Source organism: Lissotriton vulgaris, chromosome 3_2 (genome assembly GCF_964263255.1).
Source record: "Lissotriton vulgaris chromosome 3_2, aLisVul1.2, whole genome shotgun sequence".
In the NCBI taxonomy this organism is placed as follows: Eukaryota; Metazoa; Chordata; class Amphibia; order Caudata; family Salamandridae; genus Lissotriton; species Lissotriton vulgaris.
The window spans coordinates 316,525,105-316,597,193 of NC_141690.1; the positions used below are offsets into that span (position 1 = coordinate 316,525,105).

A 72,089-nucleotide genomic window follows, 5' to 3' on the forward strand; every position below is an offset into this window, starting at 1 on the left:
TGGTCATGACCACCAATATAATCTGGAGCTGGTCCTGTTGGTGGTGGTGGTGGTGGTGGTGGGGCAGATGCACCAGCTGCTGATGCTACTGAAGCCATTATTAAGATCAAAAAGGTACAGAGATGTACAAACAGGTCTTCCTCAGTCAAAGGACAAAGCCAGATTAAGGAAAAAAGGTGGGATCTTTCATCATTTTGAAAAAAAACTGTCCTGAACCAATGAGAAGTGTTATTTTCAGGTCACAAGACCAGGGGCTTCATCATTATGAAACTAAAACTGTTATGAACCAATGAAAAGTGTTATTTTCAGGTCACATGACCCGACGCGCTTACGCTACGCGCCCCCGGGCGCGCCCGGGGGCGCTTCGGGTCGCGTAGGGTAAGCGCGTCGGATGTTTACGTTGCGCGATCGTATTCGCTCGAGTACTTCCGGGTGCGCTTACGCCGTGCGTATCACGCAGACGCGGCTACGCGATACGTCATGATCATGTTTTCGTTCGCGATATTGGCGCTTACGGGACACTCCCCGGAGCGCGCCCGGGGGCGCTTTATAAAAGTACGCTTTTCAGGGCGCTCCCCGGGAAGCGCACCGGGAGCGCTCCAAAGCAAAAAATAAAAAAATAAAAATTGGGAAAAATTGTAGGGACTGGTAGCCCTATTCTTAAGTGTTTTTTACGAAAATTAACTTTGATAAAATATATATTGTGCTACATTGGGCTATATATATGCCAAAATGTAGACCAAATGTGGCCCAATGTAGCCCAATGTAGCCCAAAGATGGCCACCAGAGACCAAAAAATGCAAATGTAGCCCAAATATCAGCTAGATGTAGCCCAACTGTAGCCCAATGAAAGAATGTACCAGAGTGTTCTAAAGAACAACTAGAGTGCTAACAGTCTTATTTATAAAGTGAGACTTATAGTTAGAATTAGAATTTAAAAAACGTTTGAAATTCACTGAAAAAACCATAGGTTTCACACCAGTTATAGTTAGGAATTAGCATTTAAAAAACCTATGAAATTCACTGAAAAAACCATAGGTTTCACACCAGTTATAGTTAGGAATTAGCATTTAAAAAACCTATTAAATTCACTAAAAAAACCATAGGTTTCACATCAGTTATAGTTAGCTGGAAATTTTACTGACATAAAACCAATGAAATTCCACGTTATAGTTAGTTGGACTCACTATAACTTGCGCGCCTGCAATGCACTGCTGATGACGTCACATATTACATCACTCATGACATGGTCAGTGACATCACTCATGACATCACTGATGACACCATCCTTGTGACAGAGTGACAGACCTCCTTTCAGTGTAATGTAACCATTGAAACACATATTCAAACAATAGAAACTAACATTTTCAAAAAAAATGGAGATACCCATACCAGTTACAAAAACCAATTCAGTAATTCCAACATCTATATACACATCCACTCATACACCAACAGTTTTATATAGTCACTCATACATATTCTCACTCATCATATATAGTGAAACACATATACATCCTGTTACACACCGACAGTCTTACAAAAGTTACTCACACACATACTCACACATGCAAATAAACTATTGAACATCCATTTATTTGCATATACAGCTATACATACATTAGCACATTACTTCTAAGGAAACTTACTCTCTTAAACAATCACTTATAGAAACACATACTTATTTAAAAAGGAACTCTTTCAATCTCTCACTCTCACATATACTGACTTATATACATCAATGCTCATATATACAAGATTAAAACATATGTAGTTACTCATAAAGACACTAGTGAGACAGGCATTCACTCACTAACACACACATATACACACTCATCCACCCATACAGTCCTGCACATATGCTGTCTTCAAAAAACATACAAACAGTGAGTCAGTCACCAACCCATGCAGCCACTTATACACAAAGTGAAACACTGATACATATATTTTAAAATATAAAAATTACTCGTTAATATATGTATTCATTAAGATACACTTAATAAGGCAGTTAACCAATCAATTCTTTTAAAAAAAACATCCATTTACACACTTATTTAACCATTTACTCTTCCATCGTCCTTTACAAATACAAATATAAAACATATTTATTTTTCATAAAGACACACATTCACTGGATGGTGTCATCAGTGATGTCATGAGTGATGTCACTGACCATGTCATGAGTAATATGTGACGTCATCAGCAGTGCATTGCAGGCGCGCAAGTTATAGTGAGTCCAACTAACTATAACGTGGAATTTCATTGGTTTTATGTCAGTAAAATTTCCAGCTAACTATAACTGATGTGAAACCTATGTTTTTTTTAGTGAATATATATATATATATATATTCACTGAAAAATACAAAGGCTAAAGTGACCTTATAGTTAGGTGAATTTTTCAGTGACAGCATTAACGTTTTGAATTTATGTAACCTGCCTGGAGTTATTAGATGTCATAGAACGTCTTGAGTGATGTCATATGTGATGTCATAAGAAATGCATGGCAAGGGCACTGGTAATAGTTATTGCTGCTAACTGTAACTGCTTAAATTCTGTGGGTTTTTTGGTTGAAAAATTAACATTGTGCCTGAAAAATTCACCTAACCAATATGTTACCTTATCCTTTGGCTTTTTTAGTTAATTTCTAGTTGCTTCAAAGCAAATAATTTTTATTTAAGTATATGTATGCTAAAATATCTGACTCATGTATCCTGTGTGCTGGCATTATACTGAAAGGTTGTTGCTTTCCTATTGTGAATTATGAGGAAAGGGTGCACACTTTGCAATATATTTCTAATTAATTATGTTTGAGTATAAACCAGAGTAATACAACAATACTTTGACTCTCTTACTGAGGCATTTTCCCTGCAAGTTCATTAATATTGTAACATCATACTTTCCATAGCCTTTGCATGTGTTTTTACATTAAAGTCATCATTAAAACTTAGAAAGAGAGTATTCGGTTTTTGGAATATGGTATAGGTCTACGTTTTATGAAAGGAATCAACATTTTAAACATGATTACTCACTAGAGTTCTATATTTTGTTTTAATCTACTGTTTACAGTTCTTTTTCATGTGCTCAATTAATAATTATTATTGATCTGTCAAAAGAGAGTCATTAAATATGGCTGTAATGTTCATGGTATGTGGTATGGTATGGTGTTTGTTTAAGAAAGGTGGGGATTTTCGCTGGATGCTTGCAGGAGTTGAACACACCATCTCCTGTCTGGACTCCAGGGATGTACTTCCAGTTTGGCTCTCGTGATTCACCCACAAGATTCTGCATTTGGAATTAGGTTAAAAACTTTTTTTTTGTAATTATGAACAAATTAAGACTTTAGAAAAGTTGATCAGCTTGGATAAATTGTGTATGAATTCAATGAAATAATTAAAGCAAAAATTATTTTGCAATCTCGCAAGATGCTTGTGAGAGTCTTGCGAGGAGTGCAGCAGAGTAATCACACCCTAAGGAAGCATTGTGATTTATTCATATGTATGTCTTTTGTTTAGAAGAAGAATATTTCATCCTTTTTGCTTTATTTCACTTTTTGGTGAGAGTAGACATAGTTGGCTTGCTTTCCTTTCCTGTTTGCTTCTCTTCACAAGAATGTGTTCCTCAGATGAACAGCCAGGGGCAGCATCACAAGGTCAGCCACCTCAGCCTCCCAAGGAATTGTTTTTGTGGCAGTTCTTTGAGATGTGGCCAGGTGACAAGAAAGTTTGTGGTAAGCACCTTACCAGAAAACTTTGCAGCAAGGAGTTCAGCTGGGGGAGCAGAAAGTAGAGACACCTGAGGTCAATGCATCTGCAACGGCAAGCAGTTCTGCCCAGAGATGCTTTTCCAAGAACACAAATGCCCCACTAGGCAGTTGTTTTTAGTTTGTAATAGTTTTTTTGTAAGTTTTTCTCCTTTTTGTTTTTGAAGAGATGCAATTAGTGTTTATTTAACACTTTAAGTTCCCTGTTTTTTTCGTACCCTTTAAAAAAAATATAGAATGCCAATCGTTGTTTTTAAATATTCGAAAACACATTTTTTGTAACATTTTTAAAAAATCTTCAAAATTCTCTGTTTTGTGAGAACCAGGGAGGCAATTCTTCATGTGCAGCCCAAGGGGCAGTACTTCCTGGTTTGCTCTTGCATGCATCTTACAAGTTCGTACCTTTTATAATGGACTTTGCATTTACACAGAATATGTCCTGATATAGTATGTATAATTTATAAACACCAGAATAGTAACAGTGTTTTTAGTTTAATGAAATGCAATTCAATATATACCTGTAGGGGGAAACAAATCACTTAGATTTATGAAAGCATCCAACATGTTGTGTCTGCATAAGACCGACATTGGTACATAGCACATATTAATTATCATTTATTTACTTTGAGTCCATTTATTATTATTAGAAATATTTAATCACTAGTTTTATTGATGACCCTGCAAGAATTCACAATTTCCTTTATTACAGTACTTGTGCCTTATTATCCCCATTAGCAGGTGTGGGGGGAAATGTGAATCTTAAATTAATACTTTCCCAGTATAACAGCAGTGCAGAGTAAGGTGTAAGTAGACACTGGGATCTCACTAACACCTCTCCACAGCCTACCAACTGGGAACAGTAGACTATGAGGGGAGACTGGCCTGATAAGTGAGACTTTGCATGAAGGTAATCAATGCATAGAGTAGAGTGTACTCACACCTTTGCCCAGGCTTAGCAGGATGCATAGGTGGGTGGGGAGGTACGTGTCTCACAATAAAGACCTTACTGTTCTTTAATTAATATACCAAGTACTAACCATTTCACTAAGACCTTTCCCCAGAGACAAAAATATATATATGAGGGTGTGGGAATTATTTTGACTGTTCAGTCACAGCTCACCCCATGACAGACCTTTACAATAGTGCGTAGGGAAACATTCTCATCTCCTCTAGCACAACATGGATGATCTGCATCGTGTGGGCAAGCAGTGGCCTCTCTATTGACACGTCACCCTAGAGCAACAGCCTAGAGCAACAAGGATATGCAGTAGTGTCTGAGAAGGGAGTGTCCTGTCCGCTAACACATTTTACCAGGTGAGAGGTGCCTGTACTAGACTTTAAGAAAATGTTATCTCTCTGCTTGTGCCTTCCCATGCTGACAGGTATGCATAGTAGGCTGTAGGGAGGCACCGCCCTGTTTGTTGGCACATTTCTCTTGCATGATAAGTCAGAATAGTAGTGTGGAGAGAGCCTTGCCTATCCCCTGTGACCCGTGTCTTGGACGATGGATGCGCAAATTAGGGTATAAAAAGATGTATTTCTCTCTGGTTACAGCTCGCCCTAACATGGCAGATGTAAAAGTAAAGGGATAGGGATGAAATTACGTCTATGCTGGGAAGGCTATCTTGAATACTATTATACCGAATCTGATATGAAAACACACTTCTCGCTCAGCTGAGACATCTCTCTAGAGTAATACTTGCAAAATAGACTGTGGTAGAGAGTGCTCTGGCTATATAGTGTATTTCTTTCCCGTGATGAATATCCATATATCCAATATCCACCTGTGCGGGAGGGACCTGCACGTGCACCCGGGCTGAGTGCGTGGTGGCAGGCGGCCTATGCCACGTGTGCTCGGCAGACCACAAGGCGCTTGAATCTGGTACCAACATCTGAGGCAGCTTTGGAACGGCGCAGTGTATCTGGGAGTCATTCCAGCCGGTCTAGTGGTGGAAGGCCGGCTCCTCGGGTGACGCGGTGTCCCGCGTAGCGCTTGGCCGGAGCAGGTCCTCACATGCTGCTTGGATAGCGCGCTCCCTCCTAGAAGCCTGACGAGGGGGTGCATCTTGCTCCTGCCCAGCCCTGGCCAGTGACGGAGAACCATCTGGCGTGAAGAGAGCACGAGGACTAAGTACCCGAACGAAAAGGGGTCGTGATGGCCTCTACCCTGCGGAGAGGGAAGCCCGGTAAAGACGGTCCGTCCAAGGGTTCCCTGCAACCGGCGTCACCTGGAACTAGCGCTTCGCCTACATCGAAGGATGATGAGGCCCCCACCACCAAGGCCTTCATCATGGAGCTCTTCACCTCTATTAAGGAGGAAATTTCGGAACTTCGCTCTCAGCTGGCGTCAGAACTCCGCGAGGACAGGCGCGGCGTGGACGGCATCGGGGAGCGAGTAGCCACCCTGGAGGATCATGATCTGAGTGTGGCGAATGATGTGCATCAGCTATAACAAGATGTGATTCGGCTCACGGAACAGAATCTGGACCTTCAGGCCCACGTGGAGGACTTGGAGAATCGTTCCTGCCGGAAAACAACATCCGCATACACTGGGTCCCCTGGGATGGGGAGTCTGGAGACCTCCGGGGCTATGTTCTGGCACTCTTCTTGCAGATCTTGGATGATGAGGACCTTCATGAGATCCAGATGGACAGGGTTCACAGGGTCAGTCTGCCTACACGAGGAGGTGGCCCTCCACTTGATATCTTGGTGTGCGTCCATGATTTTCAGTTGCCTTCGGAAGGCAAGGGAGACTCCATCACTGCAGTTCCGGGATCACCATCCCCAATTGTATCAGGACTTGGCGGCATCGACCCTTCAAAAGAGGCGTGAGCTTCGCCCTGTGACCGCCTTTCTAAGGGAACGTAACATAGCCTACTCCTGGGGTCACCTCTTCCGCATCATTTTCCGATGGCAAAACAGGCTTGCACAGTTCCGATCACTACAGGTAGCAATGGACCTCTAGGGTATTGAGGATGCGCCCCCCCACCCCGAGAGCAGTGGCTCCCCATCGCGGAGAAGATAGCGGTCTTCCTCGTGGCAGAGAGTGGGTAGGGAGTCGGAGCGGAGAAGACCCGATCTTGAGACCAGTCTCCAGGAGAGGGGGGCAGCGGTGGCTTCTGTGGCGTCAGCTACATTGGTCGAGCTCACAGCTTGGCTCCGGGGCGGCCTGAGCGCTGGGATGACAGTTGCTTGGCGCCGGAGGATTTGCAGGTACCGTCGGTAAATTTGTACTTTTTGGGAAGACACCCCGGTATGAGGCCTATGGGACACACCTTATGGTGTTCCGTCCTCGCCCCCTGGAGGACCTTACAGACTTATATCTACGGATGTGGTTTTGGACACTGTTCCTTCCTGTTCTTCAGTCACCTCATGCTGCCTCCCTGTGTTCTTTTGGTTTGGGGGCCACTATGGGGTTCCTCTTGGGGGGATTGTGGTGATAAGGGGGTTTGTTGGGGAGTTGTGGGGGGCAGGGGGTGGCCGGGGTAGTGGTGGTGACAGGGGTGCGTGGCTGAGTGTGATTCTGATACTCTGGAGAGTGATTACTGTGTGTGTTGCCGTGGTGCGGCTAGATTCGAGGATCCTATGCATGCCCTATTTGGCTGTGGGGTGTTGGGAGGGCCCTCCAGGATGCCACCCTGCATTGTCAATGGTTGCTGGATGTGGGGGCGTGGGCGGGGGGAGGTGTGGTATGACTATAGCCGGATCGATTTTGTTGCTTACTGATGCCTCTTAGTATAGGAACATGGAATGTTAAGGGCCTGAACTCCCCGCAGAAACGTCCGAAGGTGTGCAAATACGTGATAGACCACCAGATAGACATTGTGGGCCTCCAGGAGACTCACCTGGCGTGTAAGGATGAGCTGCACCTCCGGCATAAAACTTCCCCCCTCATATATAGATCATCTGCATCCATGAAGCATAGGGGGGTGGCCCTTCTCTTTCGTGCAGCCTTGCACTTTCAGCCTGTGGATGTACGCAGTGATAGGGAAGGACGCTGGTTGATGGTAAAGGGTCTTGTTCATGGAAGGCTGTGCTCCTTTCTGATGGTGTATGCCCTCAATGCTGGTCAGAACGGCTTTATCCAATGTCTGCTGCAGAAGGTGGGAGACTTTGCTGAAGGACAACTATTTTTGATGGGGGACTTTAATTTGGTGTGGAATAGGGAGATGGATAGCTCCGGTACCCACAGAGCTGATACAGGTCTGTTTTCTGCTGAAACGCAACAGTTGGTTGGGGAGCTGGGATTACTCGATGGTTGGCGTTCTATACATCCCCTGTCCTGAGATTACACCTTTTTCTCCCATGTGCATCACTCGCGCCTGGACCACATTTTTCTAAGTCAAGCTCTTAGGGGAGATGTCCTTGACTCTAGAATATTTCCGCTGTCAATTTCCGACCATAGTCTGCTCGTGCTCAATCTGCGCTGGTCGCAGGCTGGTGACGGACAAAGGAAGTGGTATTTCTCGGTGATCAGGGATGACTTTTCAAATAAGGAGTTGCGGAAGGCCATTAGGGACTTTTTTGCACTCAATCCAGTGTCCGATACTTCAGTCTCCATCACCTGGGACGCCTTTAAGGCGTCAATCAGGGGTACTTGCTTAGCCCTTAATGCTCGCCTCAATAAGATGCGACGCCGGGAACGGGAGGAATTAGAGATGGAACTGACGACACTTGAGCAGGCCCACAAACTTAACCCTTCGAGGCTGACCCTTTGCCCATTGACGGCGGTTTGGGGGAAATTGAGGGCCCACTATAACAACAAGGCGGAGTTTACGTTGCTGAGGCTGCGACGCCTATCTTATTTATTTATTTAGTTTCTTATATTGCGCCAGAATCGGCCCCAGTCGGGGTATCTCTGCGCTTTGCTTGCCAGGATGGTGAAGGGTATACTTTGCAGATAAGCTAAAGTCTTAGTAAATAAACTAAGGCCGATTATTCTCCTAGGAACAGATTAGTTTTGAGCATGTTCCTGAAGGATAGATGGTTGGCGATTTGTCTAAGACTAAAGGGCAGGTTGTTCCACAGGGTCAGCTCCACGAGGGAAAGGGCACGGCCGCCTTGTCTGGTCTTCTTAATAAGTGGGGGTTTTAATAGCAATTGATTGCCTGAACGCAGAGAGCGGTCTGGTTTATAAAGTTGTAACTTTTGGGCCAGGTATTTGGGGCCATTTCCAAAAAGACACTTATGAACGGTACAACAGATTTTAAACATAACACGTTGCCGTATAGGAAGCCAGTGGAGTTCTCTCAATAGGGGCCTGGAAGGGGTTCTTGTGGGGGCGTTCAGAATCAGTCTTGCTGCTGTATTCTGAACTACCTGTAGCCGATTTATGGCATCCTCATTGGCTAATATCAGGAGCCCGTTACAATAGGCTTATCACCAGGGCTTGTACAAGAGTCTTTCTATACATATCAGGCAAGAGAGGAAAGACTCGCCTCAGCAGGCCAATGGTACGGAAACATGCTCCAGCGATCACATTTGCGTGCTCCTTTAAAGTTAGATTTTGATCTAGCTTCACACCCAGATTTTTAACAGTCAATTTTGGGGAGGGGACTGGTCCTAAGTCCAGAGGCCACCAGTCGGGGGACCAGAGTATAGTAGCTTTCCCAAAGAGCATTACCTCCGTCTTCCCGACATTGCATTGGAGGCAGTTGGAAGCCATCCAATTGGAAACTGCCCTCATACCTTCAGCAAAATGTTCCCTAACATTAGAGTTAAGGGAGTGGAAAGGGTAGAGGAGTTGGGTGTCGTCGGCGTAGGACACCGGTGTGAATCCATACTTCCTCACAATTTCAGCAAGGGGGGCCACGTACACATTAAACAATGTGGGGCTTAGGCATGAGCCCTGTGGCACCCCCTTCGTGAGCGCCCTTGAGATGGAGCGATAGGGGCCCAAGCTGACAGATTGTGATCCCCCGGAGAGGAAGCTCTCTAACCAGGACAGGGCCTGTCCTCCAATGCCCACTCCCTTCAAACGGCCCAGGAGAATTTTGTGGGACACAGTATCAAAAGCGTCCGACAGGTCTAACAGCACCAGAATCATCGAACCTCCTCTATCCTGTGACATTTTGATGTTATCGGTCACGGAGAGGAGTGCTGATTTGGTGCTGTAATTGGGCCTGAACCCAGATTGCGAGTGGTCCAGGCCCCCTGTCGCCTCTATGAAACTGGAAACATGGGTGTTGACATGTTTCTCAGCCAGTTTGCTCAGGAGGGGCAAAAGAGAGATAGGGCGGAGATTTGAGAGTTCCGTCCATGGTGAGGCTGAGTTTTTACGTATAGGATTCACTACTGCCTCTTTCCATTGCTGAGGGAGTTTTCCTTCTTTGAAAGAAAGGTTCAGAATTTTACGGATGATTGGGCATATTATCATGCTCAGGTTGGTCGTTAGTCTGGCAGGGAGCAGATCAAGGGGGGAGCCGGATTTCATGTTATTTAATAGCGATATAATATCATTCTCAGTGGCTTCAGGGATATCAAGGAAGGTGTCTGTGTGAGTCTTTATGCAAGGAATACTAGAGTCCTCCGTGTTTGTGGGGTGTTTGGCCAAGATGATTTTATTATAAATAGTTTCAATTTTATCCTCAAAAAATTTGGAAATATTGTTACACAACACTTGGGCGAATGTATCGGGACTTTCACATACCAAAGGGTTAGTAAAGGTCTGCAGGATTTTATATAGTTCCCTGGTCGAATTGCCAGCTTTATCTAGCTGAGATAGTAGGCAGGTTTTTCTAGCTTTTTTTGATATTCTTATAATAGGTGGATATTGCCTGCAGATAGAGCTCCTTACTAGCGCTGGTATGAGTCTTCCTCCAGAGTTTTTCCAACTTTCTACATCTTTGTTTCTCTAGTTTTAATGTTTCAGTGTACCATATCTCTTTTTTGATGGTAGAGGATTGTTTAACTAGTTTTTGAGGGGCTAAAAGGTTTATGGCATCCAAGAGTGTATTATTAAGTTTGGATAGAGCCGACTCAATATTGTCAGAGTCAGATATAGTTGGCTCTCTCCAAACTTGCTTAAATGTGTCTGGAGTGATTTTGTGCCAAGATCTCCATTTAATGTTGAGAGTGGCAGGAGGATCAGAAGATTTGGCTAACTGTATGAAGGAGAATTCTAGCATACTATGATCGGACCAGTTTATGAATTTGGGGGGGTGACAGTGTATGGTAGGGTGATTAGTAAAGATTAGATCCAAAGTATGACCTCCCCTGTGAGTGGGGCCACAGTTCCGCAGAATAAGACCTAGAAGAGCGAGATCAGCTAAAAGGAGTTTTGTATCAGAATGTTCTGATACATCAGCATGAAAATTAAAATCTCCAAGTAAAATAAAATTTTCTTTGTCCTTCATGTGTGGAGCTAATATTTCGGTTAGGGCTAGTGAAAAGCCAGCATTGGGGCCAGGGGGCCGGTACACCAAAGCACCTTTCCAGTGGTCCTTAGATCCTGTATTTATTTTAAATATCATTATTTCCATAGAAGGTGATATAGTTTGTTCTATCACTGTAATGTGAAGGCTTTCTTTATATATAATGGCGGTTCCGCCACCAATTTTTTCCGGGCGGTCCTGTCTCAGGATTTTATATCCTAGGGGAATCCCCAAAGTAATGGATGGGACGGTATGTGGCTTTAGCCACGTTTCCGTAAGGAAACATACCTCCGGTTTGAGGCTCTGGATAGTGTCCCATATCTCGACGTGATGTCGCGGGAGGGATCGAATATTTAAGAGAAAGCTTTTCCAGCCTTTCGTTCCTGGTTTAGTGGCCTTAGGAGGCCCAGTAATGATAGTATTAGGAGTGGCTTGAAACCTGCAAACAGGCAGGAGAAGGGACCTTCAGGACATGGCCAGTTATCGCAGGCGCACCTCTGTAATCCCTGGGGTCGAAGAGCTAATAAGGATTGAGAAGTGTACCTGAGACGTATATCTTCTGCCGGGGCCATAGTAGTGAGAAGAAAAATAAGCAGAGTGAGTGGCCCCTGGACCCGTCCTGGCGCGGACGGACGCAGACGGCCACTCTTTGGCTACTCTTCGGCGTAGCTTCGGCTCCACTGCGCGCTCAATAAGGGGCGAGGGCTAAATAGCCCCGAGAGACCCAGGTGCTAGAGCGCTAACCGCCAAGCAGATACTAGACAGGAAGTGGTGTCCTCCCCCTTGCTAATCAAAGGGAAAACGAACAAACAACCCGAAATGCGGCTACTGCACACTAATCAGATGAGTGTGGCGATTTAATCAGTGAGTGCAAGAAATGCGAATTGCAAATTTTAAAAATACAAATTATTCAGTTTTCAGTCACAGATAAAATAATTATAGCAAATCACAAAGCACATTTAGGCTGGAGTACAGGCTCAATACAGTGGCCTCCGGCGAGCTAGCGGGTCAGGAGGAACTGCCACTACCCCTTACCGCAGCGCGCAGTTGTCAGGCTCAGCCTAAATAGCCCCAAGAGACCCAGGTGCTAGAGCGCTAACCGCCAAGCAGGTACTAGACAGGAAGTGGTGTCCTCCCCCTTGCTAATCAGAGGGAAAACGAACAAACAACCCGAAATGCGGCTACTGCACACTAATCAGATGAGTGTGTCGATTTAATCAGTGAGTGCAAGAAATGCGAAATGCAAATTTTAAAAATACAAATTATTCTGTTTTCAGTCACAGATAAAATAATTATAGCAAATCACAAAGCACATTTAGGCTGGAGCACAGGCTCAATACAGTGGCCTCTGGCGAGCTAGCGGGTCAGGAGGAACTTCCACTACCCCTTACCGCAGCGCGCAGTTGTCAGGCTCAGCCTAAATAGCCCCGAGAGACCCAGGTGCTAGAGCGCTAACCGCCAAGCAGATACTAGACAGGAAGTGGTGTCCTCCCCCACGGGAATAAGGTGGGGAGGCACCTGGCTCGTCAGCTGCGGGAGAAGAGGGAACGGGAATATATAGGAGGGGTTCGTGATTCGACGGGTGAACTGCAGTACAGGGACGAGACTAAGGCTGCCATCTTTGGCCGCTTCTATGTGGAACTCTATGCGGGGGAGACACTCAATGCCGATGACCAGCGGGAATACTTGCGGGACCTGCCTATTCCACAGGTGTCTAAGGAATGGAACGAGCTCCTGGAGGCCCCGATTACTGGTAGCGAGGTGCTTGAGGCTATTAAGGACCTGAAACTCCACAAGGCGCCGGGTCCGGATGGCTACACCGCTCTTTTTTACAAGACGTATGCCACTGAGGTGTGCGACTTTCTAGACTCCCTTTTTAATGACATGGCTGACTCTGGCATCTCCACCGGCTCCCTCGCGGAAGCCGTGATTTCGATCTTGCCCAAACCAGGGAAGGACCCCGCCCTCTGCTCCTCATTTCGCCCAATTGCCCTTCTCAACATCAACGTCAAGCTCTATTCATCGATCATTGCGCGCAGGCTACAGGATTTGATGCCAGCACTCATACACCCGGACCAGTCTGGGTTTATTAAGGGGCATCAGACTCATGAAAACACTAGGCGGGTGGTCCACCTCATAGAGAAAGCTGATAGGTTTCGTATACCGGCGGTCCTCGTGGGCCTCGATGCGGAAAAAACTTTCGACCGCGTGAACTGGGGCTTCTTGTTCAATACCCTGGCAGCCTTCGGCTTCTCGGACAAATTTATCTCCATGGTAAAAGCGATTTACTGCAGCCTTGCTCTAGGGTAGCGGTGAACGGCCACCTATTGGCGTTCTTCCCGCATTCCCGCGGCACCAGGCAGGGCTGCCCTCTCTCCCCCCTGCTCTTTGCTTTGAGCATTGAGCCACTGGCGATTGCGGTGCGGGAGCACGAGGGGATTTGGGGCCTTCCCTTTATCGGGGAGCAGCATAAAATTACACTCTTTGCAGATGACGTCCTGCTTTCTATTATGGATCCAGTACACTCTCTGCCAGATGTCCGGGAGGTCCTGTTGCGTTTTGAGGAGGTGGCCGGCTTCAAGCTCAATTGCGACAAATCCTATGTTTTGAACATTACGCTTTCGCCTGTCGAGGTGGAGCGAGTGCGGCCTTTAACTCTGTTGGCATGGGCTTCCGGCTCCATCGTTTCCTGGGAGTCCATCTGACGCCCACGATTGGGAAGTTGTTCTCGGCCAACTTCCCTCCGTTATTGGAAAAGACTCGAGCGGACTTGGAACGGTGGAAGCCCAAGTTCTTGTCGTGGCTGGGCAGAATCCATGCCATTAAGATGGTTCTCCTCCCTAAATACTTGTATCTTTTTCAGGCACTCCCTATCCCCCTTGACGGGGACTTCTTTCAATGCCTTAAGACTCCGGTTTTTCTGGCAGGGGGGCCGGCGCGATTTTCCTTCACGGTTTTGCGACGTCCCAGGGGGGAGGGGGGTGTGGGCCTTCCTGATCTACAGCTGTATTATAAAGCAGCCCAATTAAGAGTGCTGGTGGAATGGTCCCAACAAACATCAGAGAAACACTGGTTACACATGGATAGGAGTGTCGCTGGTAGATCAATCTGGGACCTGGCCTGGAAACCCAAGAAAGACAGGCCCCCGAACGCTTATATTAGTACCCCGAATGGCACCACTCTGAAGGTCTGGGACTCGCTGGCCGCTGATGACCACTGCACCACATTTCCTTCCCCGTTTACGCCAATACATTTTATTCCGGCCTTTTTACCGGCGCTACAGGATGGCCCCTTTGGGGTGTGGAGGGAGGGAGGCTGTAGAGCTTTGACCCACCTATTTCATGGCCATGTTCCCCTCTCCTTTGACAATTGCATGAGGGACTATGGTATCCCACCGACGGAACGGTATCACCATGTCCAGCTGCTCCATTGGGCTATGTCGCCTGAAGTCCTTGACACAGCCACGAGACCTCCTTCGCCCTTTGAGGCCTTCATACTCCGGACCTCTGCCATGAAAGGAGTCATCTCCTTTATTTACCAACTCCTACTTAACTCAGCAGTGTCGCCTCGTCCCCGCTACATGGGACATTGGGAGGAGCTCCTGGGGCGTGATATCTTAGACAAGGAATGGTCGGTGCTATGGCGCGATATCTCTACTTATAATCACTCGCTAGACCTGTGGGAGGCCCACCTTAAGACGCTTATTGACTGATATTTGTACCCGGCCGGACTCCATAGCATATTCCCGGCCACCTCTGACAGGTGCTGGAGGGGCTGCGGTCTGCTTGGGGACTTCCGCCACATTTGGTGGGATTGCCCAGTTATCAGACCGTACTGGGAGGAGATCCTCTCACATATCAAGGATATACTTGGTTATCCAGTGGCAGATTCTATGGCCTATGTGCTGTTGGGACTCCGGGACCCTGTCCTTGAGTATCAGACACGCGCGGACAAACAGATTCTGTGGCTCTGTCTTGGAGCCGCTAAGCTTACTCTGGCCGCCGCCTGGAAAAAATCGGAGGCACCGGCGATCTCCTTATGGCACGCGAGGCTATGGAAACTGCTTGGCATGGAAAGAGTGGCGGACATCTACCTGGGTAATTTTAAAAACGTCCAATTCCGCTGGGGACCTCTGGTTCGCTTTCTGTCCAAGGGCCTGCCCTCTGCGGTTTGCCCATCCTCCATACACTCACTCCACCTATTTCAGGTTTAATACAGGATCCACAAGTATGAATGGAATTGATGAGGTCACCACCACTGGGGAGGGTGGGAGGGGAGGGGGGCTGGGGGGGTTTTGTAGAGTTTTGTTCTTATTTGTTGCGGTGCCCACATGGAGGGCGGAAGCCTCTCAACCTGGACAGGATACCCTCCTGGGCTTCAACAGCTGCTTCCTAGGGCTACACACTGAGCAGATGCACCTTTAGCACTATGTTCTTGCCGCTTCCCGATGGCGCTGACCTGCCACCTATTCATGTGTGTCCCTGCTCTTACAAGTCACCATTCCTAACTACTTTTGATTATGCCCCCTGTGAGGGATGATGTGCGGGCTCACCGCTGTGTTTTTCCTTGTTGCCTTTACATAAAACAAAAAATAAAGGTTTTATAAAAAAAAAGATCACCTACTCCTTTCTACTTTTCATGCTCCTGCAAGTCTTACGAGATTGCAACATGTTTTGAAAATAAGAATTATCTATTTACTCATTTCAGTACTTATAACTTACACACTTTCTCTCAAAAACAGGGACCCTGAAATGCTTTCCTACTAATAGAGTGGATTGAGAACTCATCTATTCCTTTCTACCCTTCACGATCCAGCGAGATCATAAAAACAATGTACATTTCCTTCACTGTACTTAGCCCTTAGACACTTCCAGGCACATGCATTAAAAGTCAAAATAGTAATTTTTTTGTCGCAAAAAATAAGTGATGCAATTAAAAAATCGCTATCCCGAATGCAGGAAGCTAATCGCGAATTCGTACTGATTTGCGAATAATCACAAAAACGAAAAGCGAGTGCACAAATGCAAGGCGCAAAAACTGAAAAACCACAAATTGTGATATCGCTTTAGCAAAAATCACCAAAAATGTGTCGCATAGGAAGCAGGCTGATGATATCACAACCAGGATGTCATCCACTCCATGCTTCATTCTGTGCCCAAAGGAGTTCAGAGGAGACGGCAGAGTACTGGAGCTGTGCAAAAACACTTCTGTATCCAGCAAATTTGTGTGACAGAGGATGGACAAAACAGCCTCAGGGGAGAGTGCCACACCCAGAAAGAGGAAGATGAAGTTCAGTGAGAGAGAGCTAGAATATCTCATTGAGGAGGTCAGCAGAAGCAATGACAAGCTCTTTGATAAAATGTCTCTGAAAGTGCCAGAGGCAGAAAAAAGAAAGATATGGCTGCGCATCAAGACAAAAGTGAATGCTGTGGGTGTCACACACTGCAGCATCGATGACTTAAAAAAAAGGTGGTACTACCAGAGGATACGTGCCAAAGAACGCATTGCCGAAAGGCTGAAGGAGGCAGGTTCCACAGGAGGGAGACCATCAACTGCACCCACCAACACAGCCCTAGAGGACGGACTTAGTGGAGGCGACAATCCAGCCTGATGCAGTTGTCGGAGTCACACAGCTGGACACATCTGGCACAGCAAGTACCCCACAAGGTAGGATGCATGCAAGAATAATCCTTTGCGTAATGTATAATTGTGCACATACACCCAGGCAAATAACAGTGTACAGATCAAACTCCAGTCCTCGTTTTCCCTCATACACCCAATGCATCATGGTATTTGTAGGCAAGTCAGCCAAGTGGGCATTCCAAAGCAACAATGGCAAGCAAAACACACCAACACACCATGGCAGCCAATGTTTCCTGTCAGTGATTTAATGTAAGGAAAGTATGCCAAATGTAAAACAATTGTAGGATAAATAAAAAATAACATTGCACTGTTTCACATCACAGATGCAGCTGAGGCAGTCTCCAAAGATAGTGACCACATCCCCATCTCAGAGACACCTACTGAGACCGATGTTGAGACTCCAGTTTCCCCAGCATGCACACCACCTCCACCACCAAAACGCAGTGCTCATGTTCCATCACTGCAGCCAATGAAAACCAAGCTGCAACTCCGGACCAGCCTTCCAGAACAACCGACTCCACTCCTACACCCCCACCCGCCGGCTCCCCTCTGCCAGCCTCGCCCTCACAGACGTCCCACGAATCCAGCGTACTACACCCGGAGGCAGATCCTTCTCCTTCCTCGCTGCCAAGACCAGGAACACCCTCCCCACCCACCTGCGGCTGACCCAGGACCTGCTCACCTTCAGGAGGCTCCTCAAGACCTGGCTCTTTGAGCAGTAGCAGCAGCCATCCCCCCTCGCCCCCCCTCAGCGACTTGAGACCCTCACGGGTGAGTAGTGCACTCTACAAATTCAACGATTGATTGATTGATTGACTCCTGCACCCACTACAGGGACCAGCCAGCCTCGTGTTGCAACACCACCTACACCAAAAGCACTGGTCCAAACGGGACAATGGAGCATGTCCAGGGCCTGTATTTCTAAATGTGAAGAGCAGGCTCCGAATGTCTATGGAGGCGTAGAGTCCCAGGTGTAACACGTGCAGCGCCTGCAGGGGAGACACATGGGCTCAATTAATCTCAAGATATCAAAACTTGCAAATAATATCAGCACAATGACAGACAATGTGCATGAGCTGACCACAGTGATTGCTGAGGGTAATAGGCAGACAAACTCGAGCCTTCAGGAGCTTACCCGGCGCTACTTGCGGGACAAAGCACTAAGAAGAGAAGGCATCAACAGAGCATGATCTGCATGTCAGCCAATATAAGGGCCGTCAACAAGCTCTGCAACACCACTGCACTGCTAGCACGGCACTCTGTGGCATTGCAAAAAGATCTTGGACATTTCTGTGGTGATGTTGCCAGGGCCCTGGGACAAGTGGTCACTGCTGTGTAACATATCGAGGCTGGGACTGTGGGTGGCATCAACTTGACAGGAGAGGAGGGGAGTGAGGAGGCATCGAGACTTAGTCGCCTGTCGGTGCCGTTGACCACTGCCAGGAGGCGCAGTTCGTGCAGCACCACTTATTCAGTCACACATCAGGGTGATGGAGCAGAGGCAGGGGAAGGAGGCTAGGGGTGCATGGCAAGAGGCACTAGTCAGGCATGTTCTCCTTTTTTAGCCATGATGGTGTAACCATGGTCAATTACAACCTAGTGATTGCTATTCAGTGTGTGGAACTGTTTATTTTACTTTATACCTCAATGCAATCACAGTCATATTTTGCACTTATATCTTTTTGGCTAGACATGAGCTCATGTTAATAAATAGTTTTGCGTTCACCATTTAGTCGTTATGACTCATCATTACCTACCTCAGAAAGAATGTTGGGTGATATGTGCACCTCCCCTTTGCCTTTCTGTTGAATTTGCCACATGCGCTTGTTGGTGTAGTGCGGGTGGTTGGTCGTCCTCATCAGACTCACTGTCGGACATCTCCATGTGTATGCCTCTCCTGGTGGCAATGTTGTGCAACATGGCACATGCAGCCACGATCCTGCAGCAGGTCTGTGCGCTGTACTGCAATGCTCCACCAGTTTTGTGAAGAATGCGAAAATGACTTTTCAGTATTCCAAAGGTGCGTTCTATCACATTCCTTGTGCTGATGTGTGCAGCATTGTACCTCTGCGCATGTGGTGTGGCTGGGCTGAGGTTTTGTGTCAAGATGTAGCCCCGCATGGCGTATGTGCTGTCACCAACAGGGTGGAAAGCAAAGGGTTAGCCACAGTTATGCAATTACATTTGTTTGATTGAAGTAGCAAATAGGTATATGTGTGTACCAAGTAAATGTCCTTGACCAAATTCACCCCTGAGCAGACGCCTGTGGATGCCAGTGTGCCAGTATATGTAGGAGTCATGGGTGCTTCCTGGAAATTATGGCACGATGTCTGTTATAATATGCTTGCATTGCACACAACTTGCACATTCATTGAGTGATAGCTGCTGGGGGACCTGCGTACAGTCTATGCATCCGATCACATGGGGGAATTGTGCTACCTGGTAGAAGTCAAGTTTTGTCTTATTCAACTCCTGTGGGGTTGTGGGAAAGGGGATGTGGGTGTGGTCCCAGGATGCTTGTTTCGGGTCCAGGGAAGACTTGGCTTGGCAGTTCGGGCTGGACTATTCCCATGAGGCACAGGGCCAGACTGATTTGCATATGGCCATGTCTAAACTGGGGTGCCAGAGTGAGCTAAAGAATGATGATGGATTAAACCCAGAGAAGTTGACTGGGAGTGAGTGCTTGCAAGATTCAACACTTAGTCTATCATCCCCTTTGGTTTTGCTTTGTTCGCCCTGAGTTGGCAGGGTATGCCTAGACGTGGGTCCCTTGCTCACTTTGCCACTGTATTCAAGCTAGCCTGACTGATGATGAATGATTAGCCAGAAACTGGTCCAAGGATGCTTGTTTCCGGTCCAGGGAAGACATGGCTTGGCAGTTCCGGCTGGACTGTTCCCATGAGGCACAGGGTCACACTGATTTGCATATGGCCATTTCTGAACTGGGGTTGTGGGTGAGCTAAAGAATGATGATGAATTAGACGCAGATCAGTTGACTGGGTGTGAGTGCTTGCAATGTTCAACACTCTGTACATTAACCCTTTTGGTTTTGCTTTGTGGATCCTTGTCATCATGGCGTCAAAGAAGTTTTTGAAAAAGCATGAGAGAGAGCTTTGTGATACCCCTCCGGCTACAGCTACTACCCCATAGAAACTGCCTCATGCTAGTAGGTGCAGGCAACATAGGGCCTGTACATGTGCGGAAAAAGCATGGGTCCTACGGGTCTGGTGCTGCAATAGGGGTTCCAAATCTGAAATTAGGTGCATGATCATTGCACGGTTCAGCCTGTACTTATGGCCAAAATACACAATTATTTTTGATCCTTAATATCTCAAAAACTACTGAACAGATTTACACCAAAACACAATCTATCAACCAAGATCTAGCTTCCTGCCGAATGTGGTGCAATTCCGTTCAGTAGTTTTTGAGGGAGCCTAGTCAAAAGAAGTCACTCGACGGATCACCTCAAAACTTTCCAGGAAGGAGCTGAGGTGGATGAACTTTTGGTTTTCAAGGTTTTGTGAAGATTTACCAAATGGTCTCAAAGTTATTACCAACCCAAAACAACACTCCGTCTATTAAAGAGCAGACTTAACTATAACTACCTACTACCTATATATGTATATTTATATTTTTACTACTGACGGTCACCAATATATATAATATATATATATATATATTTTCCCTACTGGCAGTCCCAAGTAGGTAGTTATAATATTTACATCTGTTCTTCCTCCCGGTCTCCCTCGCTTGTTATAGTTTTAGCCCCTTGGGTGCAGGGTCCAGTGGCATGCAAAGTTTAGTTTTTGATAATAGAGGGGGCGCATGAGGCCCCCTTTCAATGGCTTACTAATGTCGGGGACCACCTTCTCCCTTATGGGCATTATAATGTGGGCAGCGTGGACCCCAGGGACCACCAACTGCCCCGCGCTGTATAAAAAAGCTAATATGGGAGGGGGCACGTGGATTCCCCCAGCCCCGGAGACCACCACCTCCCCGGGGGTTTTCTTTTTTTTGACAGAGGGTGGTTGCGAGGCCCCATTCCTGGGACGTTCTCTACCTCAGGGACCACCAACTACGAGGGTCAGTCCCTTGAATATCAAAGAAGGGCAGCACATTCCCCCTCCTGGAGCTATACATGGCCCTGGGGACCCACTACTAATTAATTCAGCCACTAATACACCAACACACACACACCCATACAGCCATTCGTACACCCACTCACACACTGATATAGACAGTCACACAGCCACTCAGATCTCATATGTTAGAAATATTATCACTTTTTAGAAGTACCCTTAATACACTAATCTAACTTTTGTAGTCGGTTAGTATATGCTTGCAATTTGATAAGCTTTATTCAACACATAGTCATAAAAGCACATTAAATAAAAACTAATAAATATTTAAGAAAAAAAGACATACATAAAAGATTGCATTCAGGAAGCAACACAGCCTGAAGTATGAGAGATAAAAGCATCATAGCATACAACAGATTTTGCATAAAAATGGATAAGTCAAAGCAAAATATATCAACAAGGCAAATAAGCCAGACACACAGACATTCATTAAAAGAACAACATATAATCAGTACAGTAAAGTTTTGATCCTTAACCTGAAGGGTGAATATGAAGGCAGGTAAAAGGTTCGGCTAGGATGCACCTTTCATCCTAGCTCTAATAACCCAGGCCCATCCCAATCATTTTTGTAATAAAACATGCATAAGTAGGGTTTAGATCAGTTCTGTGCAGTTACAATTAAGACAAGCTGAAGTAAGTCCCCAGAGGATCCTACTAATCCATAAGAGCTACACTTTTTTGGACAACATAAACTTTGGATGAGGTGGACAGACTGATTCCAGACATCCCCACAGGATAGGTTGGCCCAAAGATCAGCCAGCTCACAGTGCCACCATAAGCCCACCTAAACTTATCAGGGGCAAATGGTTTCAGCAACCACTGAACATACCAACCCTGACACCTCAGGGATTGTGGAAACAGTACAGAACCTTTTTCTCAGTCACTTGTTAGAGGTATACAAAAATACACAGTGGGATGTTTTCATTATATTTATTTAACCAACAGTATACTTCTATAAAATACGTGTGCTGCAATGATTAATATACAGAACAGATAAAAGTGATAACAAACACCAAAAGCATAATAATGTATATAGTTCTACCATGGCGCTAAAACAGTGCATATAAAACAAGGCAGTAATCGAGCATACTCCTACTCTGCAAAACCTACTCTAAGTGTACCTAGAGTGTATGTAGTTGTGGAGCCAAGAATCCACCCAATGGACGATCCAACACCATTACCTGATGGGAGAAAATGAAGAACCCTTCTTGGCCACAAACTGCACATCCCTCACGAGATGTAAGACTGATGCTTGGTGAAGTCTCAGCCTGCAGGGACCCTCAGTTTCAGCTGCAGTGCCTCCTCTGCGAATTTATAATAGATGTGCTTAAAGATTAGTGGTGTAATGGATATGTAGATAGCCTTGACGCCTCATAGATGAAGATAGAGATGACATTTGTACATTGTGCGAAAAGAGACCTTGTACATGATGTTCAGTGCATTGTGATAATGTTGTGTGAAGCTAGATTTGTAAGCAAGTTTAGTTTCATGGAAACTAGTCTAACATTGTTGTGCACCAAATATTTGCAAAAGTTCACCACTGAAATGTTATTGTGATCCGCTTTGCCTAGAGCTAGAGTAGTACAGAATCAAAAGCGATTTAAATATGTTGGTCGCAAGCCGAAAGTTTAAACTGCTGTCTCCCAATTAAAAGAAAGTTTAGGTCTGGTTGACCTATGGGACTTAAAGCAGGGTCAAGACCCAGGGTGCACATTTTTCTCCCACCCACATAATAAATATGTTCGCATCGACTATATTTTTATGTCAAGTAATCAGGCTAGTCCTGTACAAATCAGTAAACTACCAAAAACTATTTCGGACCATAATCCTTTATCGCTAACTCTGAACATAAACAACATGTTCAGACCCCATTCAAGTTGGTCCTTTGACAAAAAACTACTTGTAAATAATAAATATGTAGAATATATGACAAAATTGGGCGCAGGGGTTTTTCGATTCTAATCAATATAGCACATCTAGAAATATGGTCTGGGACTGCTTTAAGGCTGCAATCCGTGGGGAGACAATTAGCTATGTGGCCAGACAGAGGAAAGAGGAGGCAATGCTTAATGAATTACAGCTGCAAAAACTAGCTGAACTAGAAGAGAAACACACTAGGCTAATTGCACAAGAAAGTGACGGTGGCTCAGTTTTAAGAGATATGGCGATACTAAAAGCAGATATAAATAGTAAAATTACCCTAAGGACGGCTGAGCTATATCAGTCTCACCGAAATAAGATCTATGAAATGGGAGATAGGGTGGGTAAGCAGTTGGCACTCCGAACTCGCCAAAGTCTATCTCTTAACTCCATTACGCGTATCGAGTCAGAAGGCCAAGAATATACAACACAAGAATCTATTCTAGAAGTTTTTCAAAATTACTACGGGAAATTGTATAAGAATGAGGATTCTGTAAATCCCAACGTTATCAAAGAAATATTATCCGAATGGGCAACCGAGCACGAAGATGGTTCAGGAATCAATAATGTTACTAGGCTGGATCTAGAAAGAGACATAACCCAAACAGAAGTGGAAATTGCTCTTGCAGAGCTAGCTTCGGGAAAAGCCGCAGGGCCCGATAAAATACAACTTGAGTTTTATAAAATTCTGGGTAATACCGTAACGCCCCTACTTCTTGATTTATTTATTGGGATTCAAGTTAGTGGTATTCCTCCTAGATCTTGGCTTGAAACCAATATTGTAATTTTTGCAAAGAAAGATAAGCCCCCTCAGTTGCCCTCTGCATTCTGACTCGAAGCTTTATTTTAAGATCTTGGCTAATCGGCTCAGGGGGTTCATCGAACATCTGGTCTCCCCTTGGCAACACGGCTTCATTCCTGGTAAGGGTACTACGGATCATACCCAACCTGCTATCGCACTGTTTGACGCCGCAAATGCTACGGGGGGCCAGATGTCGATGGTCCTCCTGGATGCCGAGAAGGCCTTTGATAGGGTTTCATGGGCATTCTTGTGGCCAATACTAGAACAAATAAACGTTGGACCATGTTTCATGAAATCTATCAAGGCAATGTATTTCTCACCGATGGCTAGGGTATTGGTAATGGGACAGGAATCTGGGTTTTTTGATATACTCCGAAGGACTAGGCAGGGATGCCCATGTTCTCCGATCCTTTTTGCCCTCTACATTAATCCTCTCATTTTAAAATTACTAAAGACTGAGGCAATTAAACCAGTTGCATTGGGCCCCTACCATACAAAAATATTAGCATACGCCGATGATGTGGCAGTAATAACATCACAACCCACTAAGGCTATAATAGAAATAGAACAGATTATCCAAGCCTTCGGCCAGATATCGGGATACTCCCTAAACAGGGATAAAACTATGGTCATCTGTTCATCAATTTATTGATTCTAGAAGGGTAGAATCCGCTGTATATCTGGGAGTTCGAATATCTGCCAAAATAGACGAGATTGTTAAAATTAACTATGAACCATTACTTCAAAAAGTGAAGAAAGATCTTAAAAGGATTGACGGATTACATCTCTCAATCATCGGGAGAGGTAACTTCCTTAAAATGAATATTCTACCCCGGGTCCTATACCTGTTTCGTGCGATACCTCTATTAGTGGAGGACAACATTTTAAAGGGCTTGGAATCCCATATGGGTAAAATTGTGTGGGGATACGGGAAGATAAGGAGATCTACCCGGAAGCTCTCTTTACCCATTATCAGAGGTGGGCAGGCAATTCCTGATTTGAGATTTTACTTATGGGCTGCCCTTCTTCAACAGACGATGTCATTATTTCACATTAAACCATTGGAAAATGAAGCAGGGGCTAATTACATACCTTCAATATTCGAATTGTCCATTGGAGACAGGGCTAATGGTTTGTTATTAAAACAGGTCGAACCTTCATACTTTAAGAAAGTAAAGTTTAAGGTTATATCAAGCACCTGGGTAACGTGGAGGAAAATTACGAGGTATATGAAAATTCCTAAACACAATAGATATATTTCACTATGGCATTCATCAATATTACCACCACAAATATATGATGCTATTTCTAGACGATGGGAAACATTAGGAGTATTAACAATAGGAGATTTTTTACTTCCCACTTATGGTGATAGATTTTTGCAACTTCAATCCAAATTTGCAATCCCAAATAATAGTGTATTTAAATTTATACAAATTAATACAATTTTAAATCTAAAAGTTGCTGATATCTCTCTGGATAATATCCCTTTAATCGATTGTATGTCTAGATCCGCGACTAGGATTGGTACTATTTATGACATTTTTATTGAAAATCAACAAGATGATTTAGAATCTACTGAAGTGGGTTGTCGAGGAAACTAAATAACCCTAATGTGGATATTGGCATGTCTTTGATCCTATCATCACAGCTGTTTATGTGTGCTAACCTGAAAACCCAACTCTATAAAACTATCTATGATTTATATTTTACTCCGGCCAAACTATACACTTGGGGGAAAAGGCCTACTTTGGAGTGTCCAAGGTGTGGCAAAACAACGGCAAATTTATGACATATGCTGTATGAATGTGATAAACTACTAGTACTCAGAACAATGATTGCTGGGTTCTGGCAGGAAGTGTTTGGGCATCCGGTAGCCGAATCTCCCACCCTTTATATTTTGGGTTATGATAATACTCTGAGGCACACTAAGGCGGAAGAAGTAGCTCTCTTCCTGGGTACAGCAGTGTATAGAATAACATTAACAGCCCGTTGGAAGGTTGCCGATCCCCCTAACTTTCAGATTTGGCTCTGTTAGGTATGTATAATCAAGAGAAGGCGATTTTTGCCTGTAAAGGAACTAAGTCAAGAGCACGGGGTATTGAGATCTGGAAACCAATTGAAAATTGGAAAAATGACAATAGAGATTGTAGATAAATGAGAGCAATCAGTATAAAATTGTTATAGTTTTCTTATTCTGATAAGTCCTTAGTATTCCTGCTTTATTTAAGCTAATTTATTTGCCTAATTTGACTGTTTGTTGTATTTACTAAAGTTCCTTTTTGTTTTTCTCATTGCTTTTTTTCTCTGTGTGTATCTGCAAATGTGAATAACCAAATAAATAAATATAAAAAAAAATGAAATGTTATTGTGAGGACAATGCAAGAAATAAGCTGCTTCGCTACATGGGCCTATACTGGTGTATCGAGTGATCCCTGGGGGGGGTTTGATATTCCCTGACCTTGCCCTTTTAAAAGAATGTGGCGCGACTAGAAGTTAATAATGCTTTTATATTTTATTGTGCCAAACAAAACAAAATAATCTTCAATAGGATGAGCAGTTTTGAGTTCCTTCCTTGGTGTTTTCTTCTCTTGGAGTTTGTCCAAATGACGTGCTTCGGGTTTCTTTTTTCCTCCGGTTGATAAGCGGTGCATGCAAGAAAAGAGAATCACGCATCACCGGGTGAAAGACAGCAAGAAAACAAACATGACCACCCTAAAGACTTTAGACACTTCCTCCCCATTGGAACACAAACCCCCATATACGGCGTCGTACCTGCTCCAGCCAAGTTCCTCCTGGAGAGTGGTGGGCGTTGCACGATGTATCTGGTGTCCTCTACTCTCGGCATTGGTCGGTACCTTCATGGGCTCTTCGGGTACTCCCACAGGCTGGCGGCTTTCTTTCAAGTCTTCCGGCGTCTTCCTCTAGTTCTCTGGTTTCCGAGCTTGAATCTCCAGAACCACGCATTCAAACGCGGCCTCTTTCGTCTTGAGGTCCGTTTTTTCCCGTGATAGGACGGCTCTCGATGATGTCGTCTCTGGACAATCCTCCTCTTGTCCTATGCTGTTCTGCTGAAAGGGGCGGCTCACACCCTGCACATGAAGCGGCAATATCTTATTATCCTCTGTATTGCATGAGTCCCGATCCCCGAAGATCTTCTGACACCTGGGAATATAAAAAAAGCTTGCCCACAGGTTTGGTCCATTTCTGTTGTGAAAGAGCATACCCAGGGCAGGCAAATGCAACATGCCCGATTGATTCAAAGGAATGTCTGCAGATGGGGCACAGGGAGTCAGAATCTGTGTCCCATTTGGAGGTAAATGCCTTTAGTGGTAAACTACCACCCAAAATTGGAAATATAATTTTCTATCCAGGGGGCAGTTATGACATCCCAAATAGGGCTCCAAAAAACATGAAGCCTTAAACTCCAGAAATGTCCCCATTAGTGAAGAACTAACAGCCATGGTAACTTTTGATTGCCTGACCCAGTGCCAATATTTTTTTAGCTCCTCTACAGATATGGAAGAGAGAGATGAAGACTTATCCCAAAGGATTTAAAGCCTATAGTTAGTAGCAACGCTTTACATTTCTGAAGCCAGGTGATTTTGTTAATTCTATCGGCCTTCATTACATCTTCCAGGGCTAGTCTGTAATGAAACAGCTATGACTGGGACCAGAGCCTACGCCAGAAAAACAAAAGTCAAAGTCTGGCTTTGTTGGCCAAGGAATTCCTGACCATATCCAAGATTAGTGGTACCAATTGAGTAATGGTGGTTAGACTGGTCAAAGATGACATAAATCTATTCTCAGAACTAGTGAGGTAGGATGCACTTGAAAAACACAACAAGATCTGAGCCATGCAGAACGGATCCCACGGCCTTAGCATCATAGATTTAGAGAAACAGACAATTAGCTTTGAGTAGGAAGAGTTGTGACCTCATATGAGGTGGCCGGCAATCTGCTTGGAATGATCCACTAGTGGTTTCCATACGGTTGTCGAAGATAGTGTTGCAACCCAATAAGTGAAAGATTGTGCCCCAGTTCCATTCTAACCCTAAACCACCTATGTTTGTTAAAAATCATTAACTTTTTTTGCAGAATTGTTCTCAAGTCCAAGGTCATCACAACATTCTTTAAAGTTAGATAAAGCACTCTTCAACCTACTAGAAGTCTTAGAGAGCAGAAGAGCATCAGATGCAAAAGGCAAGGTAGGTACCTTCCTGTCAGCAAGAGTGGGAGTGTCCGTAGGGGAGCTGCAGAGAATGTGAACAATGTAATTCAAAATAGGGAGAACAAGCTGGGGGCCAAGACACAACCTTGTTGGACCCCACTAAGGATGAGAAACTTCTCCCTCAGTCCTCCCTTTTCCCCCATGGACCTGCGCAGAATTGCCCTCATGTAGACGTATTAGGAATGAAATAATACCCAATGGCATACCCATATCAGAGAGGACCAGACATAATTTCCTACAGGGAGTCAGGTCAAAGGCTGACTTGACGAAGGCAACATACATGCTGACTGCCAAGCTCCACAGCTCTCCAATATAAGAGCATAAATCAAAAGACCTCATCCATAGTGCATATCTTCCTATGGAAGTCGGCCTGGTAGGAAAAAATTATATCCTTGGCATCGATCCACTCCTGTATCCTAAATATTAAAAGGCAAGCAAATATTTTCTGTATTCAATCAATCAGACTAACAGGTCTATAGTTTGATCAAAGTGATTTATTTCCTTTCCTATATATAGGAACAGATTTGGCTACCATCCATGATGCTGGTATGGGTTAGTATTTATGTTAAACACTCACAAACTCTTAGAAACACTTGCACTCACTTGATGTTGTCATCAGTCATATCGTTTGAGATATCATCAGTGATGTCACTGACGCTGACAAGGAGTGATAAGCAGTGCATTGCGTGGTTGTAAGTTATTGTTAGCTCAGGTAACTATAACTGCTGAAATTCAATGATTTGTATGAGTGAAATCTGAGCCTAACTATAATGTCTTTATAATCTTTGGGTTTTCAATGAATATATATATATATATATATATATATATATATATATATATATATATATATATATATATATATATATATATATATATATATATATATATATATATATACGTGTGTGTGTGTGTGTTTGTTTATGTGTGTATGTATTTATATCTATGTGTATGTGTACCTATGTTCACTGAAAAAAACAGATGTTACAGGGTCAATATAGTTAGGTTGATGTACACATCCAAAATCACAGACATTCAGCAGTTATAGTTACACTTATGCTAAGAAACTCATGGCCTAAAGTTATTCAACAGCATGAGTTAAAATTTCTTCAGATGAGTATAACTAAAAATCCTCAAAGTACATGGTTTTGTGTGTATACAATGTCAACCTAACTATAGCGTTCCTGTAACCTTTGTTTTTTTCAGTGAATTTCAATTTTTTGTTGTTGTAAAATAACATATAATTGTTGTACATTAATATAACGTAGCCGCACGCGGTGGGGGTTGGCTGCAGTGCTTGGCCTGCCACCAGACCCTGCCGCCAACCACCTGCATTCATCCAACCCCATGCTACTCAGGGCTGTGCATGGTGGGGCCTTGGTCTATGAGTGTGTGAGGTTTTTTTTCCAATGGGCTTCGGATCCCCTGGGATCCACTGGTAGCTGTGGATCCTTGAATTGTGCCCAAAAAAAATTGTGCAATTTGGTGCCCATAACAGGTCCCACAGGGGCCCCTCCATATATCCTATAGGGACAGGATACTTGTATCCTGTCCCTTTATGTGTTTTGACACTTTCTTTTTACCTCCGCCAGTCTTGGAGACAAACAAAATGTTGGCCACAACTTTCATTTCACGTTGCATCTCGCCAATCAGAGTGTGTTTTTCACTTCAAGTCCACGTCCCAAGATAGCCATAAATGTATTTCTTTAATAACTCCCAAACTACTGTATGGTTTTACACCAAATTACAAAAATGTCACTTTCTGGACCAACACCTACATTTCTGCTAAATTTGGTGCAATTTCATTCAGTAGTTTGAGCTGAACGGAATTACAGTAAATTTGGCAGAAAGCTAGATCTTGGTACAGAAAGAGTGCTTTTTGTACTTTGGTTTAAATCTGTTCAGTTATTTTGGAGTTTTTAAAGTAAAAAGATTTATGTATATCTAGAGACGCGATCCCTTCAGATGTCATGAGTTATGTCTTCAGTGATGTCACTGACCATGTCATGAGTGATGTAATTTGTGAAGTCATAAGCAGTTCACATGGGATGCATAAGTGATAGTTAGCTCAGGTAACTATAACTGCTGACTTTCCGTGCTTTTGAGTGTGTAAAATCTGAACCCAACTATAACGTCCCTGTAACCTTTGTTTTTTTCAGTGAATATATATATATTAATGGTATGTAGATGTGATGTCAATAATAGTAAATATATAATTTCCTTCGCAATATTATTGTCACCAATATTTTGGTAGTATAAGTTTTCTGTAGTAGACATTTCTACAAACATCCCACTTATGAACACAACCCTGCATGATTTTATGAACAGACTGTATTCCAAACTTCAATATAAGTTTCACTTTTAATTGTAAAATAAGAGAATATTTGCAACAAAAATTGATTTTGCAAGGAATGCAAATATGTGCCTGAAATATATGATTTGAAATATAAGAATCCCTATTAGATTATTACATTTTTGTGGAAATCAACATTTGTGCCTGAAATAATATATTTTACATTTTCGACGTGATGAATACATGTCTTCTTTAAGCCAGTTTGAACAAAATGTATTTTAGGTTTACACCATTAAATGCGAATGGGACTAGGGCCTCCATTGAAATAATGTGTTACATTTTATTCAGACGACGCATTCTCATTAAAATTCATTATTAAAACAGAGCATCACGCATCATTACATTTCATGCTTAAGTTGTTAACAATTATAAACTGCAATGGCAATATAATTTAGGTAGACAACAATATGCTGCTATTTATAGCATAGCATATAACTTGTGTTTGATCACTTGAGAGCTTAATATTTAGAGACTGCAATTTTGTGTTGTCACTGTGGATAAACAAAGAGCGCATAATTATTACATAAAGCGAGAGCACTGCTGTAGTATAGATTTGTTTTATTTTATCCTGATGCAGCCAAATACTCCTTTGTTATCAAGAAGATTTCTAATTTAGCAACAATTTGTTTCTCTTAAAACCCTGGGGAATATTTACAGAAAGGCCAGTTAAAATATCACTGAGGGTAAATAGGAAAACCCAGCAACTGTAAAATCGCCCATTACAGAAGGGAAAACCACTGCCCTTCTGTAATAATAATTATAATATTGATACATGTTTTATAGAGCGCATAGCTTCAGCTGTACAAGTGTCCCAGTGCTGAGCAGTTGGAAAGAAGCGGAGGAGACTAAAGGGAAGTGGGGGCCTAAAAAAGCCAGGGGCATATTACCAACAACTAGCGATAATTATCGCTATGTTGGTTTAGCGGCGATATTTTTAACGCCGAGCTGCGGCGATTTTTATCGCTTAGGAGCCTTGCTATTATCAAGGTTTATCTCCTAAGCGATAAAAATCGGCAGAAATGCATGAATATCGCTGAAAAGCCAGCGATATTCATGCATCACCGAGCTAATGCTCTTAGCCATGTTATCCACCTACCATTGGATAACATGGCTAAGAACTGCTCAGGGGCAGGTGTTAGCTTTTGGAGATATTCGCGCTTAGCGAGAATATCTCCAAAAGTTGGCAATAGGAGATAGCGATGTTAGCAACTGTTTCCAGTCGCTAACATCTTGGCACGCCCACTTTGCATGTCATTAGTGATAAATATCACTGACATGCAAGGCGGGGCCCAAGATGGTCACTATCTCCTACTAGCTGTCGCTAACTGGTGTTAGAGACAGCTAGGTAATAGGGAGATAATTTTATCTCCGCTTTAATGGCTTTTAAAGCCAAAAAAGCGGAGATAAACCCCCTTGATAATATGCTCCCAAGTCTTTGAACTGAGTTCTAGATAAAGAGTGCCTTAGCTGCAGCGGAGGGCAATTCCAGAGTTTAGAAGCAAGAAAGCAAAAAGATCTACCACCAACGTGAGCTTGTTTGTCTAAGGACCCGAGGCACCTTCTAGGAGAATCTGGAGCAAGAAGAGGGTGGAGGTCCATCCGCCCAGCCTTCCTATGGACCCTTTAGCAGTAACAAAGTGTGTTAAAAAGAGGTGCTTTTCCAAGAGGGGCCAGAGCAGTTTCTTAAGTGCCCTACTTATAGATGCACACTTGGGGAGTTTGCGCAGCAGGCGGGTCGCCAAATTCTATACTCGCTGGAGTCTCTTGATCCTTGCCTGAGAGGCTCACAGGTATATTTTGTTACAGCTGTCCATCTGAGAGACTACTGGATCACAGTTTTCTGGGCCGAGAATGGTAGGAGGTGGATACAACGTTTGAGATATCCAATAATGCCAAAACACCCTCCCACTGAGACAGTTATTTGACTCTCAAAAGTGAGTTTATCGGCAAACCAAGCACCCAAGTTTTAACCTAGGGGTTAGGCTGAAGAAAGGGACCCAGGGATTCTGGGCAGCAGGCTGAGGCCCCACTCTGCACACTCTGAACTGTGTTGCCAAAATTACTGCCAGCAATAATTACGTACTGGATGTAATCCATGTATCTGATTATATAATATAGCCCAAAATTGTGCAAAATATTGACCTATGCAAGATGATCTATGAGCAGGTTTCAAAAAAAAAATACAATACATAAGCTAATGCCACTGTTTTAAAAGCAGAATAAACTCACACTGATATTGGCATGAGTTGTGTTGCAGGGACACCTACCTTCAACTTATGGCTGGTGAGCTTTCTTAGTTTAACACTGACAAGAAATTCCCGCCCCCCCTCCCCCCCTCCGATGGCACTTGTTTGTGTACTGTGAAACAAGGAAAGACATTATGCATCACCCTTTGTTCTACTGGAGGCAATATTTCCCAAGAGCAATATTTACAAACCTTTCGTACACAATGTAACACAATACATCATCATTGGAAGGCATGTTTTTTACCCACATGGCTTCATTGCACTTGGCTGAACATTCAAGTGCTTTATAAACTTACAACCTAACTTATCACTCGAAGTTCGAATGTAAAATTTGCAATTTAAAATCAATCTCAGCTTTACAGTGCAATAAAAATGTTTTTGTGTAGGACAACAAATATATAAAGGTACGTGACAGCAGTTCAACATAGTGAATGTGCAAATAGATTCAAAATGCGCCTTCTCCTCCCAAAAAGGGCACTTTCTAAAGGTGAACCAAAACATCGGCTCTGGACCTCTCTGGAAAATAAAAGAGAATGAAGGTGAGCAAATGGAAAATACACTAAGGGGTCGATTCCGATTTCGGTCGGGAGGGCTCTGAATTGGATTCAGTGTTACCTAAACCGATCCGGAGCCCTTGTTTCTGACTGACTCCTTCCCAATTCTGTATGACCAAGTAAGATGCCTTGAAACTGTTAACGCTGACCGAATTGGTTCCGAAAAGCATTCGGAGAGATTGAGCCTTTCTGGAGCCGATTTGTACAGCTCTATGGACTCAGTTTCCGAGCGAGCAATCACAACAATCGATTCAGACAGACTTTCTGATTAAGGTTTGTCTGGAATGAAAAGGCTGCCCAAATCGGTCTTTGGGGCCTATAGCATGCCCCCTTCACCTGGGGCCCTCCGAATCCAGCCCATGGGGTACCCTTGGGTCCCCTCTTCCCAACTATGCACTGTGTGGCAGGCACCAAGGGGTGTCCACCACAGGGTGCACGATTTACCCCAACCACCCCTTCTGTCAATGCGAACCTGTGTATGCATTCGGTACACAGGCTCCCATTGAAGACAATGGAGTCCGACCAAATTGTATCTGGATGCATTCAAAAGGATCGTACTTGTTTGGTTGGACTCTTCCGACCCGAGTTGTCCGGAAAGCATTCTGGACCTGAGTCGTTCGGTTTGCTTTCAAACAAGAATACAATAATCAGAAATATTGACCATTAAATCAAAATAGTAATAAATATCTGTATTGACGCAATCAAAACAAGCACAAATGCAATCTCAATGGCACAAATACAACTATGGTAGTGGGGATTTCTAAAAAATGTTTCAAGAGTGAAGGATACTGCCCCATACCTACATAAATGGAAGCAGCATTAAAGAAAAACAAAAAATTACAACTTGATAAGACTGTAGCAAATTCTGTCAGCCTCGCAAGATAGACACATTAAGGTGGAAAGATTTTGCTGAATTGATTTTTTGAGCGTAAGCAGTCATTTTCAGCTCATCACTGCAAAGGGGAAATCTCACTGCTTCTAATAGTGATGCACAGGTACATACAACATGTACATCAAATCTAGTGCGAGGGACATTGTGAGAAATTGGGTTGTAGGTTGAGGAGGTTTTGAGCTACTGAAGCAACAGCCAAACTCGCCATCATGGCAAAACTCTAAAGTCACTAAATGAGAATTTGCTTAACTCTCAGGTAGCTTGGCACAAAAGCTGTCAGAGGTAAGTTTAATGTATTTGTTCAGCACACAAACAGTAATAAAGTGAAAACACACCCAAAGACAAATCCCATCCAAACATAAAAATAAAGAGAAAACTTGAATAAACTATTTGTCACGAAAACTTCAAAAATCTAATCACTAGAACCAGTGTTAAAATGTGCAATGTCTAGGGTAAAAATCAGCGCCTTAAAGATCAAAACGCCAACCGTGGACATCTAGTTGTGCATGACCGAAGCAAAGTTGAAAGTTAAGGCCAACTGTGATGGAGTGCATTTCGGATACAAAGAGTAGATTGGGCCCAGTCTTAGCTTACCCTTGGACTTAGAAGAAATTCTGCAGAAGTTTAGCTGGACAAGTATGCAGGAGGTGTCTGAGGAGGAAACATCGCTGTCAGGGTCCACTGGATAAAGCCACAATGAAGATATCTACTTTCAGGCTTAGGGCATCATTATGATGCTGGACGGTCGGAGAGCCCAATTTGGATGCGGCCACCAGGTTGGCGATTGGAAAGTGCTCCTTTAAAGGCCTGGGTGGGAAATTCCATTCCGCTTTCAGAAGTTGCAAAGTTTGGGCATTTTTCCGTTCCACAGAGAATGCGTAGATGTCGAAACTTCCACTATCCACTGCGTAGCTGACATTTTTTCTTGTTTGCACTTTAAAAATGCGTTCTCGCATGCACAGTAGTGACTTACCCCATCCCTGCGTTCGCAGATGAGTATTCCTATCCGTTTGCGTGCGCCACAAGATGTAGGATCATTGGTAGCCGGTCGCGCTATTCCGTGAGCGTTTGTGATTGCGAACACGTCATTCGACCCGGAACAGGAAATAAGCAAGATGGCCACGCCCATTAGCGACCGCATGGGCAAGTTGGAGATATATTTCCCAGTGAGCACCCAAAAAAACATCGCGAACGGGCAGGAAAAGCAATCTCTGCGTCTTCGCGAAAGTTCCACGTGCTTGCGGAGATTTTGAGCAATTTTGCGATAATTTGCATAGGGCAACTACGCAAATTCCGCCCACCTCTACTCCTTTACACAGAGGCTTGTGATGTGGCCCAGGAAAAGGGGCGCAGCACACGCCTCTGTGTAAAGTAGCACTTAATGCACATCCATGCACCATGTGCCATTTACAATGTGGTGCATGGCACACAATGTAAGGATGTGTGTGGGTCACCCTGGGCCACTTTGCACTGGCCTACCAGGGCTGGGGGCCCAGTTTGGGCCCCCCAAAGGCAGTCTACGACAGCCTTTTCTTGGCAGTCGAACCACTAGAAATAAGCTGTTGGAAAGGGAAATCGTAATCCCTGTCATTGGGATTGTGATTCCTACTTCCCTCCTTCGGGGTCAGTAGATCCTGTCTGAGGCAGTGGTCTTTCCCCTGAAAGCTGACAGTCTGACTGCATGCATCCAAATACTGTGGTCAGACCAAAGGGCTGTCTGTCAGGTGGACTGCCACATATCCTAATCAGGCCATTAGTCTCTTCTTTGGAAGTCAAAAAACTCCAGTGAGATGAAGCTGCTTCACACGGTTGGATACTCCTTCTGCGAAGAGCCACTGAACAGGATTTCCTGCTGCAGAGAAGAATGCCGTGGGAGCTGCTGCGAAGTCAGATCAATGGAGGATGCACTTTTGGGGGATGGACGAGAAGGTATGTCTCCTCTTGGTACTAAGAACATTTTTTAACCAAACACATTTTAAGTCCCAAGTTTTGGATTTTGGCTAACTGGGCACCGTTACCACCACCATCAAGAGTCCAGGACTAGAGGGGTAACACTTGGAGGATCAGGACTCCCTCAGGCTGTGTCAAGGGGGCACATTTAAGATGGTTGGAGCAATTTCTGTCCCTTAAGCTTTGATTAGGAGACAAGCCTACTAGTCCTTGGCTCAAAAGTAGATACAGGGCTCAAGCAGCAGGGCAGGCCTCTGAGGGTTCAAGGCAGGCTCCAGGCACCACAGTACTCCTTCCTGTGCAGCAAAACCTTTCAAAGTACACAGCAGGCAATAGCAGAATACAGTCCTCTGAGAGTCCTTCCCCGGGTCGATAAAGTGAATTGAAGGGTAGGTCTATGGGTCCCTTTGGTTTCCTGGTGCCTTTTTTTGAAGTAGGAGAAGTTTATTAAGATTCCCTTTGCAGTGCTTTGAATTTACAGGCACAATGGAAGAATGTTAAATTCTTTGTGTGAAAGAAGGGCACAGCCTATTGATTTGCAAGTGGGGCTGTGCCCAGCAACCCGTCGATCTTACCATGTATGGTCCATCCAGGCATACTGAATCCCTCTATTGTAAGGCTGTCTGGGAGTAATATACAAAGTCCCAACTTCTGACCACACCCAGTCATGTGACCCAGAAACAAAACTGCAAGCACTAATTAGTTAGGGGAGGCAAAATGACAACCTGTAATTAAAATTTAACTTAAAATCTGACTTTAGCATTAAAGAGGGCTTAACATTACAATTTCTGACAAACCAAATATGACTTTCCTACATGTTCTCCAACACAAATGAGCACTTATTTAATGTATTAGGGAGCCCAGTGTTATTCTATGGGAGAGTTCGACCTCACAATAATGAAGAACAAATTTGTTAGGTTTTTCCCAACTAGGACACGTGAAACTTGTAATACATGACCAACTTTTTAATACAATATACCAAGCACTTTAGGCTTTATTGGGTGTTCCTTAGTGGTGACTTTCATGTTATAAAAAGTGAGTTTTATCGCTGCAAGCCCAGTAGTAGCAATAAATGTACATGCTTTTGGTATTTGGTATACCATTCTACTACAGACGTATAAATAAATTAAATATGCCTATCAGGTGTAAGTCAATTATACCATGCATTAGGAAGTGAGCACGTTAGCACTGGTGATCAGTGGTAAAGTACACAGATTCCGAAGGCCAACAAATCCAGAAACACAGGAGAAGAGAAGGCAACAGGATTAGGGGAAGACCACCCTAAGGCGGACGGTGCAGAGTAGTAATATTCATGTAGAAATATCGCCTGACATTAATATCTCGCAGAAATATCGAGTGGAACAAATATCGACAACAAAAATATAGTTTGATCAGAATATCGACTGACAGGTAAGTAATATCGATAAAAATAATATAGATGTAATAAATATCGTTTACAAAAATATAGTTTACAAAAATATCTATTTATTAATAATGTTATGTATTTTAGTGTTTTAAATGAGAATTGTTTGTTATTTTATTATATGTTTTGGAATTGTATTAGTTATTAATGCTTTTTATGTTTAATTTTGTGTTATTACTTCCGTAGCGGGTTGTGGGTTTAAAGGGGAACAGGGTGGGAAGTAATTTAATTATATAAAATTAATTGATTACTTAATGTGTTAATTAATTTATAATAGTGTGATAATTAGTTGTTAATTAATTTGAATGACTCAATTAATAATTAATTATGTTAATTGTTTAATTAATTTTAGGTGTGTGTTGGGGAGTTCATACGTGTAAATGGTGTGAAGGGTGGTAATTAATAATGTATTATTGATTAATTATTAAATAATGTTTTAATTAATTACCATTAATTAATTAGTAATTATTAATTGTAAATGTGTTATTAAATGTAGGTGTATGTTGTGGTGTTTTTAAGTGTATATGGTGTGAAAGCTGGTAATTAATTGATTAAAAAAACATACATTTTCATTAATTAATTAGTAAATATTAATTTTAATTGTGTAATTAATTTTAGGTGTGTGTGGTGGATGTTATAGTTTTAAATAATGTTTAATTAATTAATGTTTATTATCTTTGTTAATAATAATATATTTAAATGTATATATTAATTATGTTGATATTGGAAATTAAATTAAAAGAAAATTTTGATAGTTTTTTTTATTGTTTTGTCTTCCAGCGCATTCCTTACTATTGTACTCACTGGAGTGGGAATAGTAATTTTTACCCCTAAGCTATCCAACGCTTTCCCTACTGTTGCACTCTCTGGGGTGGGAACAGTAATTTTCACCCCTACGCTATCCAAAGCTTTCCCTACTGTTGCACTTTCTGGAGAGGGAATAGTAATTTTCACCCCTACGCTATCCAACGCTTTCCCTACTGTTGCACTCTCTGGAGTGGGAATAGTAATTTTTACCCCCACGCTATCCAACGCTTTCCCTACTGTTGCACTCTCTGGAGTGGGAATAGTAAATTTTACCCCTACGCTATCCAATGTTTTCCCTACTGTTGCACTCTCTATAGTGGGCATAGTAATTTTTACCCCTACGCTATCCAGAGCTTTTCCTACTGATGCACCGTCTGGAGTGGGAATAGTAATTTTTACCACTACGCTATCCAACATTTTCCCTACTGTTGCACTCTCTGAAGTGGGAATAGTAATTTGTACTCCTACGCTATCCAACGCTTTCCCGACTGGTGCACTCACAGGAGTGGGAATAGTAATTTCTACCCCTACACTATCCAACGCTTTCCCTACTGTTGCACCCTTTGGAGTGGGAATAGTAATTTTTACCCCTACGCTATCCAACGCTTTCTTTACTGTTGCACCCTCTGGAGTGGCAATAGTAATTTTTACCCCTACGCTATACAGTGCTTTCCCTACTGTTGCACTGTCTGGAGTGGGAATAGTAATTTTTACTCCTAGGCTATCCAACGCTTTCCCTACTGTTGCACACACTGGAGTGGGGATAGTCATTTTTACCCCTACGCTATCCAAGGCTTTACCTACTGTTGCACCCTTTGGCGTGGGAAAAGTAATTTTCACCCCTACGCTATCCAGCGCTTTCCCTACTGTTGCACCCTCTGGAGTGGGAATAGTAATTTTTACCCCTACGCAATCCAACACTTTCCCTACTGTTGCACTCCATGGAGTGGGAATAGTAATTTTTACCCCTTCGCTATCAAATGTTTTCACTACTAATGTTTATATTTTGTTATTAAATGTAAGTATTATTATTTTTTAATACTTTAATGTGTTATTTAAATATAGAATATTATTTTTTATTCAAAATGTTGTATATATGTGTTTATTTTATTTTTATATAATTATTAAAGTTTATGAATTAAATAAAGATAATAAGAAAATGTAATTAAGAAAATATATGTATATGTACACATTTATTGTGTTTATATTCATTAAATTAAGTTTATTTGTTATAGTTAGTTAAAATATAAATGTAATTTAATTTATTTTGTTAATATTAATATTATTTAATTATTTAATTTAAGTTATATTATTTTTTAAAGTCGATATTTTTTACATCTCTATTTTTTACATCTATATTTTTGAGTCGATATTGTTGTACTTACCTGTTTAAGTATAGGGATTCGATATTTTAGTAGTCAATATTTTTACATCTATATTTTTGTTAACTATATTTTTGTTATCGATATTTAAACATGGAACCAAGGCTGACAGGTCTAACAACCTAGCAAGATAGAATTCCATTCATCTCCTCATCTTGCTGTCTAATTCCTTTTCAATGTTGCCTTGATTCATTTACAATTTGAATGCAACATTATGGGGCCGATTATGATTGCGGAATTTCCGCATCCTCTGGGCCAGCCGAAGCCACCGCCAGCCCAGAGGATGCGGAAAAACCTCAGCGGACCAACCAAAGACCCACCGCCACATTAGGATGGCTGGTGGGTCCTGGTTTCCGTCCGCAGCTTTTCCGCCGCGGTTGGCTTACAACAGCGGCGGAAAAGCTCTAATATGGTGGCGGTGTCTCTCAGACACCGTCCACCATATTAGGATGGGCTTCCAAAAATGCTTTTCCGCGGCGGGTTTTCCGCCGAGGAAAAGCATGTGTATCTTCATTATGGGGTCCGGTTGCGGGCCCCCTAGGTGAAGGGGGGATAGGGGGTGCACATGGGGGGTACCTATGTTACCCCACTGCATTTGTATACAGAAATCGGCAGGCACCGCGCGGTGCCTGCCGCTTTCTGCATACAAATGCATTGTATGCATTTTTAACATTGCAGCGGGTGCAGCTTGAAGCTGCACCCGCCGCAATGTTAAAGATATAGGATGTGACCGCCACCCTGGCGGTCACATCCTAATCAGCACAGAGGGAACGCCGCTGCCCTTGCGGACATTCCCTCATACTCTGGGGTCGCGGACGGACTCAAGTCCGTCCGCGATCATAATGACCCCCTAAGTATGCTAAATCTATAGACTTTATACTAGCCAATACTATGAATTTACATTTTGTCATACATTACACATTTTGAGATTCTCAGTACCATTGTAGCATCCCTAAAAGATAACATATTTTATTCTAAACAATGCCTTCAAACTAGTGGGTGAATCTATTGCCTTTTTTCCTTGGCAAACTAGAATACATGTATTACCTCTCGAAGAAATTTTACACGTGTATTTGCAAAATTGATCTCAGGAACTAAAAGGTTTGAACATGTTACACCAGGATTGATCACTTTGCAGTACTTAAATTAGCATGTAAAGTCAAATACCACACTACAACTAGAATACCAAATCACCAGACCCATGAACTGGTCATTTCAGGTGACTCTCTTCCTCCTCAAAGTTCTAATGGCATCTGCCTAGAAATTCAGGATTTTGGGAGACAAAGAAGACTTCAACAAACCCTTGCAAACACTCATTCTTACTTGATCTGGTAAAGCCATCATGTTACTATTGCTCAACACTCTTCAACATCGAACACCACATCTATCTTAACATCTACCACAGTTCAAAAAATGTAGAATCATTTTCCCTTGCAAACCAAATGAAAACACATTTTTTACTCCATTGGTATACCAAATGGTTCATTTAGATTCTTCTTCTGCTCTAGCAATAGAGTAAAGCAGGCATTATTTTGAAAGGAATGACCACACACCTCAAAGAATACATCTCCATAGAAAGAACAGAAAAGGCCATCATTTACTCTTTCTTCTCTTTGAGATATCAATTATCCTTTGGCTGAAATAGTAAAGGCCAGTTAAGATATCGTAAGGTTCAACATTATGAGACAGAGATTAAGCATATTTTAAGGTGATATAATGTCATCTATAGCATGGGTGTAAATCTCACTCTTATACAATAGCAATGTGCTTAACAAATAAGAACACCCGTGGCTATGGATCTAAATATCAATAACATTTTATTTGACTAGCTGATTGAGTTTTAAAGGCATTAAAAATCTAATTGTTACAGTGAAAGCCATTACATGAACTCAACATTGTATATTGAAGGTCTGTCTGTATATATTATCTCATGCTTCAGTTGAACAGAAGCATCCACAATGAGCACATTAACTATGCAATAGCCTTTATTGAAGTTGACGCTGATCAAGGTTCCCAAAATATAGATTAAATGATTGCAGGGAGAAGTGATAACATTTGCCTTGGTAGGGAGGTAACCTATATACTCAAAGACTGAAATACTCTCATTAAAAGAAAACATTGTTCTAGGTGTCTCTTATTCTTTCCACAATTGGGAAGATGCACACTTGCATGTATTATTCAAATAGAATGAAATTTACTCTGTTAAGAAATTTAGAAATGGGCAAACCTGTTGCTCACAAAACTTTTTGGGGCTTGATTACACAAGGAGAAAAGACGTATAAATATTTTTCATAATCACCGTCAACATCACAGTATTAAGGTATTGGGATGAGATAGCAATGAGAGGTAATGTTACAGCTTTTCCTTTATTTCATACTCTTATTCGGCTCAACTCTCATATTAAGACAGCAATGGCTTTAACTGCAGATCAATAAAGGAGAGGTGTGTACTCTATTTAGGGAAATGAAATATACGTAAGACTGAGTCAATCCTAAATAAATCAATCAACAAATGTAATAAATAATTAAGGGTAGGTAAGAAGGAAAAATGCAAGAAATAATTAACAGTAGGTGGGACTGAACCAATGCAATACTACTGTGGAGAGAAAGAGGAACATATTCTCAGTTGTTGCCTATGATGTTGCCCAGCATACTATTGCAAAGCTATATGGATTGAATGCAAAGGGAAACTTGGCTACCCTTTATTTCTGTCATTAAACTACACACTACAGGGACTTGGAGACCGATAGGTAAAGACCACTGCAGAAGAAGAAATATTGCCGGTGGTACACACGAGTACATTCCCACGCCTATATAAAACTTTCTACTTGAAGAATCCAGAAGCTCCAACAGTATCCACATGCTGCAAGAAAGAAGGAGACAGGTTAGCTATGGAAAAGCTTACATAAGACAGGCCTGATTCACAAACTGCTCTTTTTGAGTAGTTTACAGTTTTGAGTAGGTTTACTACTTTTTGGTATTCACAAGCTGTACTTCTGTAGTAAGTTACACTTTGGAAGTTACACTTTTGTAGTAAGTACAGCACTAAACATGGCCAACCACTAGTAATGCAACAATGGGAGGTATGGACTTACAATAAATACTGAATAGAGAATAATGGTAAATTAAATTGAAATATTTAGGAGCTCATTAGCATCTCAGGCAGATTGCCACCGCCCGCATGGCGGTGGCGACCGCTCAAGATCCGTCCCCGCTCGACACCCATTTCCCCTTCCCCCCCGCCATATTACTATGGTGGGGGGACCGCGACCGCCGCTTTTCCGCCCAGTCAACAAATTGACCTGGCGGAAAAGAGTTTAATATGGTGGTGGTGTCTGTCAGACACTGCCAGCCATATTATCATGGGGGCGGAAACATGCCTTTCCGTGGCGGCATTGTCGCCAGGGAAAGGCATGTGGTAAATGCTTGCGGGGGCTTGTTGCGGCCCCCAGGATTTCTGGGAGGTCGGGGTGCACATGGGTGGTACCTATGGTACCCCCTGCAGTTCCATGCACAACATGGCAGGCACCGCGCGGTGCCTGCCATGTTGTGCATGGAAGTGCACAACATGCCTTCCTGGCATTGTGGCGAGCGGTGCTGAGTGCACCGCCTGCCACAACGACAGGAATGCAGGATGTGGCCGTCACTGTGGTGGGTGCATCCTAATGGCCCCCACAGAACCCCCGCCCCCCTTAAGGCGGGCGGTCAAATTTCCTGATAGGATGGTGGGCGGACAAAGTCCGCCCCCATCCTACTGACCCTCTTAGTGTTCAAAAGGATAAACTAATGTTAAACATATATAAAAAAAGTGTGTATGTATCCTTCATTTTTAATTTTAAAATAAGTATAATTTTATAGTTGAATAACGTGAAAAACGTAATTTAGCTAATTTCAAAACATTGCCTTTTGATATGTGGGTACAAATTGAGTTGGATCATTTCTAAGATGAATGAAGAATTATGAGGGTAAAAACGTCATCAATAGCTGAGACCTCCTCACAATATCCTTTCTCAATTATAGCACAGCCTATTTTCATGGAGAAAATGGTACAAGAAAATAAAAATACAGATACGATTGCAAATATCCACTCTAAATTTAACCTGAGAAGTGACAAATTTAAGCAGGCAAAAACTGGACATAAACAATATTTTTTATAATTCAAATGGGAGAAGATAAATAAGCCAAAAACTATCCAAGTAAAGCACAAGGGCGCGAATAGATGAAGTCTAAAAAGTGACAAGTCAGAAAATAAATATATAGAAAACAGACACTGAGTATAAGTATTTAGGCAAATAAAGAATGTTACAATTCTGATTTTCAGCCACATGTTTCGAGCTTGGTTGGCAATCTGACTCCATGTCAATGGACTCCCTGCCAGAGGACTACACACTTTCTTTAGAGTTCCTTTCAAATCCTACGGAGCTCTCTTTGGTAAAAGTACATCCACCAGTGTGGAAAATCGACCTTTATCAATGTTCAATATTGTGCATTCTCCATACTTTTTCTGCCTGTTCTGCTGTCATTTCTCCTTTTCAGAACCAAACTCTCAAAGGGAGGGCTCTCTTTTGTAGAATCACAGCTGATTGAATGCCATGCAACATGGGCTGGGCCCATTTTCTTAGAGCTTTTGGCTCATCAGCAAGAACGCTGTTAGGAGCACTTTAATTTAGGAAAGACTCAAAATTGCTAAATAAAGATAAATCTCTGGGAGCGATATTAGACTGGGGCACCACCTTAATGGTGTGGAGAATAGGATCCAGTATAAATGCTTACACATAGTTTTGTACTTTTCTACAAAAAGACTTCTGTGTGCTGCATACTGATCTCAGCCCTTAGTTCAACTAGGTCATTACCTCTTAATCAATAGTAATTCTTCAATGGATTTACTTCTGCCAGAGGTGTAGCTAACTTTGTGAGATTGATGAAGTGAGTTCTGAGCAAAAACTGGGTGATTTATTATGGTCCCTAATTGTTGGAGCATGTGGTGGTTAAGTTATCCCCATAGTGCTGTGTTTATCCACTCTACCATTACCAACAGCTGACACCAGTCTAGTAATAATATTTGTGATAATTTATAATGGTGTAAGCAGTTAAAGAACAGGATATGTATCAGACATTCCAACCTATGCCTACACTTGTTGTGGAGACCCCACAGTAATGAATATATGTAAGACATGGGACAATAATTGGACCGTCCTATCATTCTGGAGGGGGGGCATCAATTTGTGTTACATCACTGGCTGGATGGGTGGCAAGAGGTGGGGTATTTAGGGCAAGTGAAGGCTGCCATGCCTGAGGGGGAGGTTTGCAGCTCCCCCAGTTTTATAGGTTTATGGTTAGAAGCAGCCCAGCTCTGCAGATGATTAAGGCCCTGCAGCTCCAATTGCAGTTCCCAGTCTTGTGTTTCTGGCCCAGATTTACCTGGCCTTCTACTTCGCTTGCTATTTGTGCACCTGGTCCAGGAGTCAGGGTGCTACTCATGATAGCCAGAAGCAGCATTCTACTGGAAATGCCAAAAGGGCTTGAGGGCTTCAAGGGAGATTTCATATTCTAGGAAATAGAGTGATTTTCCAGAATCCTAACATAAGCCATATCAATATGTTCAATAGGTTGCTCATGAAAAGATTAATGAGCACCTGTGTACCCTCACAGGTAAATAGTTGTGCTATACAAATCCACATAACATAACATAACAATTAACAATTATTGACAAAACATAATGGTAAATATCTCTACTACTAATGTGGTTGGTTAATGGTGATGATTGGGGATTTAGTCGAAGGGCAGGTCTATCTAATGTAGTGATAGGCTGTCCTGTAGTGAAACAGTGAACAGTATTGGGCATCTGAGGCTAGCACAAATGGAAGTATGTCGGATCGGCTAGGCATGTTACCATCTACAGAACATCCCACATGTACATAAATCAGATAAGTAGGGCTTGATTTCATGTTTGACAGATGTTGGATACAAAGTGAGGGATGATGCATCCACCCTATTTGGAGTATAAATATATCTATTTGTTCACAATAGAATGAATGGGCCATCTACTACCTTCTGATGAATGTCTTGCATCTTAATCTGCTAATTAGGCTAAGAATCATTACGCTTTTGTGGGGACAAAAGTGGACAAGTTATCCGATGGACTGGAAAATAGCCTGAATTAAATGGGTGAAATTCATTTAAGCATTTCATCTTTTATTTTTGTTCTTCACAATGAGTAATTCCATGTGTGGTTGGTATGGTCAATTCAATAAAAAAATATTATTATGATTTGGAGCCCTAAGGGGTTTCACATAAAACCATATACAAACAACTCCAATTTACCAACTCATTCACCACTTAAAAACAACCTAAAAAGACATAAAACACCAGCGATTACTGTTTTCAGAAAACAATACAAGAATCATAGTTGCATTCAAATTACACAGAAGTGGGTGGTAATCGCACAATTAATTTAGGAGTCCTTTCAATTACAAGACTAACAAGGGTAGGGCAAAGAAAATTATGCCATCAAATTCTTAGACGACTTCGGCTGTATATAACGAGGATTCTGAAAAGAGAAAAATGCATTTTTGATTCAATGATGAATAAAATACAAAGAGTTTTTTTTTAGTTTGAAAAGCTTTATTCAGGGTAGTAATAATAACACATGACATCGGCAAGGATGAATAAAAAGGAAAAATAAAAGCAAACAAGTGAAAGAAAGTTATGGCATTGCAAATGTCAAACTACTACATAAAAACATTTTTGGTTTTTAAGGGAGAAAGGGATAAAGAGGGAAGAGGAGAGGGGAATGAGAAAGAAAACATGTTACAACAAGGCAATATTATAAACAGGAGCGGCCAAAAAAGAAAAAAATATTGCAAGAAACAGTAAAAAAAAAATATATATTAACTATGGAAAACATTGCAGTAAACAAAACAGTATTGAAGTTCACAAGGAGGAGAGAGTAAAATCTTCAAGGTGGTTTAAAGTTTTCGGAAGTGATGGGAGCTGGCGACTTCTGAGCCAAATGATCTAGATATGTAGTTAGGGGTAACCAATACAATTCTACATTATGGGGGTTTGCAGGAAGAAGCAAAAGAGACATCTAGTCTATGGAAATGACATAAAGAGTTCCACCACTGACGCAAGGAGACATTAGTGAGGGATTTCCAATTGGAAGCAATATGTTGAAATGAAAGTGCAATCATGAGGTCAAATAAACCTGTTGACTGTGAGGGGAGAGTTAGAGACTCAGAAAGACTACCAAGGAAGAGGATAGGGAGTGTGAATAAAATAGACAGTGAAAAGACATTGGAAATGCAAGACCAAACGTGAGTCCAAAAGACCGAAACTGTAGGACAGAAAAAGAACATGTGCATGAGATCAGTGTCAGGTGTATTGCTAGTCCAACAATTAGAAGTAGAAGAAGGGGTAAAATGAGAAAGAGAAAGAGGAGAGAAGTAAAGTCTATGATAAAGAAAAAATAAAGATTGAGTGAGAGAAGCAGACCTCGAGACTTTCAGGATTTTGGACCAAAGTTTATCCCAAATGGAAATAGGCCAAGTACATCCCAGATCCTACTCCCAGGACAACTCCAACTTGGACTTGATTCTGTCCGGAATGGGGGAAGAAAAGAATATGTATATAAGAGATGCTTTAGGGGAGGTTGTGAGAAGAGCAAGAAGAGGAGGAGAAGCATCAGAGGGGGATGAGGAAGGAAGAGAGTAGTAACGATCATGGATAATCCCCATAAGAAGAGTATATTTGTGTAGAAAAGAATGGGGACAATGACATTGGAGCTGAAAATGGGAAAAGGAGCACGGCGAGATACCATCAAAAAGCTGATAAACCCAAATGAAACCCTTAAGTCTCCATGAAGACCAGGAAATAGGCCATTTATGCAAAATAATCAATGAGTTGTTCCAAATGAGCAAAAGGAGGAAGGATTCACTCGTAATAAGTTGCGGTGAGAATAAAGGCTTAAGAAGAGAGGAGGTGAATTTAAACAGAGGAAACAAGTCAAAGGGGGACCTAATGGAGAATCGAATGATCTCTTCAAAGGAAAAAGGAGATAAATAGGATCTTCAATATCACGCCAAAGGGGAGAGAACGGGGAAGATTTCGAAGAAAGCTAGCGTGAGGCCTGACGGAAAGAAAAGGATTTGTGGTACAGGCGAAAGTCTGGAAAATTAACACCCCCATTCGATTTAGGCCTCCGCAAGGAAAGAAGAGAAATTCTAGGGTTTTTCTTCTTCCACAGAAACTTAGAAATAGAAGAGCCAATACGTTTGAAATATAGGGCAGGAATATGTACAGGTAGCATTGAAAGAACATAAATAAGGATAGGGGCGATCATCATTTTATTGGAGTCAAGTCAACCCCACCAGGAAAGGAAAAAAGGGTTCCAGGAAGAAAATAACTGATCAATTCGAGAAAGAACAGCAGACATATTCAATTCCGGAGACGGAAATAGAATTAGAGAACTAAACACCAAGGTAATTAATTTTAGTGTTATTCCAGGCAAAGCCAGTAGAAGAGAAAAGGTGAGGGAGACAAAATTTAGTGAGGGGAAGAATTTCTGTTTTATCCGAATTGATCTCATAACCAGAAACACAAGAAAATGCCTCAAACTCAGATAACATAGGGGGGATAGATGATTTGGGATCAGAAATAAATAAAAGAATGTCATCGGCATAGGCAGAAAGTTTTAATTAATGTTCCCCATAGGGAAAACCTGAGATGGAAGCATTCTGACAAATAGAGGACAAAAAGGGTTCAAGGGCTAAAACAAAAAGAAGAGGAGAAAGCAGGCAACCTTGACGAACACCTCGTTGGAGGGTAAAAGAAGAAGAAAGCCATCCATTCACAAGAACAGAAGGCATGGGTGAGGAATGTAATAAAGAAATAAGAGAAATTAACTTAGAACCAAAGCCATGCCACTTGAGTGAAGGAAATAGAAAGGACCAATCAACTCTGTCAAAAGCTTTTTCAGCGTCCACAGAGATAGCAGCCAGAGGAATGGAAAGAGAAGGGGCTTTAATTAAAACATTTAGAAAAAGACGAGAGTTGTCGGAAGTGAGCCTCCCCTTTATGAAACCACATTGCTCCTTCCTGATAGGATGTGGCATGAAAGAGTCCAAGCGTAAGGCAAGTAATTTAGCAAAAAGTTTATAATCAACGTTTACCAGTGAAATAGGGCAATAATTCTTACAAAATATGGGATCACAACCTTCCTTTGGAATGAGACATATACTGTCTTCCTGAAAAGTACCAGCAGCCTCGCCAGGGGAGCAAAAGGATTGGAAAAGCAGCAAAAGTTTAGGCAATAAGAGATCAGAAAAGTGCAGATAAAACTCCACCAGGAAACCATCCGGACCGGGAGTCTTACCCTTAGTAAGAGAAGATGTAGAGAGTTCATGTAGGGAAAGATCAACATCAAGGGATGAGAAATTAAGATGGGGTGTAGAAGGTTTGTGAAGCTTATCAAAGTAAGATTGAAGCATAGTAGAGGTAGGAGGGGATTCTGGGGTATATAACTGTTGATAGAAAAGCTGAAACTGTTCAAGAATATCCTTATCTGTGTGGAGGAGGACATTGTCGGTCGAAAAAATGGATTCAATGGAAGTATGTTTTTATGAGACTTAAGATAGTTAGCTAAGAGTTTTCCAGATTTGTTATGCGCCCCATAATAACGTGCACTACTTCGAAGAAGGATAGAAGATGCGTTGTCTGTGGTAAGTTTATTAAAGGATATCTTCGCACCTAAAAGTTCAGGAGACATACAAGTATCGGACTAAGTATGGAATTCAAATTTTTTAATAAAGGCAAGAGAAGATTTACGTTTTTGAAGAAATTGCTTCTTCTTCCTAGAAACAAAATCAATAATAAACCCTCTTACAGCGGCCTTAAAGGAATCCCAGAGAATGTGAAGAGGAGTGTTGGGAGTAGAATTAATTTGAAAGAAATCATTAGTGAAGGTACGAAATGAGGAAGAGAAAACAGGGTCAGTAAGAAGTGTAGAATTGAAACGCCAGCGAGAGCGTTTGAGAAGAGGCGGGAGTAAATCAATATCTGTTATAACAGTAGCGTGGTCTGAAAGAACAATAGGTTCAACAGAAGAGGAAAATAGATTTTGGGTAAGAGATGGAGAGGGGAAGATATAATCTATTCGAGAGAAGGAGGCGTGAGGGATGGGAGAAAAAGGAGTAATCCAAGGTGTCTGGGTGTGTGAGTCTCCAGGAATCAGAAAGATGAGTTTGAAGAGTAGTGTTTAGGAATTGTTTGTGGGGTTTGTGGGGAACAAAACGGACTGTGGATTTGATTACAATCGCCACCTAAAATGAAAAAGTCATCTTTGTATTGCATGCATTTACTAGTAATTAAAGGCCAATATGTACAATCAGGTTGAATAGGACCATAAATATTAAAAACAGTTAGAAACATTGAATTAATTAGTAATTTAGCTAGAATCCATCTTCCTTCCGAATCTCTCTCTTCTAATAATACATTACATTTCAATTTTTTATGAAGTAAAATAGCAACACCATTTTTTTTGTTAGAGGACGGGGAAAATAAAACAGAACCAACCCAACTCCTTTTTAGTTTAAGAGTCTCAACATCGCTAAGATGTGTTTCTTGTAAAAGAACAATATCAGGGTTATAGGAGGATAAGTGAGAAAGTACTCTCTGCCACTTAATTGGGTTGTTAAAACCTTTTACATTCCACGAGATAACTTTAAATTTGCAAACACTATAAACAAACCAACATTAACATTTATAGAGAAAAAGAGCAGGGAATGAGAAAAAAGAGAACAAGATCAAGATGAAGGAAGGAGGGGAAGGAGTGGAAAGAAAGGAGAAAAAGCAGAGAAGAGAGAATAAACAGTACATATCCAAGGGATGACTGCAAGGATCGTACCTGAAAGGGGAAACACGAGAAAGTGGGGAAATGGTGACACTCTACAAGACAGCTTCTGCAGGGTAGGGGAAGGAGCCGCACCAGGACAAGAACAAATTGGAGAACGGACAAGTTGACTCACGGAAACTGAAGGAGGAATACCAGGGATGTATGCAGCAGGGAAGGAGCCACACGGGAGAAAGGATAAGACATCCACAAATCTATGAAAAATATAAAATGATAAGTAACAATAATAAAATTGACAAGGAGGACTTATATTATAAATATGCAATGAACAAACATAGGAACAACGACAGAGCAACATAAAAGAAAAAAGGGAAGCACACCTGAGGTAAACTAAAAAACTTTATAACAATATACGCATTATAAAAAATTAGACAAGTGAGCAAATATATATACTAATATTAACAGTCTGAAAAATGTATCCAGAAACCTTGAGAAACAAAAAGCAATTAGAGAACAACATCAGGAGAATAATGGGAATAGAACCCAACAACTATTAGTAAAGAAGGCGAAGTGGTCAGCCACTCGCATGGGTGGCTGTATCCATGGCACCACCAGACTGGAGATGAATGAAGTTCTTCAGCTCGCCGGGATCTTGAAAGGTCCATGTTCTATTTTGATGGGTAACCTTAAAAGTACAGGGATGAAACAAACCATATCTGGCACCTAAAGAATGTAGAGGTGCTCGAAGATTCCTGAAATTCCTTTCTTTTGGATGCTGTGGCATTAGAAACGTCTTGGGAGAGATACACTCTTTGACCCATCCAAGAAATATGACGTTTGGACCTGGCTGCAGAGAGGACTGCTAAGAGATCTGTAAATTTCAAAAAAAGAATAATGACACCACTTGGCTTAGGTGATTCAGATGAACGCGGACCAAGTCTATGCACTCTCTGGATGCTGAGAGAAGTGGTAGGAGCCATGTCTAATACTTTAGGAATGAAAGAAGTGAAAAATGATACTGGGTCATCTCCCTCCAAAGACTCCGGAAGGCCATAAACACAAAGATTAATCCGCCTATTCCTATTTTCCAAATCCTCAGTGTGTTGACGTAGGGCAAGGACCGACTTCTCCAAGGAAGAAATGCGTTGAGAGTTAGATTGAACCTCTGAGACCTGTTGTTCCACAGATGAAAGTCTAGCATCCATAGAAGACCATTTGTCTTTTAAAAGTTTCATGTCCCTGCTGGTATCCTCAACAAAAGGGTGCACAAAAGGGTGCACAGCGCGATTCTCCTCTAAAAGTAACTCCATAGAGATTGAAGAGGATGACTTATCTGGTGATGGAGGATCTTGCTTCAAACGTTTGGAAGAAGCATTAGGAGGAGAGGATTTTCTGTAGGACGAGGGTGTTGAGGAAGGACGAGTTGGAGGCTGCCCAGCCATTTGATCCACAGATGTCGAGGGGTTGGAGGATATTGAAATGGATGGTACTTGAGTAGAATTGGAAGAAACAAAGACAAACTTTGGTTTGCGCAGTCGGTCCATACGAGGAAAGTTAATGTAACTTGTGTGTCAAAACAATGATGAAGGTGCTCAGAACTTCAGAGGAATGGACAGATGAACACATATGAATTTCATGAGGACACCTTCACAGCCATGAAGAATTGAGATGCGAGGCAGCACTAAGAATGAGCTGAAGGAGCATGAACTTGTTGAGAAGAGTCCTGAGATGTAAGTAATCACTAGGCAAATGCTGGTAATATTCATGAAGAATGCATAAATCACATAAAAAACAGCTTTTTATAGAGGCATGGGGTAAAATATTAGCGTATATTAGGCACATAGCACAGCAAGAGGTCCAAGAAAGGGGGATAGGAGCACGAATGCTAAGATTCCGCCACACTGTCGCAATTATCAGTGAATAAAGCTTAGAAAAATGTTGAAGGGCGCACAGTTAGGCTGCAAAAAGAACATTGCGAGGAAAAAACAAAAACAAAAACATATGAGCATGAAAGCAGTTGTAATATCCAGGTATATATAGTGGCATTGAAGAAAATTCCAGTGCAAACAAGCTGAATGGACAGCAAACCAAAATGGCGGCAGCTGCTGACAGGACAACTGCACATCAGAGTGAGGAAAAGTCAGCGAATTGTAAGCTGATAAAGAGAATGCCATAGGCACAGTAGGCTAAAATTACTGGAGAGCGCTTCAACTATAGGTGAGGAAGGCAGAAGAAGCAAATAATAGGCTTACATCCAAGGAACGTGTTGCGCAATGTCCGCGACTCGTTATTCAGCCGCGGCTCTTCGTGACATGGCGGTTGCGCTTCAAAGGAAATGCGCGATGCCCAAAAGCGCCGTCAAATCCGCTCGAGCACACATGGAAAAGACCTCATTAAGCTCTCCGTGAGGTCTGACGTTCAGGACAATCCTCCAGGTTGTGGAAAGTGCAAGGAATCCGCTAGGAATGCCGCGAAAACATCCCGGTGCGGCGGAGCTCCCTCACAGCGCTGCCATCCTGGTCGGCGCCGTAACCACGCCCCCCAATACAAAGAGTTTTAAAAGTTCTAAATTGCGATATCCAGTACACCACAAGTATCAGCATACAGGATAATAAAAAGAGCAAGTGCCTGAGCATGATAACAAATTCAAGAATTCCTGAAAAGTACTGATTAATTTTCAGTTTACATGCAAAAAGTGTAACAGATAAAAATGTTCTGGCTAAATGGTATCCAATTGTACATGGCAGAATACACAGCAGCATACGAGAAGATGAGATTGCAAAAGCGCAACTACAGTACCAAGTTCATAAACCCTTTAGTGTATAACGATAAAGTAATCAGTGAGAGACATAGCATATCTTTGAATACTCTAACATTTTCAACCGTCTGATAAAAACAACCCGATAATACTACTTAAAGGATTCATTAGATATTGCCCAGAGAGAAACTTAAAGCACCCAACTTCAACTAAGCGGAGCAACATAGTCCTTCTCTAAAATATATATATATATATTTTTTTTAAACTGAAGATTTTGAAGCAAGCTGGTTTGGAGGGGGGCACCAGTAGACAGTTTCGGGCCTCCTCAGCTGTAGCAATGTTATACTTTAGGAACAAAGGTTTTATGAATTAATGTCGTGAGGGTTATAGTAGGGCACAGACAAACAAGACAGGGTTTAAGTCCTGCAGCCAGTTACCAAATAAATGACAAAGTTTATCCTGTCTAAGAATGCCCTCCCATGCTCCAGTTACTATTTGCAAGGGAAGCAGATTCAGCCATAGCAGCAGGATGGTTCTCTGCCCTCCATGGGCGTGTGTTGCGCACAATGCCAAATCTCTTTTCAGAGAGGCTACATAAATTATTTTTTTTAATATGAGTTTTCAAAACCTGTTTGGGAAGACAGCCCACTATTCTCAGCTTTCTCATAATTACTAAAACTGACACTTTTTCCCTTCAGGGTGGAAAATATTTCCTCACGCTGTTCTACCTGTAAAGGGTTCTCAACTCTGTTCAGTAGTGCATTGCTCCATCTTAGGCATGCAGCCATAGTGAACACATATGTGGGAAGTAGCCCAAATTCAAGCCGAATTGCATCTATAGAGGCTGCGCAGCTTAGATTACACATTTGGTGCCAAATACGCCCCTATACTTTCTCAAACTGATCCCACTGCGGTTGATCTACTGATTTCTAGGCATAACTCAACATGTGAGGAATTTTCATTTTATCAACTCATAGAACATGAGCAAAATTTTAAAGAGTCTACCAATTGCAGAAGTCTAAAAGATTGCCTTACTTCTGCATTGGTCCATGTGATCACTCCTGGAGCAATTGCTTGTAAACAGTCTCCCTAAGTAAGGGTACAACTTAGACTTCAACACAGCAAGTTTATCTTTCGCCAAGAACTAGTGCATATTTTTAGGTTTCGGCTACCGTCCCACTGCGTAAGCAGTGAGTAGGCGGAGCCGAAATCTTTTGTTAGTAGTATAGGGGGCCTGAACACGCCCCTCTTCTCCATTGGCTGGCCTCGTAAATGCTGGCCAGCCATTGGAGGAGAGGAGCGTCACTGAGTTCAGGGTCCGCCTTGACGCGATTCGGGGGCGTTTCCGTGTCTTTTTTTAAGTCACGCCCTCTCCTCTTTCCATTGGCTGGAATGTTACCTTCCAGCCAATGGGAAGAGGAGAGAACGAAAACACGCCCCCCAATCACGAAAATGGCAGTGGTTTCTCCGAGGCCTTTCTGCCTCAGAGAAACGTGGTCGTGGAGGGCTCCTCTCTTGTCAAAGTTTCCTCAGCTGATACGAACAGCTGCCGCTTCCTCTGCTCTCCTCCAACTGCTGCCACCTGCGAGAAAATTAACTGCGCCACGGGCTTCCGACTCACAAGCACCACCGCCTGCAATGTCACGTTGCGTTTTGTGACGGACAAGTACTTCTTCTTTGTATGGCTGCTCTGCTCGGGCAGCAGTCCCAAGTTAATATTTAGGTGTTTTTTGGGTTTCTTTTCCCCAGGCTCTTACGCTGCCCTTTTTTGACGTCCGGCTGTAGTGCCAGGAAACCTTTAGTAACCGGCCACCGACAGAGCAGACCGCACCCAAGCGTCCACGTTCACTTCCTGGTGTGCGGGAGCCTAATCCTCTGCGGCAATCATGGAAGGTGCACGGCGTAATCCAGGCCGCGGCGCCTTCGTTCAGGCATCCTGAGTGCCGCTCAACAGCAGCTGGAGGATCGAGCTGATGAGGAGCAGGCAGGATTCCCTCAGCCGTGCAGCGAGGACTCCCAACAGAAAGCGGCGCCGGAGTTGTCCGGTGACGAGCGCGGCGACGAGGAGCAGCTGCAGCACTTGCGGAGCGCTGTCCCCCAAACCAGCTGCGCCTGCCCGGCCTGCCCCCTCCTCAGCCTCATCCGCTGCTCATAAATGGCATCACCGGGCCCCTGCACCCCGAGCCCCTGCAGCCTCCTGCCGCTGGCCTGCCCAGGGGCATGGCTGCAGTGAACATGATGAACAACCTCCCTGGAGCTGTGCACGTAGGCCCCCCATCCGGCCTCCGGGGGCTCCATCGCACAGGTGGCACAGGCGGTGGTGGCGGCCGCCGCGCTGGGGTCGGCCGTGGGGCAGCCGCAAACTCAGCCCCCTCCCCCCGCAGCTCCCGACACGGCAGCGGCCGCATCACGGTTTCGGGTGGTGAAACTGGACTCTAGCTCTTAGCCCTTCCGCAAGGGCCGCTGGACTTGCACCGAGTACTACGAGCGAGAGCAGCCTGTGGAGGCCCCTCACAGGGTGGTGGAGAGTGTCAGGCAGGCGGCCGAGGAGAGGGAAAGCACCAGCGAGAGCTCGGCCAGCAGCACTCTGAGCCACTATACGGAGTGCGCAGGCCCCGGTCTGCAGCAGGGGTACTCGGAGCCCGGGGCTCAGAGTGCCACCTTGCCAGCACAATCGCACCCGCCTGAAGGAGGCTGTGGACAGCAAAAGCCGGGCTACCAACCTCCATTGAACCCTTCGGCTGGTCATAGTATGGGGGCCGTGCCTTCAGTGCACCAACAACCCCCCTATTCACACCCTGTACAGACTCTGCCCCAGCAGCTCCACTATGCAGCCTAGCAGCAGATTCCCTCCGCCCTCATCGCCATGCCGGCTACTCAGACTACTGTTACAGGGAGCGTGGCTGATTACTTGCAGCACCCCCATAAGCTGCAGACCTTGGTAGGGCCAGGGCTCCTGGGCATAATCTTTCGGCACACATGCAATCCACAGTCGCACAAGCACAATCCACGGCCTCTGCTATGACTGCTGCACATGCACCCACGATGATGCCCACGTCAGTGGTCACCAGTCAGAATGTGCCCCAGCAAATAAATCTCCCCCTTGCAACGCCTGTCAGTCACAGCGTGGGTCAATCCTTAAATCTGCCCACTGCGTCGCAGTCCAGTCACAATGTGGCAGTGGGTCAGCACTTGAATGTGCCCCAGCAAATAAATCTCCCCCTTGCAATGCCTGTCAGTCACAGCGTGGTTCAATCCTTAAATCTGCCCACTGCGTCGCAGTCCAGTCATAATGTGGCAGTGGGTCAGCACTTGAATCTGCCCTCCACGGCGCAGCGAGCACCAGCAGCTATTAACCAAGGAAAGCCCTCCGTCATGCAGCAGAGTGCCCCCACTCTAACTGCACCTCTCCTGCAGCCGCTTCAGCCCCAGGGGGTGCCGATGGGCCCGCTGAGCCTTCCTCAGTAACTGGTCATGGCAGCGCAGAAGGCCCCCGTTCCCGCAAAACCCCAGGCTCAAGGATTGGAACCCGTGCTTCAAGGAATGAATAATCAGCAGATCCCGGCTGTCGGCCCAATTGCCCCTGCCTCAGCCGCTGTTAGCCAGATCAGCTTGACAGCTTCTGCTGGTCTGGGCCCCGCACCTGTCATGTCCCAGCCCCCCACTGTACACCCCCCACTGTACACAACAGGGCTCAGGGTGTTGCTCACTATCCTGCCAGTGTACCGGTGTCTCAGCACATACCACACCAGATACCTCTTAAGTTCTGCTCAAATCTTTGCGCCCTCGCTCATCCAGTCAGTGGCAAATCAGATCCCAGATGCAAGGCGTCTCATGGAGCACTCGGTGGCCGGTTTGCCGCAGTCCATCATCGCTGAAGGCATTTCAGGAATAGGTGGTTCAACTTCTTTGGAAGGGAGGGGTGGCAGTCTAGCGGATCCGGCTTCTTCCCTTGAAGTCCTTACCTCTGGTCGATGGCGAGGATGACAGGTAAGGTCATGTGATGGCCTTGGTGTACCCTCTACCCTTTCACAATTTGGTTGACTCAGTGATGGCGTGTCCTGTGACTTCGAAAACACTCTCTCGTACTCACCTTTTGTGCCTTCTGTTTTGTGCTTACAGTATTGGGGGGAATTGTGCATCTTGCTGTGCATCTTGCTATGCATCATGATTTTTAATTTTGTAGATCTGAACCCTAATTTAATACTACTATGTTAAAAAAGATTTATACATCGGTTAACTTTGGACGGCACTTTTTGGATGTCCTTAACTCCATTTAAACTGCTTTTAGAAACTGTGTGTCTTAAAGCACACGTTTCCGTAACTGCTAGGTACTACTGTGTGTTTGTGATGCGACACAAACTTCCAGAAGTAAAGTGCAATTTCTCTTCGACGAATTCCAGGTATTTCAAGCAGGGTCAAGAGTGTCTGAGATGGTAGGGTACAGCTGCCTGTTGTTTGCCCATGAGTCCTTTTTTTCTCCTGAACTTTTTCCTAGTTATTCATTTCTATCCAGGATATGAATCAATGTATTTTCTACAAGGCGTACCTCCAGTTCCCCACCAGCCCAGCTCTCATTCATGAACTCAGACCGGTACTTTATCTCCTCATCCGCTCCTCTCTGCCCCCCACCCACCCACCCTCACCTCCACCCCTCATATCTCATCACAGCGCCCGCTCTTTCACCCTCTTTCAGATTTCTCCCTTCGCCTCTACGTGCTCCCTCTGCCCTCTCTCCTCAGAGTGCACGCATCCCTCCTCACCTCCGGTTTCTGGAGTTCCCCTGTTCTCTACTTGTCCCCAGCCCTCTCCCCCATCTTCCATCCCTCTGATCTCGCTTCTCCACACTCTTATCCTCTCCCTGCTCCCCTGGATGTATTCCTCTCTCCTAGTGTCACTGCTGTTTCTTCTCCCTTGCACCCCTCTGTTCTTTCCCTCTCTTCAGTCCTATCTTCGTTCTTTCTCCTAAACTCGCCTCCACCCCCTCTATATATTCTGCTCTGTCTGTACCCTCGCCCCTTCCATCTCCCCTTCGCTTTCTCATGTCCCTCCTTATGCCCTGTACCCATCCCTCAAGCCTTCCCTTCCCCCTCCCCTCTTTGCTGCTGCCCTCAACTCCCCCTCTTCTGTCTCTGTCTGCCCTCTCTTTTCCAGTCAGACCTGTCCCTCTCCCCCTCTGCTCACTGCCCCCCCCGCTTTTGCACTTTCCTTGCTCCCTCTTTCGCCTACTTCTTTTCTTCTCCTGCTCTCGCTCTCTCACTCTCTCACACTCTCACACTCACTCTCAATCTGTTCTTGTTCTCCACACCTCTGCTATCTCTCCATTCCATGACCTAGAACCCACTTCCGGCTCTCTACCCCAGCAGTTCTCGGCTCTTGCTTGCTCCCGCTGATCTACTGTTTATCAAAATAATAGTTTATCATCAGTTTATTAAACACTATAAACATAAAAAGCATATATTCTCAGTTTATCATAAAAATCGACATCATTTACAAGTTTGCATAATAATTAATGACGCTTCTAAAATGAATGGCAATTTTACAGATAAGCCATCTTTCTCTATTCTTCTGTCGCCTCTGCTCGTCTTTGTCTCGTCTCTCACGTCTCAGTTCTTACCAATCCCTCTCTGTTGCCTCTCGAATCACCCTCCTTCCGCCTGTCTGTTCCTTCTCCTCCATCACTTGTCTGCCCTCCCTAGACATGAACTGCCTCCCCTTCTTCTCGCGGTGCTCTTTCCGTTCGCTGGTGCTGCTTTCCTCCACCTCTGCTTGCTCTCCCTCTTTGCGCCGGCTCTCCTCTTGGGTTCTCTCCCTTCCCTCCACCCTCCTCCCCCGGCTCTCGCCGTGAGTGGGGGGCTCTGTGTGAGTGGGGGGCTCTGTGTGTGTGTCTCTGTGTGGATAGCTTTTTTTGTAGGTGGCTCTGTCTGTGTGTGGGTGGCTCTGTCTGTGTGTGGGTGGCTCTGTGTGTGTGTGGGTGGCTCTGTGTGAATGACTGTGTGGGTGGCTGTGTATGTGTGTGGCTCTGTGTGGGTGTAAATGCAATAGGTCATGCATATGCGAGCGATTAAGCTATTGGCTTTGTACATGACAATGCCATTTATTTAACAATTAAGCTATTGGTAATGTAAATAACAATGCTATTTATGATTTTTTTTTTAAAACACAAAAAAAATGTCATGAACAATGCCAATAGCTCTACCTTTAATAATGCCGAAACCATTGCATTGTAAATGCTTGTTTTAACTTGGTAACCCCGATATATAAAAAATATAATTTTACTTTTTGAGATATGTATTTAAAAAAAATACTCATCTGAGTAAAGTCCTAACTCAGTAAGTCGCCTTTGTAATCTAATTGGAGTTAGATCTAACAGAATGGCATTGTCTGCGCATGCAGGCAGCTCAATTTCATTGTTCCTAGTTTTGGGAAGTCCGCTTTACAAAGCCCTACTCTACTAGGGAAATCAAAAGAGGAGAGTAGCAAATAGGGACCCTTGCTTCAGCCAATTAGGTGTCTCTACTTAACTTGACAGGCCCTGGGTACCTCCCATCAGGAACCGAGTCCAGTTGCAGGAGCGCAATGCGATGATTATTCTAAGCTGGTGCATGGGGATCCCCCTTGAGGCCAGTTTTCTCCACATTGTCCCCTGGTCAGCCCGGTCGATAGCGGTGGAGAAATCTATAAAGGCTGCATTTAATACCCTTACTCATTGGGTATTTTTAGATTATAGTTTGGGGAGCCGTAGTGTTGTCTAGGGTACCACTATGTTTGCAGAACCCAACATACACTGCAAGGACAAATCATTTCCGAAAGCCCATTCCTGGAGGTGGCGAAGTATGCTCTTTGCAAACAATTTTCCAGACGCATCCAATAATGCGATCTGCCTAAAGCTAGCAGGGGACTTTTATGGACCCTTTTTATATAATAAGACCACAATACTTCCCTTCCAGGATGACGGAAAATTCCCATGTTTATAGCAGTAAGCAAATACTGGACAATGCAACTGTGCCCATGCTGAGCTATCTTGTTTGACTATAGCTATTGACAAGTCATCTGGGCCCATCGTGCCTGAGTACCTTGCCCTTTTGTTATAGCACTTTATTTCCTTGAATGAGGGAAGGTCGTAGTCACTCACCTCTGGAGAATCAAAGGCTTAATCTGGATTCAACCCCACCAAGAGATTTAATGCATACAACTGAGAAATGTATGAGGTCCAGTCTGCATCAGATATTAAAGTGGGGTTTGCCTTAATTCTACCTTTGCAGTACTTGGCTATTAAAGCCCAATATTTACATGAGTCACCAGACTGCGCAATCTCTCTTAATTTGATCCTATTAGCATCTTCCACCCCTCCCAAATTAATAAAAAAATTAAAAAATAAGACCTGCATGGCTGCCTCCTCATCTGCCTGGCCGTTCTCCGGCACCTCACCATACTTCTCGTTTGTGCGTCTTGCATATTAATTTGTGGGGGAGGGAGCGTATTTCCAGTTTTTTTCAAACTCCGTGGAAATACACACAGAGGCGCAATGCCTGCTACGCCCAGGCTTATTGATCTCATGATTTTATTTTTTTTCCTCCCATGTTTTAGCCACTACAGGCTTTGTGCCGCTAAGTTGTTTTTTGCTTCGCCGTGATCTAATTAGAGCCAGAATCTTCTCAAACCAGGAGATGGGACCCTTCTCAAAATACCCCGGGCTCGCATTTTTAATAATCCTCCCAAAGACATGGGAACTTTTTGTTAGACCAAAAAGTGCACCTATTTGTTCTGTTATACAAAATGCAATCCTCCCTTCATTCCCAAAATTCCAGCACCTCAGGCCCCAGGCATCCACTGACAGGACACTGTGATCGCTCAAATTTGTTCTCAGTACAAATTTGAGCGCATGAACCAAAGAGCTGATAGGCTACCACATAAAATTAATCAGTGACTGCCCATGTGAAGTGCGAAAGGTGTGAGAGGCTGGACAATTGTCTGGAAATCTACCATTTAATATAACAAAATCCTTCCTACTTAGATTGTGCAAGTAAGAAAAGCCCCGCCTGTCAGAAATAATTTGACCAAGCAATGATGATTCAGGAGTGGACCATACATCCTCCAATTTTAGATTAGAAAAATTCATGGAGGAGCAGATTGAAACGTTGGCATTAAAATCACCCACCATCAATATCACAGTGCATTCCTCGAAAATACTTGTCTTATGCACAAAGGAAAAATTGAGTCAAACAGAGAGTCGGTTGCTCTCCCTGGTGGGATGCACGCTCTCCTAATGGCCATTACCCAACCTGAGTCTCAAACTAATGCAAAGCTTAGAAGGATGAAGGTAAACCACAGGATTCCAGTTTATAGCACAGCTGAGTAAAACACCTAGACATCCAATTGCGTGTCTTTTATTGATGGCTGCACAACAGAAAACAAAAAAATTCTCAAAGTCAAAATCCAATCAGATCCAAGTTTCCTGAAGACAATTTATTTTAGGATCATGCACTAGTAAGGAATATAGCTTAGAGTTATGATTTTCAGCACATGCTTCCAGGACATGTTTCCAAGGGGGTTACTTGGGCAACATGGGGAGTTTTGTGTTTTCTTTTAAGCCATTCAGTGAGCCAGACACACAGCTCCACTGGGCCAACTCTTCATCCCCTTAATGTTTGAAAGAACCTTTGGGCCTCAGGACATATAATGTTAATCTCTCTTTTCCTAGAGGAGCTACCCACCAAACTTTTATCTTTCTGGTTCATGACACCCCTTATGTTGGATAACATCCTACCTAGCTCCTTGCAGTATTTCCTATGGAATTTATGCGGAGCCATAAAAGGCTCCTCGTATGGGAACACATTGATCCCTTTTTTCCTGAAATGATGAATTTAGCCATAACTAACATTGTGATTATCCCTGAACAGAATGTGACTCTAGAGTTTGGAGACCCACTACTAAGGTCTAAGTAAACCCGCTCAATGTCTTTACTAATTACTAATCACAGGTCCCCTATTTCTGATAGTAACCACAACAGGGAGCGTCTATTAAGTGGAGCTGATTCTATATCAAATATGGAAGCGAAAATCAGAATATTAGATACTTGGCCTGGTATATATACTACACATGTATTTTCGTCTAACCTTAGGTTAATCCCAACTCTGGTGTTTGTCCGGTGCGAGAATCATGGACATAACCCCCTTCCAAAATTCTCCCTAGTTAGGATAATTCCGTACTGGAAGAGTACCCCCCACGGAAGGATAGGAAGGACATTATCCATGGCTTGCCCTACATCTAACACAGCATCATGTGTTTTTACAGCTAAGCTCACCGAATCATGATATTTCCTGGTTCCACGGGGCACTAAGGCCAGTTCTATATTTACTTTAAAATTATCCCATGTATTTCCCCTCTCTTTAGGTCTGCGTATCCCTATATCTTCCTGCCCTTCCATCCCCCCTAATCCCTTCCTAACCCCTTCCATAATAGGTCATCTATCAAAGTAAGCCCCTAGTTCTGGCCGTCATCTAAGATGATGGGCCTGCTCCTGCCTCCACAGAAGCGGTCGCTCCTTCACGCTGCTCCCTGCCAAACCAGTGGTATCGTAGCGCTTCTGCCTAACTGCTGTATGCCTCCATATTAATTACTTGCGCATTGCTTATTGTTCAGTATTGCCTGAACACTCGCTTTGCATTTTTGTAGCGCTTTTACCGCTAGACGGCTGCGCATTTATTATGAAATTGTGCTCTGCCCGCTTTGCCTGAATTATTTAATTTATTTATTGGGCCGGTACCTCTGGACATTTGCTTAGCGTCTGTAGCAATCTCGCCCTGTTTCGCCTTTTGACTTGCTGCCATATTGTTTATTGTTGTTGTGCCTTGATCCCAGCCCGGCTCCCCCCACGCACCCGCCTCCCAGCTGCCCCTCCCTCCCACTGATACTGAGGCTCTGCACGAAGGCTGGAAGCGCTTTGACCGTCTTGCCTCCACAGAAGCGGTCGCTCCTTCACGCTGCTCCCTACCAGACCAGTGGTATCGTAGCGCTTCTGCCTAACTGCTGTGTGCCTCCATATTAATTACTTGCGCACTGCTTATTGTTCAGTATTGCCTGAACACTCGCTTTGCATTTTTGTAGCGCTTTTACCGCTAGACGGCTGCGCATTCGTTATAAAATTGTGCTCTGTCCGCTTTGCCTGAATTATTTAATTTATTTATTGGGCCGGTACCTCTGGACATTTGCTTAGCGTCTGTAGCAATCTCGCCCTGTTTCGCCTTTTGACTTGCTGCCATATTGTTTATTGTTGTTGTGCCTTGATCCCAGCCCGGCTCCCCCCACGCACCTGCCTCCCAGCTGCCCCTCCCTCCCACTGATACTGAGGCTCTGCACGAAGGCTGGAAGCGCTGTGACCGTCCTGCCTCCACAGAAGCGGTCGCTCCTTCACGCTGCTCCCTGCCAGACCAGTGGTATCGTAGCGCTTCTGCCTAACTGCTGTGTGCCTTCATATTAATTACTTGCGCACTGCTTATTGTTCAGTATTGCCTGAACACTCGCTTTGCATTTTTGTAGCGCTTTTACCGCTAGACGGCTGTGCATTCATTATAAAATTGTGCTCTGCCCTCTTTGCCTGAATTATTTAATTTATTTATTGGGCCGGTACCTCTGGACATTTGCTTAGCGTCTGTAGCAATCTCGCCCTGTTTCTTGCTGCCATCTTGTTTATTGTTGTTGTGCCTTGATTCTAGCCCGGCTCCCCCCATGCACCCGCCTCCTAGCTGCCCCTCCCTCGCCCCTCCCCCCCACCATCTTCATATGTCAGATGCATTTGCGCGCAGCGTTCACGTGCAGCGTTTAGGCGCATTGTACGTGCCCCATGCGCGCCAAAGGTGCGCCAAAGGTAAGCCCGTCTGCACCCGTCTGCCCCTGGACCGCGCCCAGTGCCAGACCCCCTGGCCCCGCAAACCAGATTCCTCCCACATCACGTATGACGCCTCCACCCTCTTAGCCCTCAACCCCGGACGCACACCACAATGCTACGAAGCTGCCCCAGGACATACCCATGGTCCCTTCGCCCGCCACTCCTGCAAGTTTGCCTGCATCACGACCCACACCAAATCCACTAACTCCAAACACAGCTCCGACCCTAACCACCTGAAGTGCATCCTGCTGAACACCCGCTCGGTCCACAGACACGCCACCGAACTATGGGACCTACTATACACTGCGTCACCGGACATCGCCTTCCTTACAGAAACCTGGATGAACGCATCATCAGCACCCGACATAGCCATTGCCAACCCGGACGCTTACAAAATCATCTGGAAGGACCTCACAAACCAAACAGGAGGAGGCATAGCCATCGTCCATAAGAACACCATCAGAATCACGACCAGCTTCGACGACAACCTTGCAACCGCCGAACACCTACACTTCCAGATCCACACCGACCCCAGGACCACACTTAGAGGAACCCTCCTCTACAGGCCACCAGGACCCCGCACACAATTCAGCGAAGACATCACTGACTTCATCAGCCCACACGCTCTCCCCTCCGAGAACTACATTCTTCTGGGAGACTTCAACTTCCACCTGGAAAAGAAAAACGACAGCAACACCTCCTCCCTTCTGGACAACCTGGCAAATCTCGGACTCAAACAACTTGTTGACACACCCACTCATATAGCAGGTCACACGCTCGACTCTGTCTTCACCTCCTGCAAACACATCTCCTTCGACCACACCTCAGCTCTCCACTGGACGGACCACGAATGTGTTCACTTCAGCTTCAAAACCACCACGACATACAACCCTCCACAACGTCTTCCTCGAAAAAACTGGAACAAAATCACCACCGACCAACTCCTCACATCGCTCAAACAAAAAACTCCCACACTCTCATCGGACCGAAACGAAGCTGCCACCAAATTCAAACAATGGATTATTCACAGCGCTGACGAACTAGCACCCCTGAAAAACCACCAGATCAAACAAGGTAACAAAAAGGCCCCCCGGTTCAATGATGACCTTAAGAAATCCAAGAAACTATGCCGCACTCTCGAAAAAACATGGATAAAATACTCAACCACTGACAACCTGACCACCTTCAAGGCAGCCACCCGCAAACACCACCAATTGATCCGAGCCACCAAGAAATCAGCATTCAAGGATCGACTCGACAACAACGCCCATAACAGCAAGGAACTATTCAACATCGTCAAAGAGTTTACCAACCCAACCGCAGCCTCTAACGACATCACCCCCTCCCAAAACCTTTGCGACTTGCTATCCTCTTTCTTCTACAACAAAATCGCCGACATACATAACAGTTTAAGAACATCTCCATAGAACAGTCCACTCCACCCACCACCAAACCGGAACCGCTCGCTAACAACCTTAGCGCCTGCAACCCAATCACCACCGAAGACACCATCCGCCTAATGAACTCCATCCATTCAGGTTCGCCCACGACTCATTGCAGCGACAGATGACATACGAATGCTGCTGGACAACGGAGAAACAGTTGCCCTCATCCTACTCGACCTCTCCGCCACCTTCGACACAGTCTGCCATAGCACACTCATACAACGCCTTAGCAACATCGGAATTCAAGGAAAAGCCTTGGAATGGATCATCTCGTTCCTCGACGGAAGAACCCAAAGAGTCCGCCTCCCCCCTTTCAAATCAGAGGCCACCGAAGTCATCTGCGGAGTACCACAAGGATCATCACTCAGTCCCACCCTCTTCAACGTCTACATGAGTCCCCTTGCATCCATCGGGCGACAACACAACCTTAACATCATCTCCTACGCTGATGACACCCAACTGATCCTTTACCTCACCAAGGACCCTAACATCGCCAAAACCAATCTTCATGAAGGCATGAAAGAAGTAGCCGAATGGATGAAAAACAGCTGCCTAAAACTCAACTCAGACAAAACGGAAGTTCTCATCCTTGGATCTTCCCCCTCTGCCTGGGACGACTCTTGGTGGCCACCGGCACTGGGCACAGCTCCCATACCCAAGGACCACGCACGCAACCTAGGCGTCATCCTCGACTCCTCCCTCTCGATGACCAAACAAGTTAACGCTGTCTCATCTTCCTGCTTCAACGTACTTCGTATGCTTAAAAAAATCTTCCGTTGGATCCCCACCGAAACAAGAAAGACGATCACCCACGCACTAGTCACTAGCCGACTGGACTATGGAAACACTCTCTACGCCGGAACCACAGCCAAACTACAGAAAAAACTCCAGCCAGCCAGACTCATACTGGACATCCCTCGCCAAGCTCACATTGCCGGCCACCTGAAAGGCCTCCACTGGCTCCCCGTCAACAAGAGAATAACGTTCCGTCTCCTCACCCACGCACACAAGGCCCTCTACAAACTAGGACCCGACTGCCTCAACACAAGACTGTCCTTCTACACACCCACCCGCCAACTAAGATCCTCCAACCAAGCGTTCGCCACAGTTCTGCGCATCCACAGATCCACCATGGGAGGAAGATCTTTCTCCTACCTGGCGGCCAAGACCTAGAATTCTCTCCCCACCTACCTCCGCCTCACACATAACCACTTGTCTTTCAGAAAGGAACTTAAAACCTAGCTATTCGATAAATAACGATCCCCCTCCCAAAAGCGCCTTGAGACCCTCTGGGTGAGTAGTGCGCTATACAAATTCCTGAACTTGAACTTGAACTATCCTACTTTGGAGCACAATCAGCGTGCCTGGCTCCTCAAAAGGAACATACGTTTTTTGGCTTACTCCTTGAAATGCGCCAAATCCTGTTTTTCTTCTCCCTACAACCTTTTAATTCATCACTATCTTTGAGTGAGGCCTCCTCCCCAGGGGGAGCAGCATCTAAATCATCCATGGGTCATTCGACGAGGAGTGGGTCTGTTAATGATTCAATGGCACAGGAGATGGTGGTTTTCCCTTTTTTGAAAATAGGATAAACCTGCAATGGATTCATGGATGCAGTTACATTTGTGCTTCCCCTTAGACTGACCTGTCAATGGACCCTTAATGCTAGTGTTTCGGGGGCAGTACATAACGTACAACTATGCCTGGACTGTGGTGTGGGAGAAACATGCGTGTCTTCCCCAATTTCCACCTCTAATACCCCTATGTGTGTCTGGCATGCCTGAGATTTACCTTCAATTCCCTTTCCTACCTTACTCAAACAGGGACTAGCAGAAATAAGCTTCTGGACCCCAATAAAATCGGTGAAAGAACATCCAACATGTGATCAGAATTGCGAGTGGTTTTCTCCAGTAGGGATAAAATGGACAAAATAATCCTCTCTAATGCATAAAATGTGTCAAAATTGGCTCCCTTCATCAATCTGTTATCTGCTACGTTTAATAGTTAACAAAAATGATGTATCGACAAAATGTATTTCAGTTTGGCCTTTGACTTCTTCAATGACCATGTCCATTTCCATCTCCCTTTCTTCAACTACCATCATTAAGGCACCCTCATCAGTGGTCCGAGTTAGTGGAATTACTCCCCCTGAGTTCCGATAGGTGAACTTATGGTAATTTGGAACACTCAGCTCAGAAAGAACCGAGCAAGCACCTGCCTTGTCCTCACTAACTGCAACAGAGGCTACCCGACTCCTTATCCTTTATAACTGTGCCCCTCAGGCCCTTCGAGAAAATTGACAAAACAGTGGGGTGGGATTTCAGGTGTGAAACATGACCCTGTTCTTTTTTTCCACCTGAGGATTTTTTGTAACTTGAGGGGGCTAGTGTGAATGGAGGGACAACAAGCTGGCCCAGATGCGGAACCTAGAGAACCCGCAGAAGATCTGAGAGAGCAGTTGAGCGCTGTGTACACCCTGAATGACCTGAACGCAGGCACCTGAAGGGAATCACCAGTGAATTTTGTTAGTTCGGGGGCTCGCACACAATATATAGCCTTGTTACTGGTCCACGGATATCTACAGTAACGCTGGAATCACTAGTGCCAACAATTTCCGAAAAAGAATACAACAGTGGGTGCCCCAGGAAAGGGAAAAGGTGTCAGGATCACTAATAGCATGTAATAGTATGTAATAGCACATAAAGATGGCACATTTAACAGGGGAATTTATATAGGCCCCATGCACAGTCTGAAAAGTCCATCCAGAGAATGCAGGAAAATGCGACTGAGATGAATGCACTAATAAAAGTAGGTTGATAGGTGATGAAGAGGTCAAGTCAAGTCAAGTCAGAGAATTTATATAGCGCACTACATACCCGGAGGGTCTCAAGGCGCTTAGGGAGGGGAGGACGCTTACTTGTCAAATATCCACGTTTTAAGTTGCTTTCTAAAAGCTAGGTGGTTCTGGGTAAGGCGAAGGTAGGTGGGGAGTGAGTTCCATGTTTTAGCTGCCAGGTATGAGAAGGATCTGCCTCCCATGGTGGTCTTGTTGATGCGGGGAACAGTGGCGAGGGCTTGGCTGGAAGAACGTAGTTGGCGGGAGGGGGTGTAGAAGGACAGTCGTGAGTTGAGGCATTCTGGTCCGATGTCGTAGAGTGATTTGTGTGCGTGGGTTAGCAGTCGGAAAGTGATCCTCTTATTGACGGGTAGCCAGTGGAGGTCTTTCAGGTGGCCAGAGATGTGTTCGTTACGTGGGATGTCTAATATGATCCTGGCTGAGGCGTTTTGGATTCGTTGGAGTTTCTTCTGGAGTTTAGCGGTAGTACCTGCGTAGAGGGTGTTTCCGTAGTCCAGTCGGCTCGTGACCAGAGCATGGGTGACAGTTTTTCTGGTTTCGGTGGGGATCCAGCGAAATGTTTTTTTGAGCATGCGAAGAATGTTGAAGCAGGATGAGGATACGGCGTTGACTTGTCTGTTCATTGAGAGTGAAGAGTCCAGGAAAACGCCTAGGTTCCGTGCATGGTCTGTCGGGATGGGTGCTTTTCCAAGGGCTTCCGGCCACCAAGAGTCGTCCCATGCAGAGGGGGATGTACCTAGGATGAGGACTTCTGTTTTATCTGAGTTCAGTTTCAGACGGCTTTGTTTCATCCATTCGGCAACTTCTTTCATTCCTTCGTGTAGGTTTGTTTTGGCGGTGCTGGGGTCATTGGTGAGAGAAAGGATCAGTTGAGTGTCATCCGCGTAGGAGATGATGTTGAGGTTGTGTTGGCGAGCGATGGCCGCAAGGGGGCTCATGTATACGTTGAAGAGAGTGGGACTGAGTGAGGATCCTTGTGGTACGCCACAGATGACTTCAGTGGCTTCGGATTTGAATGGTGGAAGGCGGACTCTCTGGGTTCTTCCGGTGAGGAATGAGGTGATCCATTTGAGTGCTTTTCCTTGTATTCCGATGTTTCTGAGGCGCTGTAAAAGGGTACTGTGGCAGACTGTGTCGAAGGCTGCAGAGAGGTCGAGGAGGATGAGGGCGACTGTGTCTCCATTGTCCAGTAGAGTTCGAATGTCGTCTGTTGCTGTGATGAGGGCGGTCTCAGTGCTGTGTTTTGCTCGGAAGCCAGATTGTGAGGAGTCGAGGGATTTGTTGGCTTCGAGGAAGGCGGCGAGTTGGTTGTTGATAGCTTTCTCGATGACTTTAGCTGGGAAAGGAAGGAGCAAGATGGGGCGGTAATTTTTGAGTTCGGTGGGGTCAGCTGTGGGTTTTTTCAGAAGGGCAGTGAGTTCAGCGTGTTTCCAGCTTTCCGGGAAGGTGGCGGAGTTGAAGGAGCAGTTGATGACGTCTCGGAGGTGCGGTGCTATGACTGAGTCTGCTTTGTTGAAGATGTGGTGAGGACATGGGTCTGTGGGGGATCCTGAGTGGATAGAGTTCATCAGGGGGATGGTGTCCTCAGTGGAGATTGGGTTCCAGTCGTTAAGAGCGTTCAAGGGGGAAGAATGTTCAGCATATGGTTGGGTGGGTTAGTCTCCAGGTTGGTTGTCGAAGCTGTTGTGGATGTCTGCAATTTTGTTGTGGAAGAATAAAGCCAGGGAGTCGCAAAGGGCTTGAGAAGGGGTGATGTCGTTGGAGTTGGCCGAGGGGTTGGTAAATTCCTTGACGATGTTGAAAAGTTCCTTGCTGTTGTGGGCGTTGTTGTCTAGTCGATCCTTGAATGCTGTTTTCTTGGCCTTTCGGATTAGTTGGTGGTGTGTGCGGGTGGCGTTTTTGAAGGCGTCCTTGGTGCTAGTGGTTGGGTCTTTTTTCCAGGCCTTTTCAAGGGAGCGGCAGAGTTTCTTGGACTTCTTAAGATCATTGTTGAACCATGAGGCCTTCTTGCTGCCAGGTTTGCGTTGACGTTTTTTCAGTGGTGCTAGGATGTCGGCGGTGTTGGATAACCATAGGGTGAAGTTGGCGGCGGCTTGGTCTGGGTTAGAAGAGTGGGCTGGGGTGTTTAGAAGGAGCGATGAGGAGATCTGGTCGATGGTGATTTTGTTCCAGTTTCTTTGCAGAGTTGGTTGGAGGTGGTTGATGGATTTCGGCTTGTTGTAGGTGAAGTGAACGCAGCTGTGGTCAGTCCAGAGGAGATCCGTAGTGTGGCTGAAGGAGACATGATTGCTGGAGGTGAAGATGAGGTCGAGTGTGTGACCTGCGATGTGGGTGGGGGAAGTGACCAGTTGTTTAAGTCCGAGGTTGGCGAGGTTGTCCAAGAGGGTGGTGGTGTTGCGGTCGTTGTTTTTTTCAAGGTGAAAGTTGAGGTCTCCCAGAAGGATGTAATCTTTGGAGGGGAGCGCGTGTGGAGTGATGAAGTCCGTGATGTCTTCACTGAATTTTGCGCGGGGTCCTGGTGGTCTGTAAAGGAGGGTGCCTCTGAGTGTGGTCTTGGGGTCGATGTGGATCTGTAAGTGAAGGTGTTCAGAGTTGGCGAGGTTGACGTCAGAGCTGGTTGAGATGTGGATTGATTTTTTATGGACGATAGCGATTCCTCCTCCTGTGTGGCCGGTACGGTCCTTGCGAGTGATCTTATAGTCTTCAGGGATGGCAATGGTGATGTCTGGGGCGGAGGAAGCGTTCATCCATGTTTCTGTAAGGAAGGCGATGTCTGGAGAGATGGTGTCTAGTAGATTCCATAGGTCAATGGCGTGTCTGTGGACCGATCGAGTGTTGAGAAGGATGCATTGTAGGTGGTTGGGGTCAGGAATCTGTGGTGTGGTTGTAGCGGAGATGTTGTCGGTGCCGATGAATTTGCAGGAGTAGCAAGAGAAAGGTCCTTGGGTGTGTCCAGGAGCGGCTTGGACGCAGTTGGGGGCGCGGCCGGGGTTAAGGGCTAGGAGGGTGGCGGCATCGTAGGTAAAGCGGGAGGGCTGGGCAGTGCGAGGGGCAGGGGGTCTGGCGCTGGGCGCGGTCCAGGCGCGGACGGGCGTAGACGGGCTTACCTTTGGCGCACCTTCGGGGTGTATGTAGCGCGTGGACGCTGCGCGTTGGGACATCAGGCATAAATGAAGTGTGGAGGGGCGGAGCGTGGGAGGGTCAGCTGGGAGGCGGGGTCTGGGAGGAGGAGACACGGGTGAAACTACAACCAAAACCAAATGGCCGCCCAGAAAGGAATCGAAAGTGGGGCACAGCCGGAGCTTCACTCTAAGATACAGGTACAAAGTTAATGAATAAATGAATGCACGCTACGCCGACAAAAACATATGCCACTATACACAGATGAATGCAGTGCGAGCGCAAACAATAACAAGCGCTCGGCGTTATGCAAATGCTTAGGAAAGGCAGTGCGAGTAGAAACGATACCCAGCGCAGTTAAGTGGTCTATGCGCTCTCGCAGGGCGGCAGTCAGCAGGTCAATGCAGGCAGCAGGCAAGGCAGGCAGCGAGCACAAGGCTTCCGTGGAGCAAGTGCTGGGGGAGCGACCGTGGCGGAGGGAGTCCAGACGGTCATGAAGAGGTGATGAAGAGGTAAGCAGGTAAACAGGTAAGCAGGTAAGCAGAAAAGCATTTCAGCACGGAAACAGGTGAACAAATGTGCCCACAAGCAAGTGAGCAAAGTGTGAACCGAGACTAAGCATAGCTCACCTGGCCATCCCACAAACCACACCTAGACCTAGCTGGGTCATCTCAGCCTTCTCACATTACGCTTCGTAAAAA

General features: G+C 44.4%; 1 pseudogene; it reads left to right on the top strand.

Annotated features, from left to right (window-relative positions):
- The first annotated feature begins 22,896 nt into the window (after nt 1-22,896).
- On the top strand, nt 22,897-57,069 carry LOC147725772 (TSC22 domain family protein 1-like; annotated as a pseudogene).
- Nucleotides 57,070-72,089: the final 15,020 nt, after the last annotated feature.